At 34.2% G+C, this 72,089-nt stretch overlaps 5 protein-coding genes across 10 annotated transcripts; 3 read left to right on the forward strand and 2 right to left on the reverse strand.

Annotated features, from left to right (window-relative positions):
- The first annotated feature begins 6,225 nt into the window (after positions 1-6,225).
- Positions 6,226-6,833, forward strand: LOC132038470 (uncharacterized mitochondrial protein AtMg00810-like). Its single transcript, XM_059429135.1, has 2 exons — positions 6,226-6,491; positions 6,638-6,833. The coding sequence occupies exons 1-2, from the start codon at positions 6,226-6,228 to the stop codon at positions 6,831-6,833; spliced, it is 462 nt and encodes a 153-aa protein (XP_059285118.1).
- Positions 6,834-13,370: 6,537 nt separating this feature from the next.
- LOC132037187 (lupeol synthase-like) lies at positions 13,371-23,573 on the forward strand. The gene is made up of 19 exons (XM_059427659.1): positions 13,371-13,488; positions 13,795-14,021; positions 14,736-14,921; positions 15,946-16,035; positions 16,239-16,427; positions 16,832-16,916; positions 17,010-17,176; positions 17,850-18,038; positions 19,783-19,896; positions 20,002-20,121; positions 20,231-20,353; positions 20,927-21,025; positions 21,313-21,369; positions 21,734-21,780; positions 21,876-22,019; positions 22,336-22,513; positions 22,684-22,764; positions 22,967-23,050; positions 23,350-23,573. The coding sequence occupies exons 2-19, from the start codon at positions 13,824-13,826 to the stop codon at positions 23,464-23,466; spliced, it is 2,268 nt and encodes a 755-aa protein (XP_059283642.1). The 5' UTR covers positions 13,371-13,488; positions 13,795-13,823; the 3' UTR covers positions 23,467-23,573.
- A 1,157-nt stretch (positions 23,574-24,730) lies between these two features.
- On the reverse strand, positions 24,731-31,365 carry LOC132037068 (prefoldin subunit 1). 2 transcript variants are annotated; one of them, XR_009409761.1, is made up of 6 exons: positions 31,178-31,365; positions 31,025-31,078; positions 30,256-30,361; positions 28,321-28,557; positions 25,131-25,231; positions 24,731-25,027 (listed from the first exon to the last, which is right to left on the reverse strand). XR_009409761.1 is itself a non-coding variant. In XM_059427506.1 (6 exons), exons 1-6 carry the CDS (start codon positions 31,199-31,201, stop codon positions 25,118-25,120), a joined length of 390 nt encoding a protein of 129 aa, XP_059283489.1. In that variant the 5' UTR covers positions 31,202-31,365; the 3' UTR covers positions 24,731-25,117. The 2 variants fall into 2 exon arrangements, 1 of the variants encoding a protein (XP_059283489.1); XM_059427506.1 differs by having other exon boundaries at positions 24,731-25,231; positions 28,321-28,405; positions 28,551-28,557.
- An 18,634-nt stretch (positions 31,366-49,999) lies between these two features.
- On the forward strand, positions 50,000-55,077 carry LOC132037071 (probable serine/threonine-protein kinase PBL17). Its single transcript, XM_059427509.1, has 6 exons — positions 50,000-50,152; positions 51,264-51,604; positions 52,801-52,936; positions 53,366-53,502; positions 53,691-53,814; positions 54,286-55,077. The coding sequence occupies exons 1-6, from the start codon at positions 50,092-50,094 to the stop codon at positions 54,813-54,815; spliced, it is 1,329 nt and encodes a 442-aa protein (XP_059283492.1). The 5' UTR covers positions 50,000-50,091; the 3' UTR covers positions 54,816-55,077.
- A 7,591-nt stretch (positions 55,078-62,668) lies between these two features.
- On the reverse strand, positions 62,669-71,104 carry LOC132037076 (TORTIFOLIA1-like protein 2). Of its 5 annotated transcripts, none has more exons than XR_009409763.1 (10): positions 70,923-71,104; positions 70,165-70,246; positions 68,590-69,323; positions 68,075-68,269; positions 67,867-67,969; positions 66,851-67,509; positions 65,090-65,767; positions 64,207-64,372; positions 63,363-63,456; positions 62,669-63,046 (listed from the first exon to the last, which is right to left on the reverse strand). XR_009409763.1 is itself a non-coding variant. In XM_059427514.1 (8 exons), exons 2-8 carry the CDS (start codon positions 69,265-69,267, stop codon positions 63,030-63,032), a joined length of 2,496 nt encoding a protein of 831 aa, XP_059283497.1. In that variant the 5' UTR covers positions 69,268-69,323; positions 70,165-70,374; the 3' UTR covers positions 62,669-63,029. The 5 variants fall into 5 exon arrangements, 2 of the variants coding, with proteins under 2 accessions (XP_059283497.1, XP_059283496.1); XR_009409764.1 differs by lacking the exon at positions 70,923-71,104 and adding an exon at positions 70,716-70,757; XR_009409765.1 differs by lacking the exon at positions 70,165-70,246.
- Positions 71,105-72,089: the final 985 nt, after the last annotated feature.

Genomic DNA, 72,089 nt, shown 5'->3' on the forward strand with positions numbered 1-72,089 from the left:
AGGGTAAAGAGTTGTTTCTTTCTCTTTCTTTTCTGCTTGCATCTGAAATTGCTTTGATGAGTTTTGTCTCGTTGTGGTCTCGAATCGATTTTTATCAGCTCTTTTTCATCTTTCGGGGACCAAGATTTTAATTGATTTTTGTCTCTTCTTCAGTTTGTTGATTGATGACAGAAGCTTTTTAGCGTTTTGTGTTTGAAAAGGGTTCAATCCCGCCCATTTTATGAAACCATAGCAAACCCTAGATTTCCCCCCTATAAATAATCGCCTCTGGGTTCGTTTTTGGGAGGTCTTTTTTTGAATGGCCTAAAAACCCTTCCCTGAAAATAGAGTCTTTTAGCCGAGAAACCCCCTAAGAAAAGACCTTGAATCGCCAAACTGACTTAATATACGAGTATTCAGTTCTCCTTTAAAGCATCGGCTTTTGATTTTCTCGATATAGTCACAAAATACTACATCCTGTTCTGTTTTGGTTTTGGGGTGTTTGAGTCTGGACATACGCAAGCTTGAATTTGGCGTTATTCGAGGTATATCGGAGGTTCAAGCCCTACTTCGCTGCACCCGAAGAAGGTAAACCTTTTCCTTAGCCATTTTTGTTTTGTTTAAATTGTTGTTTCTACTGTTTATGCTATGTGTTTAATCCTGTGTTTAGAAGTAAGCTTGATTAGGGTAGTTATGTTGTTTTTGTTAAGATTACAGTAATGAGTATGATTAGGATTATGTTAGGTAGTTGTTTAGTTACAATCATAGAAGCCAGCATGACTAAGTGATTAAATACTTGTATGCTTATGTTTGCTTAACTAGAGTTATGGTTTAGATGTTATGTGATGAGCACGATTAGGCTAAATAGAGGCTAATGTGATTATGCTGTTTGATTAAATTATAGGAATGATTATTAATGAGCTTGATTAGAAGTCCTTAGAATGTTGTCTAATCTAATGTTTTTCTCTAAATGTCCGTTTAAATGGCCTGTCTGTTGATTAATCGAACCATGTTTGATTTAAAGCATCTGTTAGTGGTACAATTAGACTGTTGAAACTGCCTGTGGTCTACCTTTAGTACCACCATAATCACTTATACAATTGGAGTGTCGATAAAAAGACCCCTTGAGCTCCCTAAAACTTAAAACAGAGATAGATAACTATCCTGGTGTTAGCATTTATGCAAGTGGGATATGTCCTGCGTTTCATATTTGCTCTGTTCTGTTTGTCCGACTTTCGGCTGCTTTGCTAGTTATCACGAATTCAATTTGCAGAACACCTTGCTATTTTGTTTCTAGTTGCTCTCCTTATGATTCTCTTGAGGTTGATTTCATCTCTTGTTACTGTTGCTAATAACATGTTGGTCTTGTCTTCCCTGTTGAGTCCGTTGAAACTCTTATTTAAATTATGATATTTCTACATATACGTAGCACCTCTGATTAATTCCGTAGGAGTATTGGGGTTTATTATTGACAAAAAAAAGAAATGACAGCTACATGCTAAATGGTCATTCCCTGTTAGATTTAAATTAATTTCACTCACTGTTGTCATATAAAAAGATCATATGAATCAGTTAAGCATACATCTGCGTGCCATACTTGTCTAAACCTGAAGAAAACTATTGACATTGTTGTATTCCTATGAGAACCGTACATGTTTAACCTCTAGTGACCATGCCGTAGTGAAAAAAATGTCAAATATGTATGTCCTGAAAACTGGAATTTGCTCCAGTGATAATGGCAGCCTTTCAAGCATACAAATCGTCATTATCATGCTGTGGAGTTTTGGTGGTTCATTGTTAGTATATTCGTTGGCTGCCGCTGGTAGTTAGGATTGTATAATCTGTATGAATGTTGTGACGTCTTGTGCTTGTTAGAATTCGTGTAGGCTTTGTGAATTGCGAGCATGTTGCGTGTGGATTATATATGCGTGTATATGACAAGTATGTTCATGAAAATACATGAATAGGGAGGTTAGTTGGTCATTACGGATCAAGCTCGAACCCTCCTCGGTGTTAGCCATGCCTGGGATTCATGAAATCCCTTGGAACTTGCGCAACATCGGGAAGGCGGGGGCGAAAGCTTTCCGATATTGACCCTCTATACATCTTTATGAGTGTGTGTACATGAGATACACTTCAAATATACATAGAATATACACAATCTGCTGATTTGTTTGAGTTTATATTTTACTTGTCTAATATTATTCATTGGTCGTATACTAATTCTTTTTTTTTATTATTATTATTTTATGCATGACCACCGCATACGAGTCCGAGAGACTCGCTCTTCTTCCACATTTGGAGTTGGGCTAAAAGCCCAACATGACCTCTTTCACGTCCAGCCCAGTCCGCAGCAAAGAACATAGGAAATAAAATTCTGGGCCAGAGCCCAATAGACCGGAACAGCCAGCAACAGCAACATATAAAATTTACTGGGCCGAAGCCCAATAGCGGGCAGATCCGCAGCAGTCCCTAGAAAATGGACTGAGCCCATTTAATTTATTCTTATGCCTCTATTTTATTTCTTGTGTAGTTAACTTATATTATGTGACTAACCCTTTTGCTTTGTTTGTTTTTTTTCTAGCTTAGTTTGAATTATAGGGAATTAGTATGACTGGTTTTAGATTGATGGGTAGTTAATCTAAGGAAACTAGTAGTTAATTCCGCAAGTCACATTTTCTTCTATTTATGTTAAAATTATTTATAGCACCTATAATATTTTTATTATTTACAATTGATTTTCAAAATAGCATGAATACATATTTGGAGTTAAAGGAATTATATGCTATTCTTATTGCCTTAGAAAATTAAAATGTCGCTAATACGCAAATATAAACTCAAATACACTCTTAAACAATTTCTTCAAGATTTATCAAATTATACATATTTTTTTTAAGCCGAGCATAGTTAATTAAAGGAGAAAGAAAAACTCACTTTCCTTTTTGCATCCCATTTATAAAAAAAAATAAGTCTAAATCTTCTACATAGCCATGTTCATATAACATAATTTTGTTCAAAGTTCAGTCTGCTAAGTCTTCTCTTAAAACTATTACTTATATGCAAATTATTATATTTTTGCAAGCTTTATTTTTACATAGCATTATTTTTCATTTAACGCTTTGGCAACATTTATAAGTTTTATTTTAAATATCATTTTCTTTTATGCAAATCATTATACCTTCTACAAATCTATTTTAAATAGCATTACTGCATTTCCACTTAAAACCTTAACAACATTTATAAATATTATTTTAAATAGCATTATTATATTTTCCTTTAAAACCTTAGCAACATTTACAAGTCATTTTCTTAAAATTTAAATATTACATTTGCATCTGTAGCCTTAATTAATTAACCTAAGTTTGGCCGGATAACCGTAGTTACGGATCCTAGAGGATGCCTAACCCCTTCCCTTTAGGATAATTAGAACCCTTACCGAGAATCATTAATTGAGTAGACCGTTAACGGAGGTTTAGTTAGTTTTACCTTAGTTAATAATTAGGTGCCCTAATTCACCTTAAAATCAATTAGGTGGCGACTCCTTAAAATAACACAATTTAGGAATCTCCAATATGTTGTACTCCGCTTTGACCCGGTCTAAATGGGGTATAACAGAACCCATTGTTGTTGAAGAAGAAGAGACTCCTGAGAAGAATCGGCCTAGTATTGAAAAGCGTATTGTTGTTGAAGATGCTCCGGAAATTAATGATGCTTCAAAAAGCAAGGAAGCGGTAGCTGAGGTACCAAGGGCTTCACCGCCCGTTATGAAGCCTCCTCCTCTATTTCCTCAACGATTGGCAAAGAAAGCCGATGATGGAAAATTCCTCAAGTTCATCGAGCGATTAAATGGGTTCTCAATAAATATTCCATTGGTTGAGGCACTTGAGCAAATGCCCGGTTATGCAAAGTTCATGAAAGATCTTGTGACCAAAAGAAGGAGCCTCGGCCTTGAAACATTGGGAGGCATTCATCATTGTAGTGCAATTGTTACCAAAGCTTCGGTACAAAAAAAAAAAGAGCTCGGAGCATTCAAGAAGTTGATGCAGCAGTGTGGCATCAAAGATTGTGTCATGTGCCCATGAGTGTCTTAAGGAAATTGTCTCTTTTCAGGAGTAATAAGCAATTTACTTTGAATAATTGTGAAGTTTGTCCCCTTGCTAGACAAACTAGACTCCCCTTCCCACATAGTCATAGTAGAACTACTGATATTTTTTACTTAGTGCATGTGGATGTATGGGGGCCATATAAGGTTGAAACATATAATGGCATGAGATACTTTTTGACCATAGTTGATGATCATTCTAGATGGACTTGGATTTTTCTGATGAGACTCAAATCTGATGTGATTATGCTGTTAAAACATTTCTTTATTGAAGTAGAAACACAGTTTGGTAGGAAAATCAAAAGAGTTAGATTAGACAATGGCACTGAATTCTTCAACCAACACTGCAAAGAACTGTTTCTCAGTAAAGGTGTCATACATGAGAGCTCCTTTCCATACAACCCTCAACAGAATAGTGTAGTGGAGAGGAGACATAGACATATCCTTGAGACTGCAAGAGCAATTAAGTTTCAAGGCGGTTGCTGATAGATTAAGGGGATTGTGTATAGAAAATTTAAAGATATGTGATAAATAAGATTCCTTCTACTGTATTAGGTGATAAATCACCCTATGAGGTCATGTATAAGAAGTCTCCTACCTTGACACACTTGAGGATTATTGGTTGTTTATGTTATGCCACTAATCTCACCAAGCAGGATAAGTTCAGTCCTAAAGCTGTCAAGGCAATACTTGTAGGATATGGGACTTCTTAGAAAGGATACAAACTCTTTAATATGGATAATAGAGTATTTTTCATGAGTAGGGATGTAGTGTTCATGGAAACCATTTTTTCTTACAAAGGTTGTGCTCTTGATCAGCACAGTCAAGCCACACCTCATGAACACTTTTCCTTTGATGACTTAGTTACTAGTCCTACTCCAATTCATACTGTTCCAACTATAGCTGATCCCCCTATTTCTCATACCTCAGATATTGATCCTGCCACATCACCTATTCTACCACCTAGTACTCATGATGTGAGAAAGTCTACTAGACCCTCTAAACCACCCATATGGCATAAAGACTATGTCACTAAATTCGGTTCTACAAGTTGTAATTAATCAATTGGTTCAGTCATAGATTATACAGGCTTGTCTCAGAAGTATCAGAGTTTTGTTTCCCAGTTTTCTTTGGAAGTTGAACCTACTAACTATATAGAGGCTTCTAAACATCCCAAATGGATAGAGGCAATGCAGACTAAACTTCAAGCCCTGGAGGATAACAAAACTTGAGAGTTAGTGTCAACTTCCTCCTGGCAAGAAGCCAATTGGCTGCAGATGGGTTTATACAGTGAAATACAAAGCCAATGGAGAAGTTGAAAGACTGAAAGCTAGACTTATTGCTAAGGGTTACAACCAGAAGGAGGGACTGGACTACCAGAAGACATTCTCTCCAGTAGTCAAAATGGCCACAGTAAGATCAGTTATTGCAGTTGCTGCTGCTAAGCACTTGAACATTCAGCAAATGGATGTCTACAATGCCTTCTTGCAAGGTGACTTGTATGAGGAGGTGTACATGACCATTCCTGAAGGATTCTGTGGAAAGAAGGATAAGAATCAAGTCTGCAGACTCTTGAAATCACTCTATGGCCTGAAGCAAGCTTCCAGGCAGTGGAACATTAAACTCACCACTACTTTGACCTCATCTGGTTTCCATCAGAGTACTAGAGACTACTCTTTGTTCACAAAGTGCCATAAAGACAAAATTGTGATTGTCCTGACCTATGTCGATGACTTGTTGATCACTGGTAATGATGATCATTTGATACATGAGACAAAGAGAGCCTTGCAAGCAGCTTTTAAAATTAAAGACCTTGGTGAGCTTAGATACTTTCTTGGCATTGAGTTTGCTAGAAGCAAAGATGGCATTTTGATGCACCAAAGAAAGTATGCATTGGAGCTTATTTCAGATATGGGACTTGCAGGGTCCAAACCTACATCCACCCCTATGGAAGTGAACCAAAAGTTGACTACAACAGAGTTTGATCATCACATACCTTCAGAAAATTCAGATCCACTTTTGTCCAATCCTACAGCTTATCAAAGAATTGTTAAGAGGCTTCTTTACCTCACAACCACTAGGCTGATATAGCATTTACTGTGCAATGCTTGAGCCAATTTATGCACTCTCCAAAAGAGTCTCATATGGAGGCAGCAATCAGGCTTGTCAAGTACATCAAACAAGCACCTGGATTGGGGATTTTGATGAACTCACATAGCCTCAATCACTTGAGTGTGCACTGTGATGCAGGTTGGGGTTCCTGTGTGAACAACAGAAGGTCTATCGCTGGATATTTAGCCAAGCATGGTTCATCTCCCATTTGTTGGAGGTCTAAAAAACAAGCTACTGTTTCTAGGAGTTCAGCTGAAGCTGAGTACAAGGCAATGGCATCCTCGATCGAACTTGTGTGGTTAATGGAAATTTTCATGAGTTAGGAGTGGAGATTATGCTTCCTATTCCTCTGTCAAGTGATAGCAAATCTGCACTACAACTTGCAGCCAACCCAATATTCCACGAGAGGACTAAGCATATTGATATCAACTGTCACTTCATTAGGGAAAGGATCCAGTCTGGATTAGTTTCACCACATTTTCTTCCTTCAGCTCAACAACCTGCTGATCTGTTTACCAAAGCACTTGGGAGAGGGCCTCACAATCATCTTATGTCCAAGCTCGGTATGAAGAACATCTTCATAGCACCTAGCTTGAGGGGAGGTGTGAAGGAACTCAGCAAGTGTGTTGATGTGCCTTGATATGCTGTGGTATACACTACTAATATACCAACAGCAGTGGCATTAGTCATTAGGCTCGATTAGTTAGTTGAGTAGGAAGTTAGTTAGTCTTCTAATTGTAATTATGATGAGGCGGTTAGTTACTTAGTTTGTTAGTCTTAGCTGTGACTTAGCTGTCACTACATTACAAAGCTAGATCAATTGTATATATAGCACACGATCATGTACATTTGAGCGTAATGAAAATATATCAGAAATTTCCCAACTGCTTTCTTCTTCTTCAAGTTCATCCATATTAACTTCAATTAGTTACTGATTCTCAGTAACTTTACATGCACAATTAGTAAATACGTGAAGCTACAATACCTACAACATTATGATTTATATATTTATGTTCATTCTCCTTCTAGATGGCAAGATTATATGGACGAATATTTCATCATGAATGATAATTACGTGAATTCAATAATCATCGAACCTTCCGTGGGAACTTTTGATGTATATTGGCTAATGGTTCTAAATATTTTTGATCGAGCAGCCAAATAATGTGTGACTTCCCTTTTTAAATTCTAGTTATTGAATTGACTCAGTCGAAATACATATTTTTCTCTAAAGTTGAAATTGTGGTAAGACCCACTGATCCCTTTACCGTAGGATCTTTTGATGTCTCCTCACGTATGAGACATTAAGTTATAATTGCTGACACTTTGTCTATGAATGGACTAACCCTTTTTAATTAAGCAGAACCAGTTAATGCATTATGACTTAGAGTGAGTTGCCTTGAAAGAAAGGAAATACTAATACTAATTATTATCACATTATCATGCATTAAATTCTGCTTGTTCACTAATCACGAATATCCATCACATATGAAGATTGACTTTTTACTCTCAAAGCCACTGTTCGATCAAAAGCTTAAAAGCAATTCACTCACAAGTTAAATAATTATAATACCTTATGTTAAAAATCTAAAACATCTTCCAATGGACTCCGCTTTACTAAAAAAATCTCCATTTTCCCACTAAATTTCCAACCAAAAAATGTTCAGTGGGTATTTCCCACTGAATGTCGATGGGAATGGGAAATAATAGTGTTTTCACACGGAAAAATTAGAAAATTTCTTAGTGTTTCAGTGGGTACCTATTTCCCACCATGCATTTTTCCGGTGATCTGGTTCGATGGGAATGAAGTGGAAAAATCATGTTTTATAAAGACAATTTTCCCACCGAATGTCAGTAGAAAAAACCTCAATTTCTAGTAGTGTCCTGTTGTTGTTGGGATGGGGCAGAGGGGAACAAGGGCACTATTAGTTATCAAGGTAGTAACTAAAATATTCAAGTTTGAAAAATAAAGACGAAAGGTACTTTATTATATATCTCCAGTTCAAGTTTATTAAGAGTATTATAAAATTTTCCATACATATTTCTAACTAAACAAAAGAAACGTGTAACGGAATAATTTTGCAATATGTACATAAAAGTATCCCGAAGGTATAACTTCGTTTTAAAGCAGTTACCTAATTGACTATATAAGTAACTTTTAAACCAACAGTGCATATAATTTAAGCTTTTTGCGATTAGGATAGATTGTACAGCAAACAGTTAAACATTTTGCAGTACTTTTTTCCTGTTAACTTACTACTCTCTCTAATTCATTTTACACGGACATATTTGACTGATTACGAAATTTAAGAAAGAAGAAAAAGACTTGGGACTTAATCGTGACCTTAAACATATTATGATATTTGTGTGGCTATGAAATTATGTCATGATTGTTAAAATGAAAAATTTAAATTAAATTATTTTCAGAACTAATAAATAATGTCACATAAACAAAAAAGAGAGGATGTAATATTTACAAGAACCGCTAGTCGAACAATTCCAGAAATGATGTTATGCGTCCAACGACATAAAAGCTGCAAAACCAAACACTAAATTAAGGACAAACAAATAGGTATATTTGTGTTACACTTTAATAGTTTACCTCGAACTTGCCGCTTTCAGAGTATTAAACTTTCTCAGTAATGAGCAACTTTTTTTCTTTTGTCTAACGTCCAATTGAATAGACCTATATCAGAAAATAACCAAACTAATTAAGAAATAAACGACCCCACATGCTTCCTCTTTTGCCCATTTCCTCTCAGTTAATTTCCAGGGACCTTCCCTTTTAGCTCATATGATAGTATAAACACATTACCTTTTTTCTTCCCAATTCGTTGCTTTCAAGACAGATGACCATTATCCATGTGTCAAAAATACAATGGAGCTCACACACCATTTGAAAGTTGTGCCTCTATCATTGTAAAAAAATTATGTAACTTTCCACCTACCATTCTTTTGTATTCTTAAAAAAAATATGTTGAATGGCTTCATTAGCAAATGACCATATCAAACTCATTTAAAACAAATAAAATATCAAAATCTACCCATTATAATACCAAAAAATCAGGACAAAAAGGCACTCTTCTACTTTTGACCGGATATTTGTTTCTTGTCATTTCTCAATACAAAAAAGTTGTTGTATGCACTCGATCCAAAATTATTTGTAATTGAGATATAAAATTGGAGTTAATAAAAAATAAATTTAGAGTCGACGTAATATCATTTCAATTTTAATAACCAAAAGGACAGTGAAGCACAATTGATTTTCTCTAATCAAAATTCTCTTCAATTGGTGTTCACATGATTCAATCACGTTATATTAGATCTCTAGCTAGCGATAATTTACATTAAATACTTATCCATACCAGGTGTTCACATCAATCCAATAAATACATGACACGTGTTCTTACAAACCTAGTTATCACTACATCATCGTTTAATTAATACACATTCTCATCATAATCACTTAATCAAGATAAATTAGTATAATTTGATGTAAACATCCGATGCGGATAAGTTTTTACTGTGCATGATTCACTATATATCTTACTATTTGTAGAGAGATTGGCACTAATATTGTAGATACATTCTTTTGTATGCTAGTAAAGCACAGGGACTGGTAATAGATATATTTATTATGGAAAAGGGTCAAATATACCCCTGTACTATTGAAAAAGGGTTAAATATACCCTTCGTTATACTTTGGGTCCAAATATACCCTTGCCGTTATACTATGTGATCAAATATACCCCTTCTCTATTAAAGTTGTCAGAGGTGAACAATTAATCTTACGTGACATTGACATTTGATGAGGTGGATGCCATGTGGCATGCAACCTCAGCATGGCATAGATTTCTCTTAGCACCCACTCGTCTTGATCTTCCCCTTCATCGCCGGAGCCGCCGTCGCCGGTGACAGTTGAGTCCGATTCCGTCGTAATACTAGCTGCTCTTCTCTGTGCCCTAATTTGCGTGGTAGGTCTCATCGCCGTCGCGAGGTGCTGCACAGCTCCGGCGATAATCGCAGTTCCCTCCGGCGGCGGTCAACTGTCGGCGGCGAATAAACGATTGAAGAGTATAATTTACGCTCTCAGTGCATTTTACCTGTAGTAACAAGCCATTTACTGTGTTATGCGGGCTAGGACTCATCTAGGGAAGTTACATGTAATTAATCTTTATTACTACATCTTTGAAGTGAGACTCCGGTAGTGCCGCAAAGGATTGGCTATTAACATCAAGTCTGTTGAGATTTATGGTCTTACATGTTAATTTTACAGCTTCTTCACCTAACAAACCAGTGGCGGCACTATCTCCGTTAGGATGGTAAAACAAATTGTGGTGAGAGACAGAGGAAAGAGAAGTGAAACAAATTGCTCCGCCACTTTGTTTCACTTCATCTAATCAACCATCGGCACAGAGAAGAGCAGCTAGATTACGACAAAATCGGACTCCATTGTCACCGGTGACGGCGGCTCCGGCAATGAAGGGGAAGATGAAGAGGAGTTGGTGCTAAGAGAAATCTATGCCATGCTAAGGTGGCATCCACCTCATCAAATGTCAATGCCACGTAAGATTAATTGTCCATCTCGGATAACTTTAATGGAGGAGGGGTATATTTGATCCCATAGTATAACAGCAAGGGTATATTTGGACCAAAAGTATAACGAAGGGTATATTTGACTCTTTTCCAATAGTACAGGGGTATATTTGGCCCTTTTCCGTATTTATTATTGTTTCCAAGAAAACAAATGGTTTAATAGGAAGTTTTACATAGTCAATTGTTATATCTGCAGAGAGAATTAATTGTCTCACTTTAGTGTATATTTGCCTGTTGTATTAGTTCCCAGCAATCGGCAGAAACGGTGAACTCATAATCAAGTGTATATAGAAAGACAAATATTGCAGTTTTGGTTGCATGTTTATGTCAGCCGGCACGTTAAAACTGAGATGAAATTAAAAAGAGCTCGAAAACGCACTTTTCATTTGAGGGTGTGCTTGGTAAGAAGAAAAATGTTATCTACGGAATTATTATTATTATTTTTTTGGAAAATAAGTGGGTATTTTACTTATTTTCTGATGTTTAGTACTAAGTAAGCAAAAAATATTATTTTAAAACTATTTTATATAATCTAGGCAAATACTATGGTGGTGCGAGTGGGGGGTGGGGTGGATGCTAGGAGTGTGGGGATGGGGTGGATGCTAGGAGTGTGGGGATGGGAGCTATGGGGTAGGGGTGGGTTGAGGTCGGACGTGTTGGAGGCTGGGGAAGAAACAATTAATGTTTAATATCACTTGTGAAACTTTTTTTTTTCTACTTCCATTAGGGAAGTCATTTTCTTCATTGTTAAGAAACTTGTTTTCATAGAGAAAATATTTTCAAAAACTTTGATTAACCAAACAAGAGAAAATTAAACATATTTTCTGAAAATTGTTTTCCCTCATACCAAACACACCCTTATATGTTTGTTAAAATGATATCTTTTTCATTTAAAAATAAGGGAAAAGGGTCAAAAATATTTCTCTACTTTTTTTAAGGACTAAAAATATTTTTCGTTATAATTTTGGGTCATTTATGCCCCTGCCGTTACGAAAGTTAACAGATATACCCTTCATTAATAGAAATCCCCAAATTAATTCAAATAACTCGAATTCACAAAAAATAACTCACCCCCATATTTTACCTGCCCCGACCCGCCTCCTAAAATAATCCGTCAAACTCCGACACCGACCAACCACTTCTCCCATTCCCTTTCCTACCACCGACGGCTACCGCCACATCTCCACTACCCTTCATTTTCTGTCTTTATTTTTCTGTGCTCCCTTTATTCTTGAGCTTCTTGTGCATAATGGAACTCCTTTTAAAGTTTAGTTTACTGCCCAAATGCATGGGGGTATATAACTGCACGTTCTACTCCCATTCAAGGAGGATCTTCCAGGCATAACGATGTCAAGTTCTACTTCCATTCAAGTGTACAACGGAATTCACTCCATCGGGCGATTATGACGACAAATGACATCATCTTGCATTTAGTTACGTTCTTCCAACCCTGTTCCATTAATTACAGTACATATCATATCTATATACAGAGTACAGCGAATGAAACTCAGAGACCATCAGCTAATTTTGAAGATGTAGCTTCAATCACGGTGGAGGAGATAGATTGGAGGGAAGGACCCTTTGAGGAAACACAGGTTCTGGCAATCATAAGCGCAAGTGCCCCAGATAAAGCTCCAGGCTCAAATAAGCTCAAGAATAAAGGGAGCACAGAAAATGAAGGGTACTGGAGATGTGGTGGCAGCCGACGGTGGTAGGAAAGGGAATGGGAGAAGTGGTTGGTCGGTGTTGGAGTTCGCCGGTGTGAAATCGAGTTATTTGAATCAATTCGGGGATTTCTGTTAAATGAAGGGTATATTTTGTTAACTTTCGTAATGCCAGGGGCATAAATGACCCAAAATTGTAACGAAGGATATTTTTAGCCCTTAAAATAAAATAGAGGGATATTTTTAATTTTAAACTTTTCATTTTAGGCTTAATGAAACGATTTATAATCACACTAATATTATTGATTATTTTAAATCAAAAGTTTTTTTTTTTTTTTCAACTACATGTCTTATCAAAGTGCACCACAATTTATGTGACGGAGGAAGTCATTGAAATTTGATTTAAAAGATTTTTTCTTTCTTTTCAACTACATGTGGCATGTCCAATCAAAGTGCACCAGAATTTATGTGATAGAGGGAGTCTTAGATGCCGTTTAGCCATAAAAATTATTCACTTTTTTTCGTAAATTTTTTTTACTTTTTTTCGGAATCAGCGTTTGGTCATGAAAATTCCGAATACAATTTTCGGAATATCAAAAACTCAAAAAACTTGTTTTTCAAAAAAATTTCACTTTTTTACTTTTTTATAACTACATTTCACCAAAAATTACAATTTCAAAAATTATGGCCAAACACAACTCCAACTCCAACTCCAACTCTAAAAAAAAAAGTGAATATTTTTTTTTTTTTTTGTATGTATGGACAAACGGGGCCTTTTACATTGTGAACATATGGGATCCTACACTTTAAAATTCATCTCATGACCAAAGAAGTAAAAGCAAGAACAACTTTTGGACTATTTTATCTCTAAAAAATTCAGTTCCAATCTTCTCTATATAAAGAAGTGTGAGATGATACTAATCAAACTCAATTATATTCTTATCCATTCTCTGCTTCTATATATCACTTTTTTCATGCACATTCCTTGGAGGGTTTAAGAGGAGAAAGTCTTTGAGTACTCCTTGTTTAAGATTGGTAATATAATAACCCTTGTCTTTATTTTAGCTAGCTTTATTTTATTTTTTCTTACACTGATCAGAAATCATGCTGTAAACTGGAATGCTGGATTAGGACACACTTCCTTCATGATTTTCAAAATCACTTCTGCACTACTATGTTTTTTTCCAAATTTGCTTTAATATGCTTTACTTGAGCCAAGAGTATCGAAAACAACCTCGTACACACCATCCTCCCCAGACTGCACTTGCGGGATTACACTGAGTATGTTGTTGATTAGGACACACAATTTTATTCTTTTTTTGTTTAACTTCCCTATTTAAGATGTTAACAATTTGAAGGAGGTAGAGAGAATGTGGAAGCTAAAGATAGCAGAAGGGGAAGGGACATTGTTGACAACCACCAATAATTATATTGGAAGACAACATTGGGAATATGATGAAGAGGCTGGAACTCCTCAAGAAAGAGCTCTTGTTGACAAAATGCGCAAAAATTTCACCAAAAACAGATTCCTTCAAAAACAAAGTGCCGACTTACTCATGCGTATGCAGGTAGGTACTCCTTAATTAAATTAGTTTGATCAATCATCATACTCTTTAACATAGTATGATGTTGTCCGCTTTGGACCAAGTCCGTACGGTTTTTCCAAAAAGGCCTCACACAGTTAAGAGTATTCAACACCGTATAAGTAACTTACTTTTCTTTTTAACTATCAATGTGGGACTTTATTCATACACACTCAACAATCTCTCCCTTGAACTAAGTTCCACATGAACCATCACCATTCATGGGCTAATTTAGAGATTAATTGTGTCTTTCACTCGCATCAACGGGTATTTATTATGCCCACCAAAGCCCACTAGTTTTTTTGTTGTGCATGCCTCTTTGAAGCTACGGGCAAAGGTAGCAAATCGACAAGTAGACGAGCAAAGGCACTAAGTTAGGCCCTACATCATCACTTTGTCATTTCCATACTCATTTGGCCGAATCATATTGGATTGAAACAACTCAAAAATACTTTTAATATGGTGTCATATTATCGGCTTTGGACCAATTAGTCTGCACTGTTTTCCCATACAAGTTTCACACCATCGAGTGTAGTAACCTACTTTTCTTTTCAGCTAGACATATACAACACACTCCTATAAATAATGGTCTTTACAAATACTATTTCTTTTCATATATAAATGAAAAAGTTTATGAGTACTCAGTGGTTATAAGGTACACATGTTCATAATTTTGATGTTTTTTAATTCTTTTGCCAGCTAAGAAAAGAGAATGGATGTGGACCAATTCCAGCAGGAGTGAAGTTAGATGAATCAGTAAATGCAACTGAAGAAGTAGCAAAGACTACACTTAAAAGGGGTATAAGCTACTACTCAACAATTCAAGCACATGATGGCCATTGGCCGGCTGAATCTGCCGGCCCTTTATTCTTCCTACCCCCTCTGGTAACTACTTTTTCACTTTGTAACTATCAAAGTCATTTTCCCTCAATTGGCCATCTTTTAAAAAGACAATTAGCACCCATATGTGATATAGTTTGACTAGATATAGAGATTAAAAAATAAATAAAAACTTTTAAAATTTGTGGTCTAAAACAAGTCATAAATATTTGTGTGGCTGTAAACCATTTCATTAAGAGTAAAAAGGGAAGTTTTAAGTTAAATTATTATATACAAATGTGTCATTCTTTTTAGGACAAACTAAAAAGAAAAGTGTATCACATAAATTGGGACACAGGGAGTAATAATTTTCTTATACTACAAACGACAATAACATACTCAGTGTGATTCCACAAGTGGGGTCTAGAGAGGATGGGGTTTACACAGATCTTATCCATACCTTTATAGGGTAGCGAGGATTCTGACAGACCCTCGACTCAACAGCAACGTTTTCAAAATAGGTTTGAAAAATATAAGAGTAAAAAGTTATGAAATATTCTTACACTATTAGAGTAAGTTAACATGTTTTAATAAGTTATAACTTACCATATATTTAAGATTACTCCCTCCGTCTCATTTTATGTGAAGGTATACTATTTGGGAGTCAAACACTTTTTTTTTTTTTTTTTTACTAAAATATAATTTTCTCAAACTTCTTTTTTATGTTTTGAATCATTAACTATGACATGTAGTACTTTTCGTGTAAATTTCAAATATATAAATTTATCTTTTAAAATATTAAAGAATCTATGCCTGAGTTCATAGTCAAAGTTCAGTGTTTTAACTCTCGTACTCCGAACACCTTCACATGAAACAGAGGGAGTATTAATTAATGTTATTAGATAAAGTTATTTGCAGTTATATTTTAAGTGACCTAATTGTACATATATAGAACTTACACTCATATGAAAATTTATCATATAATGTAATTTAACTTGTTATAATTATATAGGTTTACTAATTCCATTTATGATAAAACTTTTGCATATATAGTATGTCAAATAGTGTAACGTAACACGTACTTGTGCAGGTCATGGCACTGTATGTCACTGGAGACTTGAATGCGATTTTATCACCAGCCCATCAAATGGAGATTAAACGCTATGCTTACAATCATCAGGTTTTATCCTATTCTGTTTCGATATTATATGTTCCTTTTTAATAATAATTATAATTAATGTCACTAAATTTAATTTATAATACAAATTAAGACCCCCACCTCCTTGATTTTGAAATTTAAGATTTTGTGATTTTCCTTTGAAACTACAATATATGCAATACTTTTTAAATATTTTTTAAAATAAATGCTTTTTATGTGGATAGAACGAAGATGGAGGTTGGGGATTTCATATAGAAGGACACAGCACAATGTTTGGGACAGTATTTAATTACGTAGCACTGAGGTTGCTAGGAGACAGAAAAGAAGATAATGCATTGGCTAAAGGGCGTAAATGGATCCTTGATCATGGTGGTGCTGTTGCTACTCCTTCTTGGGGAAAGTTTTGGCTCGCGGTATGTTATTTACTCTATATTTGTATTGATCGGAGATAGCAAATAGTATCCGTTAATGTTAATAAGGAAAAAAAAAATTCTTCAGAATTATATTTTTAATAATGTAATCGTGAATAGTAATACATTTTTAGATTGAAAAGAATCGTCCAAAAGTGTTGTAGTAATATATGTGAATTGTGTTCTATTAATGATGTTGAAGTTTTATCTTCTTTAGATGTTGACAACGCTTACCAAAAAAATTTGTACGTCATTGTACGAGAACAAGCTCGTTTACACCACCAATTTCAAAGAAATATATACTTTAAATAGGTTAATTTTAGAGTCGAGGGTTCGCCTATTTCAAACTCTCAAATTTGAGGTAGTTCGTTTTGGAAAAGAATTTATTTGTATTTTAATAATTTCAGGTGCTTGGAGTATATAAATGGGATGGTTGCAATCCAATGCCACCAGAATTTTGGATACTGCCGACATTATTTCCTATTCACCCAGGTTTCTATATATCCATAAATTTTAAATAGAAAAGCTAAACATAAATGTCATAAAAATATTCCTCTGAACAAAAACAATGATTTTGTAATGCAGGAAAAATGTTGTGCTACGCTCGTTTGGTGTACATGCCCATGTCGTACTTATATGGAAAGAGATTTGTAGGAACCATAACTAGTTTGGTCCATTCTATAAGAGATGAGATCCACACTCAACCCTACCATGAAATTGATTGGAATAAAGCAAGGAATACATGTGCTAAGGTTTGTGGATTCTGTTTTTATTATTTATTTATTTATTTATTATTACTATTATACTTTTTCTTTTATTTTTGGGTGTGGCTGATCAAAGTAAATAGTAGTACAATATTTTGGTCTCCAGTTCAAACACTAAAAATGAAAAAAAAAAAAAAAAGAATCTTGGTTGGAGCACTTCCCCCTCTTAATGAGCTATACTCAGCGCGAATCCGAATTGGTCAACCCTCTAGCTAGTATCAAACATCGGGTGGAAAACAAAAAAAACAAAAAAAAATTACCTCCATCTACTGAAATTAATTAAAGGTGCTTGCTAAAATATACAAAACAGATAAACTGATTATGTATTAAAATGTATATTGTATGAATTTTATGTATATTTTTGCAAATAATATGTATATCATATGTATATTTATACTTAATAAATATATAAAACATATGCATTTGTCTGTTATTACTTTTTAGGGTTGCCCAAAAAGATAATTGTCCTGAAAGGAAGATTATAATTTCATCATTTGCAGTTCATTTGCTCGTATGAAGGAGAAGTACTTAATCGAGTATAGAAAGTAATATAAACGACCATAGTTGTACAAATTAGCCTAGACCTTACCGTTATCAAAAAAATTAGCGAATGTAATTAATTGTAAAAGCTTTAAACATTTTGTTGTTATTATGATAATAGGAGGATCTTTACTATCCACATCCACTTATTCAAGATACACTTTGGGGGTTCCTTCATCACTTTGCTGAGACTGTGTTAAAGAGATGGCCCTTTACCAAGTTGAGAGAAAAGGCTTTGAATCTTGCCATGGAACATATTCACTATGAGGACGAAAATAGCAGATATATGTGCATTGGATGTGTGGAAAAGGTATGTAACTTACAATTAAATTAGCAAATAGTAATATAATTTATTTATTTTTGAAAAAAAAAAAAATGGTCTATGTTCGAGGTAGGCTCAGAGTAGTCCCTTGAGTATACTCCTGATAGTTTTGGTCCGTTAAGTTCTCTAAAAGTGAGCACTTTTGATCTCTATCAAGTACAATTATTGTACAAATTATGTCTGCTAGATTTAATGGAAACTGTGGAAAAAATATTTAGTGATAAATTATATTTGGAGGTGCAAGTTTTGCAATTTCCGCTATTATTTATTTATTTCTGGAGTCTGGTGCTTTGAAGTGCAACTTCTGCTATTTTTTATTTTCCTTTTTGTGTCTAGTGCAGTTTTTTGTGTTGCGGTTTCAGGATTTGATGGAACCAAATCTTTTTTTTTTCAAGGTTTAAGTCATAAATAGCCCCCTAAACTTTGCCAGATTTTCCTCTGGGCTATCTAAACCGAGGGTTGTACCTATTGGGTACTTAAACCATTCTAAATTGATCCTATTGGGTACCTTTTGCCTATGTGGCGCCTACGTGGCGCAACAATTGATTCCACTTTTTATTGGGCGCGTGGACCAGCCCTTTCATCCTTAATTTTTTTTTTTTGGTTAAAATTTTACCTCTTTTAAATAAAATTTAATAGATAAATTAATAAAAAAAACTAACCCACCTTCCCCCCCCCACTGTCTGTTGCCTCTCTCGCCCCACCCCACCGTACGTTCCTTTTTTTTCTCCTCTTCTTCACCGTAGTTCTCTTCTTCTCCATTCCATTCTTCTTTTTTTTTTTTTTAATCCACTGTACGTTTGTTTCTCTTCCTTTCTTCTTCTTCTTCCTTTTTTTTTTTTTTTTCTCTTCTTCTTCTTCATTATAACACTTCATTTCTTTTAATTATTTATATAAAATTAATTTTTGAATTGAATGTTATTTTTTACCACCATTTTTTTTGTCCTTTTTAGATCCGAAAGTAGCATTGCTATCTTGTTCACAAAAAAAATGGGGATTCAAAAATGACTCGTTCAAAAAAAAATGGGGATTCACCATTACTATGACTCTTTTTTTATCTCACCTTTCATTAAAGGTTGGTGGGTCTTGTAAAGACATTGATAGACCTAAATAAGAGAAGAAAAGGAAATAAATTATTGGTGGGGTGGGGAGACGGCGGTTGGGGGCGGTGGTGCGCGGCGGCCGGTGGTGGGGGGGGACGGCGGCCGGTTTGGGGGGGGGGGGGGGGGGGTCGCGAAGGAGATGAAAATTGGGGGAGGGGGTGTATAATTTATTTTTTAATTATTATGATGGACCCCACCGCCACGTGTCACGTTTTCATTGGACAAAGTTGCCACGTCATGGAGAGTGTAATACACTCTCTTAATTTTGCTGATTATTGTGAAAAAGGTACCCAATAGGATCAATTTAGACTGGTTTAAGTACCCAATAGGTACAACCCTCGGTTTAGGTAGCCCAGAGGAAAATGTGGCAAAATTTAGGGGGCTATCTATGACTTAAGCCTTTTTTCAAAAACAGAGTTTATTCAAATATTTGACAGAAACCAAAAGTTTTCATTTTTGGTAAACTTAAAGGACAAAAATTGTTAAAGGGGCTACTTTCAACCTATTCCAAAATATAAGGGGCTATTTTTGTAATTTTCCTTGAAATAAATAAGACACATTGCGACACTACTAGTAACTTTTTTAAAAGAAAATCACTAAGAGAGAAATGATCATTATTCATTTGGCAGGTTTTATGTCTTATGGCTTGTTGGGTGGAAGATCCAAATTCAGAAGCATATAAACGTCACCTTGCTCGCTTACCAGATTATTATTGGATATCTGAAGATGGTTTAAAATTTCAGGTTTTTCCACATATCCTTTTTTTTTTATCATAACATTTTATTTACAAATTTGATAGAAATTGGCAAGAATTAGTTTGCTAATTAAGACTAAGTACATTGTTCCAGACCTTTGGATGTCAAACGTGGGATGCAGTTTTTTCAATCCAAGCAATCTTATCAAGCGATGTAGCTGAAGAATTTGGGCCAACCCTCAAGAAAGCAAATGATTTTCTAAAAGCATCACAGGTTCTTTCTTCATAACAGACTCAATTACTCAATATTTTTGTCAAATAACTTGGGGTAAATTAAGATGTGTCACAATTATCTGAAAAATTAATTTTGAGACTATTTTTAGGTGAGGGAGAATCCTTCTGGGGACTTCAGGAAAATGTATAGGCACAACTCTAAAGGTAGTTGGACATTTTCCATGCTAGATCATGGTTGGCAAGTCTCTGATTGCACTTCTGAAGGGTTAAAGGTAATTCTTAATTAATTTCCAACAATTTATAGTAGTTCATCTGCAACCAAAGGTATGGCCTAACAGCCAATTAGGATAAAAATCATGGGATATTAAGGTTCTAAATCTTAGTAAATGCAAAAGATATTACTCCTTCTGTTCCAATTTATGTAACATAGTTTGAATTAACAAGACACGAAATTTAAGAAGGAAATGAAGACCTTTGGAATTTATGGTCTTAAACATGTAATCACATTCGTGTGTGGTTATAAAACTTGTGATGTTAAACATGCCATACTGTTTGTGTGGTTATAAAAACTTTAGTAAGAGTAATATGGAAAGTGTAAAGATAATTGTTTGCAAATTTAGAAGTGTGTCATTCTTTTTTAAGCAGAATAAAGAGAAAAGTGTGTCACATAAACTAGAACCTCCTTCTTCAATTTGCCTAAATTTTAGTAGCATAATTACCCATTACATGTGCTGGTACTGTTTGTTAAAAAAAATGTGGTGCATATAGTAATAGAGCTTTAATTTGCTTTCCTTTTTGTTTTATCACCAATGTTAGTTTCTGACCTTGTGCGCTTGTGTTTGCAGTGTGCACTTTTATTTTCACAAATGCCTACAGAACTTGCTGGGGGGAAATTGGAGACTGAGCGCTTATATGATGCAGTAAATGTTATTTTGTCTCTGCAGGTAAAAAGAATTGTTGATTTAGTGATATTATTTAGTAAACATAATTGTTTGAACATAGTTCGCAAGAGATCTAGAGTTCAGGAATAATACAACATTAATGACTGTTACTGACTTGGTAATATATTTATTTAGTTTATGATCAAGTGATTTAATGTGTCTTTGATGAAGGCTTTAGCAAGTCAATTCAACTTTCAGAAACAGCAGTTCTTGGTTTAAATTGCTGAAGGTATTATAACATGACTAATCTTTCTTTTAATCGTAAATGTGTCTTTTAATTGTAAATGTAGAGTGAAAATGGTGGTTTTCCAGCTTGGGAGCCTCAACGTGCCTATCGCTGGTTGGAGGTAATAAACTAAATCCCTTTTTTTTAATATAAAATATACTGATTCTTGGTATTACTTGGATGAATTTAACATATATGCACGTCAGGTTTAAAAATTATTTTTACACAATTGGGTCATTTACAAAATAATTATAAATATATTTCTGTGATAGTATTACTAATCGATAAGTTCTATAAGTATAGTAACTAATCTATAATCACACATTAACTTTTAAGTATCACTATATATAACTTTTAATCCTATTTAAATTCCCAAACTCATACATTTGTTACATGTGCTACTTTTAAATTTCGTATTATTGTAGGTTTTTTTTTTTTTTTTTTTATTTGCTATTGACTTTTATCTTCTAACGTGTCTGTATTAGAAATTTAATCCTACGGAAGTTTTCGAGGATACTCTAATTGAACGAGAGTAAGCTTTACGTCCTACTCTTAAAAATTCTGATTCAATATATATCTTCAATTTTGGAACATTTTTTTAATTATAAGATGTTAATGATTATGAAGGTATGTGGAATGCACTTCATCAGCAATCCAAGCTTTAGCATTGTTTAAAAAGTTACACCCTGGGCATCGAAGAAAGGAGATTGAAGTTGCAATTACTAAAGGTTTACAATACATTGAAAATACACAAAACCCTGATGGCTCTTGGTAATTATCCCAATCCAATTTCTTCTATTTTCCTATACATATATGGTATTTTCTTAAAATTAATATTTGACCTATATAAGAATGTAAAAGAAGTAGTTAAGAATTTATCACTTATCCCCTTTAATTTTTTTAAAATTGATACAGTTCACCTTTAAAATTACTTTACACTATTTACAACCATACAAACCAATAGGGGCTGAGTTAAAGAGTGGTCAACTGAACATCTTTAACCGAAAGATTATACTATAGTATATAGGTTTAAATATTAATTTTTATATATACTTGACAAAATTTCTGACTTCACCGCTGCTTACAGGACGGGTTCTTGGGGAATTTGCTGTACATATGGAACATGGTTTGCAGTGGATGGATTAATAGCTTGTGGAAGAACCTATACTACTTGTCATGCCCTTCAAAAAGCTTGTCAATTTTTGCTGTCAAAGCAATTGCCAGATGGTGGATGGGGTGAGAGTTATCTTTCAAATTCAAATAAGGTAACAAAGATCCTCAAGTACTTTATAATTTTCTATTTAAATTAGGTTAAGAATTATCAGGTGTCTAAACACTGCTTAAATTTTAAAAAAGAAAGTCAAACTTCTATTTATTTGTTTCTTTTTATTAAAAGTTCTTAATAAATTCCTTTGGATTATATTTCTTGCAATAGGTTTACACGAACATTGAAGGCGATCAGTCAAATTTAGTACAAACTTCATGGGCATTGTTAGCTCTCATTAACGCTGGTCAGGTTTGTATTACAAAGTGTCATTTAGAAAAAAAAGATTATTGTGTCTTATTTTCACTCCCAAGTGAACAAAATCATAAAAGCAATGCTGTTTAATTGAGTAATTTTTAATAGTTAATCAATGTTAAATCTCTTAATATGGAAATAGTTAATCATTTCCTGATTAACTATCTCTACCTCTTTGATTTATTTTTTTGTTCCTTAGGGGGACATTGATCCAGCACCAATAGATCGTGGAATAAGATTATTAATAAATTCACAAACAGAAGATGGTGACTATCCACAACAGGTAAGCAGCTGCTTTATAAAAATAATAATTCTTTTATCACTATATGGTTAAAAGGAAGTGACAAATGTTTAATTGAACAGCATTACATGTAAAACTATTTAAATTTGAAATCGTACAATACAGTTCAAATTGTGACTTCTTAAGTCTTTAGACAGTTTCTTAAAGAAACGCAATGAGTTTGTTCAAAGTGTTACTTTATGTCCAATAATGTGACTATAAATATTCGTTTTACATTCCAAGATTTGTATGTAGCAATTTTAAAGACTGAAATGACTAATGCTATTTTCTATGAATTGCAGGGAATAACAGGGGCATTCATGAAGAACTGCACCTTGAACTATGCATCATACAGAAATATCTTCCCAATATGGGCTCTTGGACAATATCGCAAACATTTTCTGATGAAACAGGAGTAGAATCCTTGATATTCATTTTCATTTAGTAATTCAATATGTATACTAAAAGAATATGTATTTTATGTTCCCTTTTTTTCCTCTCTATTTTCATCTTTGCTAAAAAGCGACGATATACTCCTCTTTCTTTTTTTTTTTTTTTTTTTTTAACCGCTTGACCTCGTGGAACATATGTGCACTATTGCAATTTTGATGCTAAAAATAATAATTTTATGTTGAAAAGTCACGAAAACACTGGCGCAATAAGCTCAGCTTTGATACTATCGATTTTCTTTTGTTTTTTACTTTCGCCTTTGAATTCCAAAACAAAACCAATACTTAACTGTGTCTCAATAATATTGTAAATTGTTAGAAAAGATAAATAAATGAGACGAGTTGCTAATTTTAATTGCTCCCACCAATTTGATCAACCCCTTTAACAACTTTGGCCACACTTATATAAAAACCACCATTAAATATTTTTTTAATTATTTTTATTTATTTAATTTTAAATTAAGATAAACTTTAAAAAAAAAAAAGATAATTGATAATTAACAAAACTTAAGTAAGCACAAATTATTAATTAAATTTGAGAGAAAATAATAAATTAACGTCATATTTATAATTTATCCTAAAGAATTTGGGTCATTGTGGCCAAAAGACCTTATTGATAAATGAGACGATATGTCTCTTAATTTTAATGGGATCACAGTGAAATACTGAACTTACTAGTAAGTATCCCTTTTTGGACTACCAAAAAGGAGGAGGACAAGAACAAAAACAAAGATATAAAAAGCAGGGTATCTTGAATTGACATCAATTCAAGGAGAAGAATATAAAAGGAACTTAATGGTTCATAAATTTGGATCAATGATCATCACACATTACGATGAGGACTACTAAACTAAATGATCCTAATTATCACTTGACTTGGGATTTCCTAAGCAGCATATGGTTGCATGGAGTGGAGTGTTCAAGAGTCGTTTTGAGGTAAAATATAATTTCTGGAAACAAAAAAGCCTGAATCATTCATCTACTTTTGAAGACATTACCTCAATAATAATGGAAAACCTTAGTCGGGTAACTATTTGCAGAGATGAAGCTTTTTTCGGGTTCACTTCAAATTCTTCCCCACTAGTTCAACGGACAAAATTTGTCTGCAAAAAGAAAGATTCATTCCACTACTTTTAAAGGCAAAATTTAACCCACTGGACTAACGGATGAGAATCTTGAAAGACCTCAAAAAGGCCATCGAAGCAAATAATCCCAATGCTTTTAAGCAGTAATAGAATTCAAAACTTCTGCCGTAAAATTTTATGCAAATTCAAGCCCTTTTTTCTCCTTACAATCAATATTTAGGCGCTTCTTTCTCAATGCCAATTTACTTCTTTCAGGAGTGCGAAATTGTTAAGGTAGCTAATACACAACATTTCTCATGAATTACAACTTGATCGCAGCAGTCCCTCGACCAACTCCAGGCCCAATAAAAGCAAGCATTACGACCAACGCAGCAGCAATAATTGAAGTGGCAGACATCGGGTGGATAATTTCCTCATACAGCCAGTACACAATGTTTTCTCATTACCTAGAATTGGAAGTCCCACATAATCTTTTGAGAAGCATTTTTTTTTTTTCAAGGAAAGAGTTAACAAAATGAACTTCAGAAGCAGAAAGTCTATGCTACAGACATGGTCATTATCTGACGAGCAAGACCAGGATCTTGTTGTAAGAGCTCTCTAAGGTTATTCTCCACCTCTGCCAAGTGTTTTTCCAAATACTCTTTAGAAGTCTGTCCAACAAGCAAAATATCTATTAACATACTGACCCTTCACGAATGTATTCAGTCAATGTTCTCAGAGAATCAGTCAATGTTCTCAGAGAATCAACAAAAGGAAAACTATTATAATCCATAGCAGTATTACTAGAAATAAAAACGGATAGATGGCAGATAATAGAGAGCTATTTACCCTCTTTAAGTTAAAAGAAAAGAAATATAGAGACCTGCATTTGGTACGAAGGAAAATGCTTTCCACGAAAAACAAAAAATGTTCCGGTTTAGAGAATCATTTTTAGTGTTAGGTTGAATATAAAAGTTGATGACATGTGGTAATCATAAAATACATATGATAAGATACGTGAATAGTGTTCACGCATTCTGTATCACTGATATTTCCCCATAAGATGAACAATGACTTGCTTTTGTTGTTTTTGAACGGTAAATATGGCTATCAGCACAGCCTTTGTGCTGCAGATCTGAACTATTACCTATTTCAACATATAGATGCAAGAATACTGTTTTAAGGATTTTTTTAGTATTAAAGTTCAACAACAATCTAATGTTGATTGAGGTAAATGACAGAATGAAAATTGAGATTTTTTGTAAAGAAAAAATTCTCTGTCAACGATCGACGATAGTCATTTTATCCCTTTTGGTAGCAAACATTTTCTTTGAAGAAAATATTTTTCATAATTCAAAGTAACCAAATACTTAGAAATGTGTCCATGTTATTTTAGAAAAACATTTTCCCATCAAAAAACGTCCACTGTCGCGCAGTTCATTTGCATTACCTCGGATCTGATTTCAGCCCCCTCCTAAACCAATGTTTCCAAAATGCATAATTAGTTCTTTAACTTAATTATCCTTATAAAACCCAGCTTCCAATTGCACCTTGTTACTCAATCAGCTGACAAAAAGCTCACTGTAAGATCCAGTATTGGCTACACATCTCAGCAAAAGGTCCATGGTGAGCTTCACAAAGCATAGTCGGTCCCAAGAACAAATAGAGGAGAGATGCAGTAAATTGACTGCTAGTGTAAGGATAGGGTAAGCATAATCATTCCTCTAAACACACTTGATTGAGTATGGGGAATTCATATAGATAAACCCAACCAACTTTAGATTTGAGGCATACTTTATCGATGGTTAGAGATCCCTAACTTCTCTTCCAAAAGAAATACAGAGATTTAAAGAACACTAGAGATTGGATGACTTTCTTATGTTTAATATTTAGGATTAAGAGATTTTAGTAACACAAAACTATTGAAAGTTGTATAGCCCCTATAGCTTTGGTTCGAAAAGAAAAGTAGTATGGCACAAGATGTGTTGCAGGTGCAGCTCACAATTTCGAAACCTAGTTGTTGAATCAAGTCTAGTATATAAGTGGTAAAAAGTATACAGTGAGCTCATTGTCTTTGAAGCTGAAATAACAAATTCCCCAGTCATAAAAGAGCTATTGAAAGTGGTACAGGAAATCCTAAAAACGCAACCTTCCTGATTTCAATTATTAACAGTATTCCTTATAATTCCAGTCAAACAAATTAAAGATTAAATTTAATGTGATTTACCAGTTGTAAACATCCAGTTGAGAGTTTCATACACTGGTTAGGTATATTACTATAATCCTTTTTATTTTGGATGTGTAAAAGTAGGTATGCTATGAGAATCTAAGCATACTAGCGAATACATGATCTACCGTCTAGCCAAAACATACTCCAAGGTCTATTTGGTTCTCTGTAAGTTACTAGATCTCCAAGTCATATAATACACTAAATACATGAGTTGTACTGATGCATGTATGAGTTTCTAAACCTTCCAAGTCTAGCGCATGATCCCATCACTTGCCTTCCTCACAACCTTCCTCTTACCTCCTATCCCTCCCCCCCCCCCCCAACCCTCCCCCCTCCCTTTCTCTCCTTTGATTTCACATTATTTACTGCAATGTATCTTCACTTTTTCCTTGAACCATCCCAAAAGCCCCTCAAATAACCTACCCAATACTCGCATAGGGTTGTTTAATTACATTACAAGGAAGGGAGTTACTCCTAGTCTACTTTTATCACGGGATCTCAACAATTGTTCAGCAATGAGACGGTTTCACTTCATGGAATTTCCTTACTTGCTGTTGCTGAACAGCTGAAGAGACTAAATTAAGGAAATTTCAAAGTCAAAGGAAACTATTATTCTTTCTTAGTCATGTTGAAACCAGAGTCCCTTGTAGCAAATGAACAGAACTCATTTGACGCAGGACTACTTCTGGGAAGAAGAAGCACTTACAGCAATGAAGCATCGTGAAGGTTGGAGAGGAGTGAAAAGTGCTGGTTATGGTGTTCCGACAAAAACAATCAAGGAAATGCTTGGTTTGGGGGCTTGTAATCCTTTAATTTCTTCTTCCTTTTCTTTTATACACTAAATAGAGTAGAATGATGCTGAGGATCATATAGCAAACTCAAACCAGTTTAGAAATTATGTAGTTGTTGCTGTGGTGTTGATGTACCAACTATAGTTAAGTAAAGGTGGCAACTACAGTTCGTTCAACAGCATGGAAGAATTTCGTTTCTCCCAAGGGACCATATGCTAAACATTGAGACTAGAAATGTGTGATTAGTAGGTAAATGAAATGTAAGGAGAAGGCAAGATACAGAAAAAGCAGGAAGTCTGCAGAACTAAAGGAAGGAAAATGATGTCCAGTAATGAGGTTTAAGATCTAGAGTGGACCTTTTCTATTTCCCTTTTTCCCCACATGATTTAGTTCAGACTTTTTATTGGTGGATGCTTTCTGAGGCGAGTTCTCTTTAATAATGTAAGTGAATGACCGTATTCTAGAAAGGAAGAAAAACAAATAATGTTCTTTCACCATAGGAACATGAGTTTACAAGAAAACGTCAAAATTTATTTAACTAAGAATATCAGAAAAAAATATTAACCTTAGGCCTAAGACCAAAAATTCAAACTTGAAAACTTCACAAACTTGGGACATCTCTATTTATTTACAATATTGATTCAGTAACTTAGAAGTAAACTATAATTATGCAGAAGTCAGGCCTGGTTAGAAAGCGACTACCAAAATGCAGAAGTGAGAAAGGAATGTGAGAATACACCTGCAAATTGGCAATTGCAGTTTCACTATCCTTGAGTTTTTGCTCTTGCTCATTCATTAACACAGTCTTTGGCTCCAAGACAAACCTGAACATAAAAGATTGTTCAGAGTGAGATAGGTACAAAAGCAGAGAAACTTGAGAACTCCAGGACAACAATGTATATGATCCACATCTCCTTTTCCTTTTTTCAGATGACAGCAGGACATGATAGATGTCAGTTCAAAACTTACGTTCTTCCTGCAACAAAAGATAAAAAGAAAAAAAAATGGAACACCACATTATTAGAACTCTGTTCAAATTTAATTTAAGAAGAGATATCTGAAGAATAACAAATTATCAATCATTCAATCAACTAAATCTTAATCCCAAACTGTTAGGGGTCAACTATATAAGATCTTCTCCGCTGTATTTGAGGCTAAATCATTCTTCGCTATTCTTTTTACCTAAAGGCTTTCTGATTGTCACACTTACCCTACACTGATAAAATACCTAACCCAACCAAAAAGGCGCATGCCGAATACTGAACCTAATAAAATTTAACAAAAATAAATCTTAATTCCCGCTAGTTGGTAACATATCTATGGATCTTTTACTTCCATTGTGTTTAGTTCTTAACTAAATCTGCATTGATTTCAAGAAATTGTATGTATTTTGGAACAACTTCCCTCCATTTGATTCTTATGTCACGTCCTTTTAAGCACCTTCAATCATTGTAGTGTCACATCTATGGACCAATGCATTTAGATGTCTACATAAGAATTAGCCAAACGAACCTCTCATCTTACCTCTATGTGCGCTACATGCTTGGATGTGATAATTCTCTAATCTTGTTCAATATTGTATGACCATAGATGCATCTTAATAGATGAATTTCTACCACGTTCCTCGTGCAGATATATTGGGTTTAGAGGACACGTATCCACTTTAATGTAACATTGTTGGTCTTACAACTGTTCTATAGAACTATGTTTGATACAAGCCGAGCTTCATCAATAACATACATGCCAAGCCAAGCTAGGGATCACTACATTGGAGTTTTAGAGGATGCTTGGAATGAAGACTTGAGACTCGAGAGTGTGCTAAAGTGGAAGAAAAAGACTCCACTTGGAAGAAAGGATAAGGTGGCTATGTATGCAAAAGAGGCTATTCTATAAAAACAAGCCATCATCCTTTAAAGGAAGACCAAACAAGGCCCTTACTTCATTAAGAGTAGCTAGCCTAGTCTTCCTTTACTATCCTAGTTAGTATAAATAGTAGACTTGTTATTTCCCTTAGTAGACTATTTTGATGAATGATATTAGAGTTTGAGTGTTTGAGGGCTTATGGAAGCCATTGATTGAACCTTTTGGTTTTTTGAGAGGAATTGGTTGCTTGGGCATTAGTTCCCTTGAGGTCATCCTAAGAGAATAGGTGCTTGGTTGTATGTAATTTGGAGGTCTGAGCTAATCTAGAGCTTTGGTTGCCAAATTGAGTCTTCCATTGTGTCATCTATCTATCCCTTTATTTTCCTTGTTATTTTCTTGTCTTTTCATTTCCTTTATTGTATCAATGTTTTCCCAATTTGTTATATTTTTATCAAATCTCCGTTAACCACAACCATATACAATGTGATTTTTAAGAGAACACCAGTTCTTCTAAGTACTAAATTAAAGCTGATTCTTTTATTTAGATGGCAACTACTAATTTGCTACTGAATTTAATTAATGTTCTTGACGTGTCAAGCAGTAAGAAGCTACGGAAAAAAATGAAATACACCAATGATTGTGAACCCCTTCATTTGCTTCAGTTATTTGCTTGATGCACAAAGTGAGAATAGAACAGAAAGAACAAAATCTTCAGACAATCAGATAAAATCATCAAAACCAGCTTATGACTAGATAACCAATTTAAACCAGCTTATATTTTCTTTTCTTTTTTTTTTTTTTTCGAGCTTACCTATGGCTTTGTATGTATTAGTATCTTCAGACAGCTGCTTCAATTCCTCCAATGTCAAATAAGCACGCTTCTTTTCCGTTTCTTTGTTTCGAATCTGTGTTTGAACCTACAACCCAAAAAAACTCTTCACCTTAGATCACAACAATACATTAATATCTCAATCAAGCAGTTCCAATTATGCCCAATCTTAGTTTCTTTCAGATTTTATTCAACTCTTAAGCATTTCTTTTCCCATTTCATTTTCTTTAGGATACAAATCTCCTTTTTTCAATTTCCTTATACTTAGTTCTTCTAAATAACAATTTATCAATTATTAATCTCGAGCATGTGTGATTTGTGGCATGCTCACTCGAGACCAAAAAAGGGAAATTTTCAAAAATATATAGCCCAACATAAAATATATCGCCACTTAGCCATATTTTCGGTTTATATAACATTATACCTGGGGGGAAAGCAATATATATAATGTATCAACCTTGTATAATAGTGTATAAAAGGTGTTTATACACAAATATGGGCTAAAGAATGTAAATATTTTCTCCAAGTAAACATAGAGAGTAACTTTCCCAAAAAAAAAAAAAAAAAATGATACAAATCTGAAGGAGCAGAAAATCAGGAAATTAATTAATTAATTTCTCGTTTAGGAACAATAAAAAAGGTTTTTTTTTAACATGAAATCGATCTCATAGATAAAAGTTTATATTTTTCACACATCTAGGGACATGAAACTGAGCAAAAGACATAGGTAAAAATACAAAGAAGAACTAACCTGCTTTAATTTACCGGTAGTCTCAATCATTCGACCTTGTATTTCGATAAAAGCCTGTTTAAGGAAACAAAAGCCAAATAATAAGTAAAAATCCAAAAAAAAAAAAAAAAAAAACAGACACAAATTGTGAAATGAAAAAGAGATGATATTTACAGTTCTATTTGCTTCGTCCGCCATTTTTCAAGTCAAGATACAAAAAATGAAGCCCTAGAATATGATTTTACTTTTACTTTTTGAAGCTGAGTGAGATTTGGCCAACAAGACAAGTAGAGAAAGAGATTAAACAGTAAAAGGTATGTTGATTGCCGTTGCTTTGGGTTGATAACTTCCAGCCCAATGATTCTTCTGGGCCTCAATCTGTGAAAATCCTCTTTTGAATACAGCCGGCCAATTCATTTTTTTGCGCGGATTGCCCTTCTTTTGGGGTGATCTTAAAATTTTACCCCTCATATTTGTGGCCTTTAAATTTTGCCTCCATATTACCGGTCTTTAATTTTTACACTTCGCATTGTAACCCTGAGCTTCACGCATAAACCAATGAGGTTCTGGGTTCAAACTCCAGCTCAAGCATAAATTAAAAAAAAAATCGCAAGGCAAGGTTTGGGTTGCGTGTATGCCGGACCCGGCATACACTTGTTAAAGAATAACCAAAGTTATCTTGGACCTGACATACTCGTGTCCTATGGGCAGACTTGGCATAAGTATGCGGGACCGACATAACTTTGATTATTCTTTATGAAGTATACTTGAGTTCTTGTAAATGATTTCTTTAGTTAAGCGCTTAAAGTCTTTTCCTAGTTATGCCTTATGGGGCGGACTTTTAGTTAAAGAGCGTAACTAAAAGTATGCCTATAAGATATAACTTTCCTTAAGACATAGACTTTGCCTTATAAGGCAAACTTTTAGTTATGCCTTAAGGAAAAGTTTAGCCTTATGGGGCATACTTTTAGTTATGCCTTATGGGGGAGACCTTTAGTTAAGGCATAACTAAAAGTGTGCCTCTAAGGCAGAAATTTTCCTTAAGGCATAAACTTTTCCTTATAAGGCGAAGCTTATAGTTATGTCGGGTCCGGCATAACTTTAGTTATTCTTTAGAAAAGTTAGCGCATGGGGCATCTTTTAGTTATGTCTTGTGGGGGCCTTTAATTGAGCATAACTAAAAGTTTATCTTGAAAGGTAAATATATATATATATATATGCCTCAAGGCATAGTCTGCTCCTTTCGGCAGACTTTTGGTTAAACATAACTAAAATTCTGTCGGTGGAGGCATAGCGAAATTTAAACTTATCTTGCGATTTTTTTAAAAAATTTTGACTGAGTGGGGGTTCGAACCCGGAACCCATGGATTTTAGCCGAAGGGCAAAATTTAAAGATTACAAATATGAGGGGCAAAATTTAAATACCACCCCAGAAGAAGGGCCCGGGCAATTTGCAGGATAGCCTTCGCTGGGTTGGTCTTTAATTTTTGTCCCTCAAATTGGTGGTCTTTAATTTTTGTCCTTCACTAAAAATCTCTTGGTTTCGGATTCGAACCGCTCGCTTTCACCAAAAAAAATTTTTAAAAAATCGCAAGGTACGATTTAATTAAGCAAGGCGTAGTTTTGAAACGACAGAATTTTGCAAAATTCTACCTTAAGACAGAGTTTTACCATGCGAATCCAAATATCTACCTTGCAAAAATTCCTTCTTTTTTTTTTTTAACTAAGCTGGGGATTCGAACTCAAAAACTTAAGATATTAGGCGAAGGAAAAAAATTAAAGACCATCAATTTGAAGGACAAAAATTAAAGACCACTCGAAATGAAGGCCAATCCATGCAAAAAAACAAAAGAATACAGCCAAACATTTTTTTTTTGGGTGTGGATTTCCCTTCAAAGGCACTGGTCTTTAATTTTTACCCCTTAAATTGGTGGTTTTTAATTTTTGTCCTTCACCCTAATCACCTCGGGATACGGGTTCGAACCCCATTCTCCGATAAAAAAATTTAAATAGGCGAGTTCATGCAAAACTCGCGAGATAAGTTTGCATTCAAAACTCTCTTATGAGGCCTAACTTTGCTTCTGGCCTTGCGATTTTTAATTTTTTTTTACTGAGCCGGGGTTCAAACCCAACCTCATGGTATTACGCGAAGGGCAAAAATTAAAGACCACCAATTTGAGGGACAAAAATTAAAGACCGGTGCCTTTGAAGGGTAATCATGCAAATGACCGGCCAAACATCTCTATAATTCCTGCAGAAAAGGATAAAAAATACTCTTAAACTATGTGAAATTAAACAAAAATACCTTTCATTTATAGTTTGGTCTAAAAATGCCCTTAAACTATGCGAATTTAAACAATTATACCCCTATTGTTACTTGATTGGGTCAAAAATGCTCTTTTTCTAGTAAATATATTGTTCTTTTCTTTTTAACCACATTTTTTAATAAAAACATTATTTGTAAAGAAACATTTTCTTATTTTAAAAAAAATAAAAATTCCTTTAACTAATAAGCAACGTTTCATTTTTCGTTCCTGCCCTAGCTGAAGGAGGGTAAATTAAATAAGTGGACAGTAATTTTTTTCCTTCTTAATCTCGTTTTATCAATCAAAATAAAATTACCCCATGTGCTTTTTAATTGATGATATAGGTCATATATATAAGATACCCCGTCATTCATTTTTCATTAAGATAATAATAAAATTCTTTTTCCTATAAAATAGGAAATATTTTGATTTCTTAATCTTTTTTTTTTTTTTTTTGGATTGAAGTAGGATAAGTATTTGCTGATATACAACAATCATGATACCATAAAACAAGAAAGTTTATTAAATTGCTTCAGGTCACAAAATATCTTTAAGATATCGTTGATGGAGTTATTGTTGATCATATTTTCATTTTTATTTTAAAACCAAGGATTATATCGGCAAATGTTTATCCTACTTCAATATGGAAAAAGATTAAAATAAAAATATTTCCTATTTTATTAGGAAAAAGAATTTTTATCGTTATCTAAATGAAAATTAATGATGGGGTTACTTCGACTTATATATATGACCTATATTATCGAGTAAAAAAGTACATAGGGTAATTTCATTTTTAATTGAAAACAAGAGATTAACAACAACAACAACAACAACATACCTGGTAAATCCCCATAATGTGGGGTGCAAGTAAAGTGTCTGTATCGACACTTAGTTAAAAGGAATTTTAAAATAAAAGAAACAAGAAAGATTTCTTTCAAAATAAATTTTTTTTACTAAAAATGTGTTTAAAAAGAAAAAAATAATATGTTTATTAGGAAAAGGACATTTTTGACTCAACTAAGCAGCAATAGGGGCCTTTTTGTTCAATTTAGCATAGTTTAAAGGCATTCTCGGACCAAACTATGAATGAAGGTCATTTTTTACCCTTTTTCGTAATTCCAATACATTATAAAAGCGTTTCATTATAACAACAGAGGTATTCATTATAACGGTATACTCTTTGTAAAATTACCTCTCTATAACAATCATACTCAAATATTGTGTAATAAAATTTTGTAAGAAATATATTATGTATAAAATTAAATTTTAAAATATTTATGGTAATCATCATTAATGTCATGCACATAGTAAATTTCAAGTACGAATACCTATATGGAAAAAATATTATATTTCTCATAGTAATCTGATTTAGTCTTACAAAATTTCAAAATCATCTATTTTCTATATACCGATTTTGTATAAATTTGATACTTATTTCTCTAATTTTGGTAGTTGTAATTAGTCTATTTTATTTTGCAAGACTGAGTCAGATTACTATGAGAAATATTTTTTTTTCCTTTTAATATATGCAAACAACATAATCTTACGGTTTAAAATTTCAATTAATTTAAAATGCATATGTTCCTTAGATTTTAATTCTTTATTTGTATGGTACGACGAACTAGTTATGAGTTTATTGGTAATTTATTAGTCTTTTAATTTTAATTAATCAAATATGAAAATCAATTTAGATTTTAAAATTTAACAAGATAACATAAAAAGTACAGAAAAATATTTTTTTGCGTACTTTTGTTTATAACAGTTAAATGTGATCTAAACATCAAATGCTAGTATACATACATAATAACATCTCACTATAGCAGCCATGAAATTTTCAGACTAATAGTGTCATTGAGATTAGAGAGGTTTCACTGTAGTTATTTAGTAAAGGAAAAATCACACCACATAACTAAGGAAGCCACTATATTACTAAACATATATGCGTTTTTCCTTATTTACCGGACATAATAAGATTTTATATTTTTTAGCAGATTTGGGAAAAAAAAAAGTGTGGCTGCATAACAACAACAACAACAACATATCCAGCGAAATCCCACAATGTGGGGTCTAGGGAAGGTAAAATATACGCAGACCTTACCCTTACCTTGGAAGGTAGGGAGGTTGTTTTCAAAAGACCCTCAGCTCAAGAGAAAACATAGCAAAAAGATCAGATAAGGACAAGCAATTCAAAGCAGTATGAAAATGAAAATAACAAAAGTGAAAAAAAAAAAAAAGGCACGATAAAGCTGTCTGAAAAAAGTGTGACTGTGCACAGCCCTATATTTCGGGATTAAAATTAGAAATAGAATTTGCCTCATTCATGAATTTGGGCTAAATCTAAGGGAAAAGGATATCGTTTCAATCAAATTCAAATTTCAAGTAGCAATTGTTCTTTGAACCATGTTGTAATTTTTCGATCGAAATCTTCCCAAATCTGTTCTAACCAAGTTGAAATTTCAGAATGAACTTCGTACACTTGTTTTCAATAAGATTCTCAACACCTAGTATATTTCAAAGTCAATATTTCAATGGATTCCATATCTGAAAATCCAGTTTGTGTTCTTCAAGCTCAGATTTTGTGGGATTTCACTGGATATGTTGTTGTTGTCGTTGTTCTTCAAGCTCGGTAATTTTGATTCAAAATTTTCAATTCAATCTCGCCCAGTCCCCCACCATATTGTCTGCAATTTTGTATGTAAATTATATGTAAGTTATATGATATTGGATAAAGCATGACAGACAAACTGTAATTGACCACATGTCTGAAGAACACAATTTTTATACATATTTTATGCATACTTTATCGGAATTTATTTATACTTTATCAGATTTTCTACAATTTACAAGTACTTTATCAGAATCACAATATACATACAATTTATATACCTATTTTATACATAAAAATTACATTTTTTTTCCAGAAACCTAAAATGCATACAAAATTTATACAGAATCTATACATTCTTTTTTACGGAAATCTTACATGAGCTTTATAAAGAATCTATGCAGATAGCGTACATGAACTTTATACATAATTGATACAATATATACATATTGCATGTAAAATTTATACAAATTTATTTTTTGGTGTAAGAACTTTATATATCTTAGTCCCCCTAAACTTCAAGCGATCTGACTTTTGAGAGAGCACCTTCATTGAGTTTTCTTGAGGGATTTTGGGAATTCATTTCACTGGTATATGCATAGCGACAGTGAAGCATTAACGGGGGGTTAGATTCAAAAATAGAGCACCTTAGCACCATCTGAAATACCCAAAAACAGGGCTGAAAGACCATCACTTTAACAACACTTCTTTTTCATCATCTTCTTCACCATTGAAATCATCCCTCGATCCAATACGCCATCACCACAAATTCAAAGAACAAAGCTCCACCCGGCCTTTTTTACTCCACTACGCCATCAAGCACTCTTTTCACGACTTTCAGCGAGGTATAGTCGAGCTTTTTCTGGCGAGGTCCTGTTTAGCCCAACAATTTCGCAATTCGACTTTCTTTTTTAGATTAGGATATTGGTATAAATTGGAGAAAATTAAGAAAAAAGATCGCCTTTTTTTTTATAGCAGATCACACGACATCTATTATAGACATGATTCTCGCGTATATATGTCACGACCCAACCAGAGGGCCATGACGGGCACCCGGTGCTAACCCACCCGGGCACCTCTCATCGTACATTCACATTCACATCTAGGTGAGCCACATGGCCTACGCATGATTTCTATACATCATTAATACTAATCTCATTGGGCAACGACACATTCATATCATCATCAACAACTATGCCCATATCCATATACACAAGCCGACGAGGCTAACAAAATGATATACAAAATATAAGCTGACAAGGCTAAAAGACATCTAAATGTACACAACTGTCTACACGAGCTCTAAAGAGAGTATGTAACATCATATGGACGGACGACCCCCCGCCATGCCCATATGTATGTACACACCCAACGACCTTAAAGGAGCCCTGCAGTGAACAAATAGTCTATGGATCACCCACCCTCTCCACCTCAGTGTACGACGCGAAGATCCACAAAAAAAGGACGTTCGGATAATATACTAAAACTCGCATTTCAAAAATTTTAAAACAAAGATAGGAGAGTCATGAGATAATAAAATCATTTGTACCTTTAGTCAATCACGTAATTTTTTTCTCAACCAACAACATACGATATAATACACACCCTGAAGGTTAACATACCTGGCCATAGCGATTTAGCTCCTACGACACTCTACCAAGGCTCAGTGTTACGTACCCAACTACAAAGTCTCTCTAGGTATACAAATATCATAAGCTCGGTGTTACATAAATAGTCCGACTCGTATACATAAGAGTCCGATAGTATCATCAACATCATTACCATCATTTTCGTTAAACAGATCAACTATCATACGAGGGAGGTAAGTCTTCGAGGATCATCCGCCTTTAGTAATTTTAGAGATAGGCATGAAAGACATTATGGAACTCATGAGAGGGTATATAGAGGAATCATGCCGGTAATGAAAGATATGGTTAGGCCTACATACCTGGTAACTATTACAAATAACAACCAATCTACATTTAGAAGAAAAGAAATCACACCTAAGATCTTTACCAAACTAGAATAATTCATGATCTAATAAAATGTATACGTAACTTCCACCGTATTAAAAACAATCCTTAACATCCATAATACAAATGAACACACATTCCATTAAGTCTTCAAGGATGCCAACCTAACCTTGTTCTTGCCACATTTTCATCAATGCTTCCTACAATGAAATAACAAGATTATACCCATATCATACTAAGAACCATGGCAGCTTACTACTCAAAAACATCATAAAAGCTACATAATGATTTTCTACCCTACCGGTTGTTCATTGCCAAGCATAATGATAATGATGATGAAATAATAATAATAATAATAATAATAATAATAATAATAATAATAATAATAATAATAGTGTCTAATAATAATAATCCTAACGGGGTGTTTGATTCCGCCTCTTGATTCTATCCTGGCCCCGGAATATGCTTGGAGAAGGGCGGCTCTCAAGACTTTTGGAAATGTAAAATGAAATAAAGAGAAAGGGTCATCTATTTATACAAAAATTAAAAAGTTGTTCGATGGACTTATACGGACTCACTTACACGGTTCGTATAATATTATACGTGTCCGTCTATATTATACGGTCCCGTGGACATGCCATGGAAACATCCCGTAAAGATCATCTAGCCCCTTATACGGGCCGCATAAAGCTCGTGACATACGGCTATAACTCACAAGCCCCCTCGGACACGCCCTCGTGACATCACATAACACTCATTAACCATACAATAAGCCCTATAGCAGCAAGACATTACCAAATAATAATAATTATAGCGAAAACCTTTCCGAACACGACTTATTTTGAAAAGTTTAAATAATAAAATCTCACACCCCTTTGAAATCGAGTGGTTTTGTACGCACCCCCGCCATAATCACCTGAGTGGTTTTAGAAAAGCCTTAGAAAATAATATATCACACCCTTCTTTGAGTGGTTGTAGGAAAGCTTTAAAAATAATATATCACACCGGTAAACTTATTGGAGTGGTTTTAAGAAAGCTTTAGAATAATAATATATCACACCCTCTTCTCTTATGGTTTTAGAAAATCGGACTTTATACTTTCTTTAGCTCTTTAGTGGTAAAACAAGTTTCAAGGTGATTCGGTTACACTTATGCAAGTTATAGATGTTTGAACATTTTTCTCATCAAATTGTAGGTAAGGAATCTAATTCAATTACATTGAATGAATAGCAATTTTCAATTTCAAACTCGGATTTCCATGAGTGATTTGACAATAACCCCGAGGCTCAAATCCAAAGAGAGTACCCCAGACATGCCAAAAAAAGAAAAGGAATATTTTTGGGACAGCTTTATACATACCTTTTCCGCTTCTTAAGCTTAAAATTCGAATCCCGTTTTTATCCAAAATCTACAAATGGTCATGTTTACCAATTGTGAGTTATAGCTTCCAAGAGTTCAACTTAAATTCATGTTTGTCTACCGAAATTTCGGAAATTGTGATTTCCCCCTATACATATAGCATCCCGATTTTAATTTTTTTTGCTTTTAACTTTCAAGAATTGTAATCAACAACATTCCCTAAATAAGGAATGCAACCCGATTCCAAACCAACAATCATAACAACAATATCAATACTCAATTGACAACATGTTCAAGACATTCCAGTTAACCCAAATCTTCCAATTGCCATAAGAACTCCAACAATACATTTATTTCTTTCAAACTCATAAATTATGTCAACAATCCGCATGCTAACGATCATCATTCTAATTATGCACACAAGAATTTATTTTAAAATCATATTGCTCTCCAAAAACAGCCCGCAACATTTCCGACTTTGGCATTTGAGTCGTCAAACCTTCATTTTCACCACATAATCTACAACAATCAGCAACCAAAATACTATATAAAATGAGTTCATTATATTTTTCTAAAATCGGCCCCTACACGGCCCAAGTTCCAAGCTACATAATTCCATGAATTCCGTTCATTTTTAAGATGCCAAACATATGCAACCATATATAACAACATCAACCAACACTAAATGAATTTAGTTCTACACGTTTATACTACACTACATATATTCGGCTACAACATAATACACCAAAATCTCATGAATTCCATTCATCTCCACACTCTACAACACACAAACCATGCACCCCATAGTATACGAAAGATGAGATCTCTCTAATCCTTACCTTTTTCCTCAACTTCTTTACTTGTCCCAAAATGCGAAAACGATGAAACCAACGGTTTATAATAATAATCCGAGATAATTATACCACGTCGAAGAGCGTCTTGAACTTAATAAGAATACAAGAGAATTACAATTTTTGGACCAAGATCAAGGCTAGGAATTTTTTCTTTCCTTTTTTCTTCTTTCTCGTCGTTTTCATATTCTTTTTTTTTTTTTTTGAATTTTCTCCAAAGTTTTGGATGGTGATGATTTTCTTTAAAAAAATAAGGTTAACGTCCTTTTAAAAACTGCCAACGTCGGATTTTTTGTAGCTACGATGCGTGGTTATGGTGGTGGTGGTGGTGGTGGCGGTGGTGCAGAGACCGTGGTGAGCGGGGATTAAGAGAAAAGACATGTTTTAACCCGTCGATAGTTCAGTTTGTAACGTCTATAATTCTATTTACTCCGATGTCCCCTTATCAATGAACGGTTTGTTGCATTACAAACTAGACTCGACGAACTTCATTTTAGGCTTTTAAAACACCTTAAAACTCCACATATACTATGAGATATGCGCCTCCATAGTTGACTTAAAAATCATTTTTTGTTTTTCTTTCCCAATTTTTTTTCGAACTTATTTTCTTCAATTTACTCGATCTCAAATATTCCAACGCACAAAATGCGGGATATAACAAAAAAAAAATATCATCATCAACCATGCCCATATGTATGTACACAAAAGAATAACAAAAAATACCATCTTTAACCATACACATCCACGACCACTAATTTGGAGCCCATGCCCATATTCCACACACCATGTAGTCCCCGAACAAATAGTCTATGGATCGAAAATCAAAAGCAGCCTCCGAACAAATCTATGTCATTTCTAGCACACCCCATGACGCATTATTCACAAACAAAAGGATGTCATTACGGATAATGTACTTTGAAAGAATAATCAAAGCATAATCGACAACATAATGGAAATATATGAAATAACATAAGATAGAAGAGTCATGAGATAATAAAGCCATTTGTACCTCTTAATTAGCAATGATCATATTTCTTACTTCTGAAATTCAGGAATTTCCATTTATAATGCTTACTCGTTATGTATATATACATATATCTATTAGAATAACCATGAAGGTTTGGTGTTTCACTAAAGTACCCGACCATGTCAAGGCTTGGTGTCATACATACTGAGAACAAAGGCTCGGTGTTATCCGTACCCAAGAAAACTACGGTGGTGTGCGCGCGATAAGTATCATGCCCGCCATATAAGCTCGGTGTTGCATAATAGTCATACATAATTTGACTAATATATACATATATATATATATATATATATATATATATATCATTACCATCATCGTTTTCGTTACACCTATCTTTAGAGATCAACTATCATATGAAGGAGGTAATAAGCATCGTGAAAGTATCGAGGATCAAAGTGAGCTTTAGTAATTTTAGAGATGTGTCTTTTGGAAGACATTATGGAACTGTAAGGGGGTATATAGCAAAGGAATCATGCCTTAACGAAAGAAGGGTTAGCCTTACATACCTCTTGGTCTTCTTAACTACTTAACGTTCACCGTTGATAGCTCGAACAATCTACATTTAGGAGGATTCATACCATGGTTAAGCCTTAATGATACTCTTAAATTCAAACTAGAATAATTCATGATCTAATGAAAATTGGGCAGCATTTCCCCTATTTCGTCAACTTCCACCGTATTACAAAACAACTCCCAAACAACATCCATAATATCATAATCAAGTAATCGCATTCCATTAAGTCTTCAAAAACTCATTCTCGTGCTCAACTTATACTAACAACTTCACACCCATTCTTGCACATTTTCATACAATGCTTCCTCATCACTATTACTACCTTCCATAACAAGATTATACCCATATCATACTAAGAACCATGACTCAAGTTAGCTTACTACTCAAAAACATCATAAAAGCTACATTTAGACCTATTTTTTACTTTCTTCTTCTACCCAAGTTGTTCAACAACCAAGCATTCATGATAACATGAAATAAGCATGAAAACTAACCTTTTATCTCATAAGAACGGGCCTTGAGCAAGATATCAACTTATTTGAAAACCCTAGCTTCATATACGAGTTATTCTCGCTTATACTAACCCTAGCAAGACTTCTAACACATGGGTACCTTGATTCTCGCCTCTTGATCTTTGTTTTCTCTTGGTTGGGAGTGGAATATGCTTGAAAAGGGTTTGAGCTCTCAAGACTTGTGGAAATGTGAGAATGAAATAAAAGAACAAGGGTCATCTATTTATACAAAAATTAAAAAAGCTGCGATGGTTTATACGGACCACTTATACGGACGTATAATATTATACGGTCCGTATAAGTGGATCGTATAACACCACCATGGAAACATCCCTTTCTGTAAAGATCATGTTATACGGACCCCCCTTATACGAACGGTATAAAGTTATACGGACCGTATAAAGTTATACGGACCGTATAAGTGGTCGTATAACTCACAGTTATCCGAAACTTTCTCTCGTTGATTCGTTTGACTTCCAATCCTCGTGGAACCTTTTGCACTTACATAACACTTCATTAACCATACAATAAGCCCTATAGCAAGTTCTCAAGACATTACCAAATTAATATTAGCTCAATTATAGCGAAAACCTTTCCGAACACGACTTACATTTCACTTCCTTCAACAAACTAAATTTCACATATTCATTCAACTTTAAAATCTTATAGTGACTTTAAGCTATCTAATACTTCCCTTAATCTCATAAGGATTTCATAATCACCTTAGCTCACGTTAGCCTATTCACAAGGCAACAAATCCGGAATTTCCGAGGTGTAACAATATATTAGTTGTATAACATGAGCCGTAACTTTTTTTACTAGGTTTGTATACGTTTTTTACTAGGTTTGTATGCGTTTTGTAAAAGTAATGTTGCTATTCTTGGTAAAATAGAAAATATTGTTATGATTTGATAAATATGAATCTAATTTCATATATATAGGAAATTTCGATGATTCTCTTCTTATTTATTTGAAAATTTGACACCTTATAATAACGTTGGCTCATAATAGGCACTAACAACCCTAGTATTTTTGTTTGGTACCCGACAACCAAACACCTTTAAAATAGGTTAATTTGCTCTCTCCATTTGGGAAGATTGTATCCCAATGTCTATTCCACAAATTTCGCTTACAAGATCCTCAAATTGTAGGTTCTACTTGATATGGCTGTTCGAGTTATCTCTCAATCAAGGGATATCTGAAGTAGGAATTTTTAATTTTGGATGTACCATACAATTCATATGAGTACCTTTTTCTTAAAGTGAGATGAGTGATTTGACAATGGTAAAACGTCACGTAGTTAAGTGGCCGAATATATCCTCTGAGTGAAGAGAGTAACTTTGTGTGAAATGGCACAAACAAAGTAACTTTTTTATTACAAAATAAAGAAAAGTAATATTTTTGTACAATTTTTATTAGTTCGGTGTATCTTTTGAGTAATCAACTTGAGCTTCCTCTTAGGATTAAATATTGATAGTGCATATATTTTATTCTTTTTATAATATTCTTTTATGTAGAATTATGATTTGGTTTGTGCTATTTATCATAATTCAGCTAATAATTCTATAATTTATTTATCCAATAATATCTAAAGAGAAAAAAAAAGAAACTACACCCCAGAAATGGAATAAATTGTGATTTCCTGAAAAATGATCATTATTTTTAATAAATTTTTATTACGATTTTATAATTTTTTTTGCTTTTAATAGTTTCTAGAATTTGTCGAATATACTTTTTGAACAAACATTTTCTCCTAAATAAGGTGTAAATTTTTTAAAAAGATTCCTAAACCGCTAAAACATTTTTAAAGCACAAATAACTTGCGGCAAGAGAAAGTTTGTCACCTCACTATTGAAATCTGAAAATGAGATTTTTTTTATTAAAGAAAGGGACTTAACCGCGTGCTGCTGATTCGGAACGCGTGGACTATTGAGCCCTTTAGTCAAATGTGAAGATCACATACATTTCATTGACATAATAACAGAAAAGACATCATTTTACTCTTGAACTTCGAATTTTATTTAAAATTGAACTTTAAGATAGTAAACTTAACTTTTAATTATATATCACCCTTGACAACTTTCATTTTAATTAAATATAACCCCAAATCACTACAAGAAAGTATAAAAATCGCAACAAAATTTTTTATATTTGCCAACAATTTAGTTTTATTGTTGGCAAATGATTTTCTTGTTGCCAAAGAATTTAATTTTGTTGCCATAGTATTGATTATTATTGCAAAAAATATATATTTTGGTAACAAAAAAAAAAGTTGTTGCGTTTTTTCACAATAACGAAAAGGAAAAGTTCATGTAACAATTTTTTTTTTATTGCCCCCAAAAGATTTCTTTTTATAACCCCCTGATAATACCACCTTTCTTATGGTGTTCTTCAAAAAAATTTTTGTTGCGATATATTTTATCTTGTAGTGAATGCTGAGGTGGCAAAAAAAAAAAAAAAAAAATTTTTTTTTTAAGAGAGTGAAGAACACAAATAGGTGGATCCGTATATATATATATATATATATATATATATATATATATATATATATATATATATATATATTATAAATTAAAAAATAAAATAAAAACAATATACAATTAAAAAATAAAATAAAAATAAAAACCATCTTCTTCACAACCCACCCACCCACCCCATACCCCTCCCATCATTTTCTTCTTCACAAGAAATCGCCTCCCAACCCACAAGCCCCGCCCCCAACTTCTTTTCTTCTTTTTGTTTTCCACAACCCCGCCCCCACCTGGTGGCAAAGCTTGCTAATAATTACAACCCCCCTTAACAACTTGCCCCATATTTTTTGACCCCAAACCAATGAAATCCTCCTTCTTCTTCTTCACAAATCCCTATCTCTCTATATTCTCATCATTCTTTTTTTACATTTTCAACCATTTTTTGGTTTCTTGATTTTGATTTTTAATTCTTTCAAAAATAAAGTTATGGAATAATTTTTTGTTATAGAAGAAATGGGGTTCTTAATAATAATAATAATAAAGGAAATGGTCACCATCATCTTTAACCCACATCCAACAATAACAACTAAAACAACCAATTTGGATGAATTTGAGTATAAGTGGGACTAATTTGAGAAGGAATGGGATGAAATTTGGTGGGGAGATGATGGTGGTGGTTTCCATAGAAAAAAATCAACCACCATCTATTAGCATCCAATTCAAGTGCAGTCACCACCTATTAATTAAAGATTCTTTATTTTTGAAATCCATTTCCAACTTGCTTTTTTCTTCCACCACCCGTTATTAGCAAAAAAGATAGTATTTACATCAAAAACGAAAAAAAATAAAAATTTGAAGGGCAGATTTGATCAATTTTTTAACTAAGATGATGGTGATGATTTAGGAATTTTAATAATTGATTAGGAATTAATTAACGTGGAAATATGATTAATAAAAGAAAATCTTTGATAAAGATAGGATTTTTAAAGTTGGGTTGATTTAAGGAAGGCGGTGGTTATGGTGGTGGTGGTGGTGGTGGCGAAGGGAAGAAAAACGGTGGTGGTCATAGCTTGTCTTTTGAAGTGGGATTTCAGCGTGTGGTGAGGATGGGGAGAAAGAAGAAGAAAATTTAGAATATATATATATATATATATATATATATATATATATATAGGGAGAAAGAAGAAGAAAGAGAAAAAATAATAAAAGAAAATAAAAATGAAGGGTTTGTAATTTTCTTTTCCAAAAAAATTTTTAGTAAAATAAAAATAAAAAATGACGTGGCAACGATGTGTGATGAATGTGACAACGATGAAGCGAGTGTAATACACCTCACATTGTGAGAGTGGTATTATTGTTTTAGGGTGGAAAATAATTGGAACAAAAGTTATTAAGGGGGTATATAATTAGAAGTTAAGTTTAGTTGCTAAAGTGAGTTTTCGTGCGAAGTTCAGGGGTGACATGATATCTAACATGATTCAATGGACCCTTTGTTTGTTTGTTTTTTTTTTTTTTGGGGAAAAGGTCAAATTTTTATGTAAGGACTATATAAAGTTGAGCAATTTATTTTGCGTTATTGACCTAATATCACACCCATATTAGAAAAAAAGTATATATCATATCTGAATTAGTAATATACATCATAAAGTGTACATCATTTTTATACCATCAGGTCGTCTTTGCTTGTTGTTCCCGGTAGGCAGGTAACATATCTTATTTTCAAAATCTCACATTATAAGTGGGTTTCTTTATTTGGATGAAAATTTATTTACATTGATCGGAGTATAAAACTTAGAGTCATCATACTCAGCGTTGCCCCATATGAAAGTTTCAAGTTGAGGTAGTTTTAATCATAATAAAAAGTTGATGGGTAAATTTTTTTCTTTTTTTCTTTTTGAAGAATTTGAACATGTTAAATTCTCTCATTTCATATTGGAGCTTTGTTGATAACAACCGTAAATACCAAACAATTTATTAATAGTAAAGGTGTGAATGTACGTTCCAAACATATAAATCAGACAAACTGGAACAATTTTTTTTGTATAATACAAGACCAAAGGACAAATTTGATACTTTTCCTCTTTTTAAATGGACTATATTCATATTCCCGAAATATCCCTTGGGATGTTTTTCCAAAATTCATAACTTTTTTTTGTCCATGGTTTCAGTATATTGCAAAGTGTTTGGGCATAACTTAAATGCAAATACTTTTTGTAAATTAATGCTTATTTTATACTTTTGTTTATTATACTTTCAACTTGAAATAGATAATTTTAAATTAAAATTGCTATATGAGGAACATCGCATAGTTTTACTCGCAAACTTATCAAATTTTTTTCAAAGTAAAATTCATGAACAAGCTCACTTGTATCAAGTATTATTTTTAACTTCAACTTTAAATATTATTTGCAAATAATATATTTTTTATTTGGTCTTTGTATTAACTTTCACTTAAAATAGAGAATTTGATGTTGAAAAACTGATTTGAAGATTATCCAAATAGTGATTTCACGCATAAAACTTTAACTTTTTTCTAATTACACAGCATGTCCTAACACAACTGTTTTTAAGTACATACTCTTTTGCAACTTTACTTTCAAATGCTCTTTCTTTTTTCAACTTCAACCAATGTTATTCACGCAAAAGTAATTATTTGTAAGTTAAAATATCATTGTTGGAACTTGAGAAGGGTAAATAATTTTCTCTATATGCTAGTTCTAAATGGAGGTGTGCTTCATAAAAGGTATATTTGTTGGAGGGAATCTTGACGTGGTTATAGCTAGAACCTCTTTAGATGCATAGTTTTGAGATTCAACTATCTTTTCAACTGTATTCTTTTTCTGTGCTTTTATTATAGCAAAAAAAGGAGAGAATTATTTATAGTGAATTGAGTTAATAATTTTCTCTTGTTGTTCTTGAATAAATCCAAAAAACATTACATGGGAAATTTTATGCTAACAACAAAAGAAGAAGAAGTATTTTTTAAAGAAAACATGTAAAAATGACTTTTATGTTTTGTTTCTCATTTACATTACCCGTTTTTATTAATATCTGATATGAATCTGAAATAACAAATGAGCCAGAATTCAAGGGAACATAGTGCATTACTTTCTCGATCAGGGAACTACCTGACAACTGATCTTTGCCATCTAATAAACTCGCAAATTGTCTTCTCTAATATAATCGTTGATTTAACAAGATTTTATGCCCATGTGTTCACCAGGTCTTAAGTTATTTCTTAGCTAGAATCACAAGCATGATCATTATAAAAATAAATTAACAAAGATACAAACGATATTTGTAATGCCCTTAACAAAGCGAAGCTTATTTCGATGATCATTCGGGGCGTAATCTTTATTTCATGTTCGTGTCTTGTTAGGCAGTAGAAGTATGTCGACAAATCTTAACATAAAAACGGTTCGTTCGTGACTCATGTTCGAGAAGCTTCAAAGTAGAAAATTACGGTCGTGTAAATTCGGTGTTTAGTAGGCTTTTATGTTAGCCATGTTGGTTACGTTTCTATACTTCAGACTTATTCCGCACTTATGATTATTCAATTAGACATTTCAGTAACTCAACATGTTATATGTTATATTCCACATTTAGTATATGTCCATGTTAATTCAGCCAACCATGTGGTTTGCTCGGTCACAGGCAGTTAGACATCGAATGCCGTGTTACGCCCAAGTCATGGTTCAAGGCGTGACACTTTCTCACGGCTCTCTCCCCAACTTGACATTTTGTTTTCTTTATCCGATCAATTAGTAATTTAGGCGGGTCAATTAAGGACTGTAGGCCATTGAATCCAATTATTTTTTCCTTTAACTGTGGATCAAAGTTCATTTTGTCCTTAATCTGTAAGAAAGAAATCAATACTTAAGTAGATTAAAGCCTTGTCATATTAGATACTGCGTTATAGCAATACAATTCTCAAGGCACTATGGACTCAAAACTTTCAACTGTTCTCTCAAATAAATCAAAATTCATTTATGTTAGAATCTTACTTATCTTGGCTACACACAGATCATGGCCATATAAAGCCATAACGTTAATCCAAATTACATAGGATGTCAATATGTCATTATTGTGTTTGTATCTTATTACTTCTTCTTCTTCTTCCGGTAGAGAAATGTTTTTCACATTGTTATGGAGGAAAAAATAATGATTATGGTGATTTTTGGCGGTGGATATGATAGTTTTTCTAGTGGGGTCCGGTAGCGGAATAGTTTATGTTATTTGTACGTCCAATTTATCACTGAACATACAGTGACACACCAACGATATACAAAATACATTGTGTACGACATACAAAAACATAAAACAACATAATTGTATATTTTTACCGGATATGTACAAACAACATAATGTATATTTTATGTATGTTTTTACCAAATTTATATATATTTTGTTAAAAAACTATTACAAAATTTTAAAAATTTAACTTTTTGTTAAAGCAAATAATTAAGACCCTAGTTTTGCTATCTCTAGGTAAAAGTCCCCCCCATAGGGACAAATAGAATAAGAGGCATGTGAAGAAATGAAAAGGGCAATTCAGGAACATAATAGGAATGTAGGACCAAAAGTGTTCAAAGTCCAACCAAAGTAAAGTGGGGACTTCAGGCTCCAGCTGTTCCCTTTGGAATTATCTTCCTTCACTGACTAGTCATTCATTCATCAAAACGCCTCCTAAATGCTCTCCAAAACCGAAATTTTAAAATGAATTTAGGGTGTGTTTGGTATGGAAGAAATTCTTTTTGGAAAATATTTTTCAATTTTTTCATATTTAATTGGTCAATATTTCTCTACGAAAACAAGTTCCTTAAAAATATAGAATATAACTTCCTCAATGGACTTGTGCAAATCGGAGAAATAAATTCCGTAAGTGACCTTTCAAATTAATTGTCTCTTCATCACCCACGCTCCCAACCCCCACTCGTTAATCATCCCACCCCCCGCACCCTCACTTTTCACCTCAAAGTATTTTGCTAGATTACATATAAATATTCTTGAAATAATATTTTCCTAGTTACTTATCCAACACTAGTAATAAATAAGTAAGAAACCACTTATTTTACCAGAAAACAATTTGTGTCGATATCAAACACACCCTTAGTCGTTGCAGTAGTTTAGAAAACACAACCGCAAGTAAAAAAATAAAATAAAAACACCCTTCACTTTCATTTGTTGGCCTCTACATACAATTTTTTCAGCGTTACTCTCTACACATCACTGCATTTTCTAGAAGGTTTTGCTGTATACCCTTTATATTTCTTGGTATATCCCACCAACCCAGATCAGATTCTTGAAAAATTAATTAAGTTTAGATTTGGTGGCATGACGGTTTAGTAGAGTGTTCAAGGAAAAAGAAGTGATTTTTATGATCTTTACCGCATAAAAATCTGATCTTTAAGTGAGTTTTGAGTAAATGATTGGTAGATGAAATGCAAATCTGTTGTTAAAGACAGATTTCATGGGTTCTTGTTTTAGTATTGAAGAAGATGAATCAGAATTCCGACCACATAACAAGCCAGGTTTTTTGTTTCTCTCTTTTTTTTTTTGTGTGGTTGTTTTGGTAGTTTTCTTGTTTGTCCTGACACTCTGTAACAGAATGCAAGTTATAATTGTTTAGTGACCAAGCAGATATGTTTGATGGATCCATTGATTAACATCTATTCATGTGTGAATGGAAAACTGTGCATTGATCTGTTTTTGTTGTGATGGAACTTGTAAAGTATATTGAAGTTACTATAATTGGTATTACCAATGCTGCTAATCTGGAGATGGTTAAGGCCTCTGATTGACAAATATGAAAGTTGTTAGTCTGATTGGAATTTGGATGTGAGTAACCATTTGAGAATTATCCATTAAGTAGAGCTGTTTGGACTCTAAGTTTACTTGACATGTCCACTGTACTTGAATCACAATTGACCTAATTCATTGATTTAGGGGAATTGCTTTGACCTTTTACTTACCCGAAGACCTTGAGATATTAAACTTTGTGCTGATTTAAAGTGTAAAGTTGAGCGTTTACCAAGCTGCCGGTCCATCTTAGATAATACTCCCTCCTTTCCTGATAAGTGGCGCTTTAGCGGGAAAAAAAATTGTCCCAAAATAATTGTTGCTTTAGGAATTCAAGACAAAAAATAGTAATTGTTTCCAACTATGCCCTTATATTAAAGAACTACTACTTTTTAATAGTGTTCAGTCCTCAAGAAACATCTGATAAATAGAGGTAACTTACTATTATTTTTCTTAATGGACGTGAAATGAGATAAAGCGACACTTATTTTAGGACGGAGGGAGCTTCAAATCACTGTAAATATGTCATACATATGCTACTATTTGATGTAAAAAAGAGGATTTTACAGCTTTTGGAACATGGGGTCTCCTAAATACAAAGTATACGAGTAAAAATTAGGGCTTTTTTCTTTTTTGGCCACTCAGACATTATTAATTACGTACGCTAGTCAAAACATATTATATATATTTGTTTATACGATATGTATATTGCATGTATATTTTTTACTTAACATATATTACATATACATTTTGCCGGCTATTATTTTTTAGAGCGGGTCCACAAAAGGTAATTATATCTATGATGATTGAGGGCTGTTTTTCTTCCTTTTCTTTTACTTCCAGTTGGGCATGGAGTTGGCGGATATCCTACCAGGTCAAATCCTGTAATTCCCCAGAACACAGATCTATATGCTCATGAAACTGATAAGGCAAGCAGCATCGTGGTAATTCCCAAAAATGTGAAGGACCTTCGGCAGAATCCTGGCGACCTTGATATCTTCACATATGAAGAGATGAAGTTGTCTACGAAGCACTTTCGACCAGATAAGGTACTTGGAGAGGGTGGATTTGGCATTGTCTACAAAGGAGTCATTGATGAAAATGTCAGGCCAGGATACAAGACCACCTATGTTGCCATTAAGGAGCTTGATCCAGAAGGTCTTCAGGGCGACAGGGAGTGGCTGGTACGATCTCAGCTTATTGACTGAAACACATTAATACTTATTTGCTCTGTGGAATTGAGATTACTGAATTGGAAAATATTGCTGTTGTTTTCCATTATTTACATTCTGTTTATATCTCTTGGTCTAGTTTGATGCATAATTATAACAGTCACTGACCTCTCTTTTTCTGCACTAATCTTACTCCTCTAACAGACCCTGCCTAAAAAGCAAATAAGGGAACATGTCATAAGGTGAAAAGAGAAGTAATTACATAGTTCTACAGCACAGATGATTGCCTGTTATAACTCCAGGAACTAGATGGAATCACCAAGTTTAGGATAGGTTCCTCACATTTTTATTTTGAAGCATACTAATGACTTGATCGTGGGCATGTGGCCTGCTATTGTGCTGTGAGTTGTAATTTCATGCTGCTGTTCAGCTTTTTAGGTACAATTCTGTTGTCTAATCCAAAGCAATTATGTAATCAGATCGCCTTAACGACATGATCTTTCCATGTAATCTTACTAAGAATGAATATCCATAACTTGTATGAAATTGTGTAAACTGTATGTTGTAAGAATTTTTTAAAGCGTTGAAATAAAAGAAATTTATCATATTTTTGGACTAAGCAACTTTACTGTGTTCAGAATTGCCCTCCTATCTTTCTCTTTTCCCTAATATCCCATATGAAGAGGTCAGTTCTCCAGTTTTCTGATTTTAAATTGTAAGCAGTTGTATCATTCTGCTTCATTTGTTTTGTTTTCTCTCATGGGTTTTGGGTGCTCCATGTCTTTCTATAAATTCTTTTATCCAAATTTTCTGTTTTCACTTGTCACTTATTCCTGTGCTGATCGCCTTTGTCTATTTGTCTAGGTACTCAAATAAGTAGTGGTTTTTCAAAATGCTTCAGTGGATTTGACTTGTGGTCAATTTTTTCTTTTTTTCCTTTGTGATTTAATGACCAAATATATTGTTGCCAATGGACTCTTAGATGTCAATTAGTACATCTTACATCTCAACTGCACATAAATTTATAGTGACTTACATTTGAGAATATGCAAGACATGTAAAGGTCTTTGATAAGTGTACATTCTAGTCTGTTGTTCGATAAAAAATTTGTCTAAGTAGCTACAATAATTTTCATGAATGTGCAGCAAGTTCGACGACTCTGTTGTTCAATGGCATATCAGTTGCTTATTTAACTCATTTACGTGCAGGCAGAGGTGAACTACTTGGGGCAGCTTAAACATCCAAATCTGGTGAAGCTGATTGGATACTGCTGTGAGGATTACCATAGACTGTTGGTTTATGAATATATGGAATCTGGCAGCCTGGAAAAGCACCTTTTTCCAAGTGAGTCCTCGATATCCGTTTCAGTCCATGTTGAGGAAGGGTAATATGACTAATATTCTAGCACACAAACAAGCAACCTGTGCTTGTGAATTTTGGTTTTACTTCCTACACTTCCAGAGGGACTTGTAATTTTAAATTAGTTTTCTGTTGATTACTTAAGTTGACATTGGCATCAATATTGGGTTAGGTACAAAGAACAACTGTTTTGTGGATGTAAAGCTGAACATTTATTCACTATGCTACATAATCATGATGAAGAAGATCAGATGCACCCATCTGTGCAGTGTTACTGAAATTATAGAAAATCAAAACATAAATACGTGAATTATTTTCCTTGTTTCCCAATATATTTAACTGATCAGTGTTTCAAGTTGTTTTTTCTCTATGGAAATTTTATATTCCTCTCTTCGACTATGGCTTGTGCTGTAGGAGTGTGTGCGACTCTAACTTGGTCAAGAAGAATGAGAATTGCTTTGGATGCTGCTAAAGGGCTTGCTTTTCTGCATGGAGCTGAAAGGCCTATAATATACAGGGACTTCAAGACGTCAAACATTTTGTTGGATGCGGTGAGTTGTCTTTTTCATGATGTACTTTTCTTTCAAGACCTCTTCTGGTTGGTTTTGTGTTTATGGTCAGTTTCAGTTTCATTCGTAAATAGAGACCTAGAAAACTGGTATTTGTTACTTGCTGAGAAGAAATAGGGATGAAATTAAAAGTGCTATGCAATCTTTGCCTTTGTTTAAATTTGATGCAGGAATTTACTGCAAAGCTTTCTGACTTTGGACTTGCAAAAGATGGACCCATGGGAGATCAAACACATGTTTCAACTCGTGTAATGGGCACTTATGGCTATGCTGCTCCAGAGTATGTCATGACCGGTAAGTATTGTGGTTGTTTGTTGCACAAATCAGGCAACCACAGAATAAAAAAGCTTATTTGGTTCAGTAGTAAAGCACACTCTGAGCCTAGCAAAGAACGATAGAGTTGGACCCATTATATGTTCAATTCCTCTTCAACCTTTAAAAATGAGTGGTTTGATGTTTTGGCTATCTTTGTAAATACTTATAGCACATCCATATCTAATTCATTTGCCTTCCGTACTGTTTATAGAAACTGCGTTTCCCAAGTATTGAAAATTTTCAACATAAATCATATCATTTTCATTCTTCCCTATCTTCTTTATGCAGCCAAAGACCAATATGTTATACTCCTTACGGGTTATGCCATCTGTAGTCGTCTACATTTTTGTGTATGGCTTGTGACTATTATGTTTATTGTTATTTACTTTTGAATAGGCATCACTGTTATCACCTGTGCTGTGAACTAACATGTGTAATTGCAATATTCAGGACATTTAACAGCCAGAAGTGATGTTTATGGTTTTGGCGTTGTTTTGCTTGAAATGCTCATCGGAAGGAGAGCAATGGACAAAAGTAAACCTAGCCGGGAACATAACCTTGTAGAGTTTGCTCGACCTCTCTTGAATCATAGCAAGAAGCTTTTCCGGATAATGGACCCAAGACTGGAAGGTCAATACTCCTCGAAAATTGCTTTAAAAGTTGCCAATCTAGCCTATCAATGCCTAAGCCAAAACCCAAAGGGAAGGCCTGTCATGAGTCAAGTTGTTGAAATACTTGAAGCACTTCAACCACAAGATAAAGGCGAAGAAGCGATTCTTATGACTGGAAGTGGGAGTGTCACATTGTATGAAGCTAAAGCAAATCCACTCAAATGTGAAAGCGAAAGGGAAGCTGTTGCTGCACAAAAGAGTACACAAACAAATGGAAGAAGCAAGAGTGAGGTACCAAAGGAATGTGACCTTTATAGTCCTTCTCCTGATCTGGTACTCGACGTGGGATCAGTTTCTTCAAGAAGTTGAAAAGCTACCAAGCAAAGCTAAGATGAAGCTAGTGTTGTTGTACCAAATGCATCTTTGTTAATCCGCATTACGTGTCTTTTCTCTTCGCATTCCTTCATTGGAGGAACTATCAATATTTGGAAGACATCATGTGTCGTTCCGTGTCTATTTTGTTTTGTTGTATTGAGGAACTGCCTTAGCAATGAGACATTTGGTAATATTAGGGGAAATAATAAGGTCCCTCCGAAGGAGGGATCTAGCGTCAAGCATTATTTAGACCAAATATATTGGTATGACCCTAAGTTTTTGGAAGTCATTGTTTCTTGAATGGCCAAATGGAAACCAACAAAGTCGTTTAAGGGATTTTTTCCAACATGGTGATGATATGCATGACTAGACATGACATGGTCGTAATGATGAAATGAGACTCACAGGGTAGTAAAGTTTTTTTTTTTTTTTTTTTTTTTTTTCCTCTTCTAATTATACATGGGGGAAGGGGAATGTGATAGGGGATTAAAGTTGGGGAATCAAATCTCTCGAAAGTTCAGATAATCAACCAGTTGAGCTATCAATATTTTCCACCCGTAAAATGGTTGGTTTTTGTTTCTCCATATAAGTAGAAAAGAATTAGTAAAAGTATCAACAACAACGTAATAGTGTAATCACATGATAGTGTGTATGCAAAGTAAAAGTATAAATAGTTTAATAGTGCCAGATCTCTTGGCTAAACGTGTTAAAATATATGCGCGCCGGTTTTGTTCGTTTACTATTAAATCAAACTTAAATATTACCGTCTCTAAAAGTTAAATATCGGATCAGATCAAAAAATAAATTTAACATTAAATCAAACTGAAGAATAAATTAGTACATCAAGTCAGTTTAATTCAATATTTGATTTTGTTGCAATTTTTCGTTTGAAGAAGCTTGGATCCTCAATGTACCAGGTTGAGCAATCAAATCAAGTGGCTCACTGGGTTGTTCTCTTAATCAGTTCCAGTCTAGCAATAAGCCTCTTCTTGTCCCTTGTTGATTTCACTAAACCAGAAGACAGTTTTCTTACAAATGCTGCTAAAATGAGATTGGAGAAGTAAAAACAAGATGTTCAATTTCAACTGTACAATGTAATGGTTGACATCGATGGCTGTTATGTCTTGACTTGTCAATGCTTAAACAGCATTATCAAGGAAACTGAGAAATGAACAAAACCAAAACACGGATTCATGAAAGTTGAAACTGTCTTGACACTAGAAACTAGAACCTTCCATTCTGCATATTCAGGTAAAGTTTTGAGAAGTCTAGTTGAAAAAAGAAAAGAGTAGCTCTTTCTAAACATCAAAATTCATTTCCCCTCAGTTAAAGTAATTCTAAACATCAAGATTCAAAGCCATTCGTCAGTTATTCTGTTTGAAATTATCATCACTCCTAAATTCAAAATTAAATTCACACAAAATTGCAAAAGAAAAAAAAATCAACTTACCTCGATTAATCATGCCAAGAAAAGTTTGGTGTAGTTAATCTGCATGCAACTTAGTAAACCACACCACAAACACAAACACTTGGACAATAAAAATATTAAATTATATAATATATGATGAATTACCATGAATATTTAAATAGTGGAGCTTAATTCTGGACTATCTATGAAATTGTAAATGGTTACTGTTACTCCTTTCTAGAAAAAGGAAATAGTATAATCCAAAAGGGATGATATGACAATTACAATGAAGTGCATCTCTCATGTAAACACTATTCACTATTCACTGGAAATATGCTCATTAAAATATTCAATGCATCAAAATCATAACTTCTCAAGTTTCGTTAATTATTTAGTTAGTGGTCATAGACAGCTTCCTATTTAAGAACTAATATACATAACATTATTAATTTGACATGCAATTTTTTATCTCTCCTGTGATGGCTTTAACATAACTGTCGATAAGCAAATCCATCGTGAAAATTGTATGGATAAAAAATTGCACAACTTGATTTTGTCATATATCTTTCTGGTAAGTAAGAGGCACGTGTTGATCAAGTGTTATGAAATAATAGAAAAAAAAAAGTAAAATTAATGAAATTTAGAGAGAGATACTGCTAAAACTTTTCTTAATGATCTTAATTAATGGTAAGAGATTCTTAAAATAGGAAAAGAAATACTTGGTCACCAAGTAATTAGTTAGATTCTAAATAGAATATTATCATAGTAATTAAATATAGATTCTTTCCTAGTTACATTCGTCTCCAATCAAAACTTGCTCTCTAATTATAAATTACTAATACATACTCCCTCCTGTTCAAGAAGGAATTAACTTTATTTTTTTGAAATTTATCCTACTTATTCAAGACAATAAATAAGTAAGAGTCTTGAATAAGGATAGTTTAGTCAGAATATCTAGTTTTATTTTCTACATGGACATTCACTTTTAATATTTACAACAAATACCGACTATATTAAAATAGGGAAAGATGGAAAGAGCCGTGCTATTTCCTCAAAACACACGGAACAAACAACATAAAAAACGCAAGGTATAGATACAATATATAACCCAAGCAGCATGCATTATAAATCATACTTGTATTCGTGCTTATTAATTAGCAGCAGTGGTGGACAAGGACAATATACACACATGCGTAGATAAATTTGCAGGTTACAGGTATGGCACATGCAGATAGAGATTGTCTGGGTAAACATAGCTTTTATAACATGTTGATAGTTGAAAGTTCATTATTCCTTTTTGTGTGTTATTTGCAATTTTTTTTTTTTCGTGTTGTCAGGACGACTGATTCCTTCATTGATTACATTGGGAGGAATTGCTCTTTGGCTAAATTATTACGGTAGTGAAGCTTCATTATGATCACTACACCAAAAGAGGCTTTTAGTGGCAATATATTTTCCTTTTAGCAGCAATAGTTATTGCCACAAAAACATTTACCAGCAATTGGTTAATGCGATTAGATCCAAGGTCGCTAAAGCCTTTAGAGGCATTTATTGTTAGCGCTAAAGTTTGGTGTTGCCGGTAATAATTGATTTTAGAATATAATTAGCGGCAATTAAGTTATTGCTGCAAATTAATTGCCGCTAAAAGCATATTTTGTTGTAGTGAGAGCAGGTCGATTAATCAAAAAGTATTTGGTACCTGTAGGTGTGTGCAAAATCTGGTGTCTTTTTTTTTTATTTTTTTAATAACCGTGGTCTACAGGCCAGCTTGAGTGCACCTCGACTAATTACACGCCATAACTTGACACCTCTCACCCAGTGGCGGAACTAGAATTTTCACCAAGGGGTTCAAAAATATAAAGTAGTAAACAAACAAGAAGCCAAGGGGTTCAACGTATAGTATATATACATGAAAATTAATTTTAACCTTTATACAGGGTAATTTTTTGCCGAAGGGGTTCGGGTGAAACCGCTGGCCATTACCTGGCTCCTCCCCTGCTCCCACCAGAGTACTAGGTAACTCTGTCCACCAAGGCTAGAATAGGTGAAAAGAAATTACCTAGTGTTTTATCTCTGCTGAAATTTTAAACCTGAAACGTTATAATTCTCAACCAACTTCATTGACCACTAGGCCACACCCTTGGGTGCTGCAAAATCTGGTGTCTTATGAAAACAATTTGGCAAAATGTCAAAAAAGTAATCTTTGAATCTCCAGAAATAAAAAAACTAATCTTTGAGTATTAGTTACCCATGGCCTTTTTTAAAGTGAATTGGCGGTTGTCTTGGTTTTCTTTGTGTATGATTTAGATTATCCTCTTCTTATTTGAAGCTAATCCTGAGACAAAAACAAAGACTAAACCCAAACTTGGCAGAATATTAAAGGAGCAGACTTTGTTATTATTATTATTTTTTTTTTTTTTTTTTGTGGAGAGCTAGGAATAAAGGTTGTAAACTTGTAATTGAGGAGCCAAAAGCATGTGATTTATGCACGATTACACCTTTTGCTACATAAGTTGGGTCCAACAATCAAATTTCAAATATACTAGTAGTAATTTTTATCCTCATAAGCGTGGAAAGGGCATCCTATTTCTATAGTATAGTTTATATGTTTTTTTGGCATAAGATATGACTTCTATATAGTTTCTCTTTAAAGATTCTTGCTGGCACTTGTAATGCAATTAGGTTGATGATGCAAAGGAGGATTACTTCAGTCAGCTACCAGATGATGTTTTGTCTTCCATTCTCGCACGTTTGACACTAACAGATGCTGTTAGGACGAGCATTTCATCTAGAAAATGGAAATATCTCTTTCCCTTTATGCCGACATTAAAATTCAGATGCCTTGACATGTTTGGGGTTCACCCTTGCAATCACAGTTGTTTTCCTTACTATCAGCACACATTCTTGAAAGGAGTAAATCAGATATTACAACTATATTCGGGTCGTAAAGTAGCTCATGTTGAGATGATATTTTGCTTTGGGAGAGAGTTTTCTAGTGAATTTGATCAATGGATGCATTGTATTTCAAGATTAGATGTTGAAAGAGTATGGCTTTATTTTGATTGTGGCCCTAATTACGACATCCCGCACCCAGTGGCAGAGCCAGGATATATATTTAGGGGGTGTCAAAAAATATAAATATGTTGCTGCCCAAGTTCGAACACACAACCTTAGGGAAGTTTTGCAACCCCTTAATCACTACGCTAAACTATCAGCTTGTGTCAAGGGGTGTCAACACTAGTATACATACCTATAAAACCAAAATTTCACCAATCCATACAATGTAATTTTCGAGCGAAGGGGTGTCAAGTGGCATGGGTAGCTCCCCTGACCACTGACTCCTTCTGCGACCCCAACAAGTTTTTAAATTTTTCTCTTGAACCTCTCTCTTAGGCATCCTCATTGAAACACTTGTTTTTGTACCATTGCATTATCCAACCAAGTTTCGGAGTCCGTCTTAACTCCCTCAGGACCCTTACTTTGTAGGATGTTCTGTTAGCATGCGGGCAGCTTGAGGGTATTTTTTCCTCTTGTTTGAATCTTAACCACTTAGAGCTAGAATACTGCAAACTTCCTTATAAGCTATCCGTTGTTTTCTCTTCTTGTGGCGGATTGGAAGAGATTGATCTTCGGGCTACAAATCTTCGTTCGTTAGAGTGTTGGTTTTTTAGCAAAGTAAGATTCTTCTTTTCTGTTGTTCCCATGTTGGAAAAAGTAATGATTCATCTTAAAGGAGCCACTGTGATGCCATACATATTTGGTGATTTTGCAAGAGATTTACCTGATCAGGTTGAATCTTTAACAGTCAATGTTGTTGATTCTCAGGTATTTTGACGATGACTTGTCTTCTCAAATTCTTTTGATTTTTTTCATTTTAAAGACCCTGATCACTTGAAGCGTTCTTTATTTCAGATAAAATACTTCCCAACAGAGACACAGATGTTCAGAAACCTTAGGGAGCTAACCTTGGTACTTGTGTACACGGACGACTTTGACATAGTCAAAATTTCCCGTGTCTTAGGCGCCTGTCCTCTTCTCCGATATTTGAATGTAGTGGTGAGTTAACCATATTCATATTTTCTTTTTCCTATTTTAGATTTTCTGGATATCTTTGCTTGATCTTATATGATGATGACTTCAGCATATATTGAATATAAAAGTGCACACTCCCCCTCCCCAACATGCATGATGTACTGGTAATTCTCCTTGTGTTGATGTACCACCATGCATTTTCTGTCAAAAACATTTATACTGGGGAAAGTAGTATTCTTGCCTATAACCCTCCTCTATTGTTTGTTGCATGAGACAAAACACCCTTCACGACCTAGTTAGTCTAGGAACTAATAAAGACATTTAACCCATATAATAATTTGGTCTACTATCAGAGAATTTTTTTCCTGCAAGGGGGATTATGAGCCCGTTTGGGTTAGCTGAATACAAATAGCTTTCAAGAACCAGGAGCTGAAAAATGCTTTTTAAGTGCTAGAGCTGGTTTTATAATTAAGCAATTATATGTTTGAATAGAAGTGCAAAAGCTGAAAAAAATAAACCGTTGATGTGCTTGATAAAAAGAAATGCTTATTCTGTTAAAAGGACTGAAATATCCTTAAATTTGTTAACACTATAAATGAGTTAATTACGGAAAGATTTTTAATCCTGAAGTGATTCAAATAGAAATTAAAATTAATGTTGGATGGGCACAAATTGATTATGATGTTATTGTGCACCTACAGTTTAACAGCATATCTTTAAGATTTTCCCGTGTCATTAAAAAATATCATATTAAAGAAGAAACTGCAACTTATTACTTATGTTTCCCTTGACCAGAACAACAGAAAACAATGTTGACACTTATTGTATTGAGAATTTGCATCTTAGAATTGTTGATATCAGTATCATTAAAAAATAGCATAGTAAAGAAGAAACTGCAACTTACGCTTCCCTTGACCAGAACAACGGAAAAAATGCTGAGACACTTATTATATGGAGAATTGCATCTTAGAATTGTTCATATCGGACTACTCTGTAAGATCTCAGCTATATCATTGCCTCGACAAGTTAAAGTTTCTGTGAAGAATGAAAAAAGTGATTTATCAACAAAGCATCGTGTTTGAAAGGCAGAGATGTAGGACTAGGATAGCGCGAGGAAAGAAGAAAGACAAAGAAATGAGTACAATTACGGCTTTTGCTGTGAAGGATATTTTTGGATAAAGTGTTACAAGGGATGAAAAAGTAAAATACTTGTCAAAACCATAGTACTCGGCTTTTAAAGCTAAAGAATCATAAATTGGGGTTGCCTAGCGTATGGCTTTTGGCTTGGTTTGTCTTAATATCATTTGGTTTAAGAGCACTTTTTAAGGTTACCAAACAATTAAAGAAGTAACATGACCAGCTTTTAAGCGCACCCAAACACGGGACTGAATGAGCATTTCACTTCTCAGATCTGTTATCATGAATTGCTGATAAATGACTAGTAAAGGATTCAACAACTCGATTATGTATGTTTTTTCCTAGAATTATAAAAAAAATGTTTGTTTACTCCAAGAGAAATGTATTAATAGTAAAAACGAATGAAGATATTGATATCTAATGTAGTGATATTTTCTGGTCCACCTTATTATATGTCCGCATAAAAATGAACTTGAGTTTTAAACTTAGATTCTATTCATTTAGGGTGTGTTCGGTATGGAGGAAAATGTGTTCTTGAAAAATAAGTGAATTTCTACTTATTTTCTCATGTTCGTTTGGGTAGCGGAAAATAAGTGAATTTCTTACTTATTTTCTCATGTCTGTTTGGTTGGTAGAAAATATTTTCAGGAAAATACCCATCCAAGGCCCCCAACCCCACCGCCCCATACCACACCAACCCCCACACCCGGAAAATACGCATAGTGGGTCTAGCGGAAACGGCCTCTCTATCTCACAAAGGTAGGGGTAACGTGTGCGTACATCTTACCCTCCCAAACCACACTTGTTGTATCAAATATGCATAGCAGTTTTTTTTTTATGACGATATCAGATACGCAAAACAATTATCACTATTGCCTTTTTTCTTTGGTTGGAGACTGCGAAAGAAAGAATACTTACATGATATGAAGATACAATATGTAAGTGCCAGCTAAACAGCTGGTGGATAAACATTTAATTTGCAACTCAAAATTCAATTGGAGTAAGAATGACAAAAAGTTGACTATTACAAAACAGAACCAACAAAAAAGAAGAAAAAAACTTGGTGTATGCATGTCAGGATGTATTTAATTTTGGTGCAATTTTTCGTTTGAAGGAACTCGGATATATCCTCAATGTGCCAGGTTAAACAATCAAATCAAGTGACCTGTCCTCTTAATCTAGTTCCAGTTTAGCAATAAGCCTCTTCTTGTCCCTTTTTCATTTCACTAAACTAGAAGGCAGTTTTCCTATAAATGCTGCTAAAATGAGATTGGAGAAATAAAGACATGAAATTACTGTCCAATTTCAACTGTACAACGGCATCTAATGAAAGGTTGACATGATGGCTGATATGTCTTGACATCTCTGTGTTTAAACAGCATTTCCAAGGAAACTGAGAAATGGACAAAAACAAATCACAGATTCATGAAAGTTGAAACTGTCTTGACATTCTAGAAGCTACAACCTTCAGTTCTGCGTATTCAGGTAACGTTTCGAGAAGTTGATAAAAGAAAAGAGTAGCTCTTTCTAAGCATCAAGATTCATCCCCCCTCGAATCCATTCTCTTCTACTTTGTCTGTAAGCTCAGTTCCAAATTCCACCAGAGAGAATACCAGCAACTCCGTGGCATGCTATGGTGCATTTTTTCCTGCAAGGAGAAACAAATGATGTTAAGAGGGAAGGCACCTATAAGAAAGATTAAAAGACGCCAAAGCAACGAGGGTTCTTTCTCATGTCAACTGTACAATTGCAAACAGACTAATTCAAGTAAACGAATAAACACAAGCTTTTGTATTTCTTCTAATGGTATCACTTTGTTGGTATTGCAGAGTCGTACGTTGGACCCAATCAAGAGTATAATCACATTGTCCTTCCATTCTCTAAAAAACTTAAAACAACCTCTCTAGAAGTTTGAAATAGGTTCACCATCACAGAAAATACTTGCTGAATTGTATTCTACAAACCTGGTTTCACCACTCCTGGTTTTTGAGAAACAAAAATCAGAAAAGTGAGACTTTTCATCAATTTAAACTTCCTTCTCCAGATGACCACTCTTTCCTATCCAAAAAATCACAAGCTCTGTTATCAACTCTCAAATTCTACTTTCACAACATGCATCACATGGTAGATAATGCATGTTGACTATTCATGCAAGGATCTATAAGAATAAAGGAGTTTTCCGACAAACAAAATTCATACCCACATGCGCGCGCGCGCACAACACACACATATGCATATGTGTGTGTGTCTATATATATATATATATATATATATGTATATGTATATATATATATATATATATATATATGTATATATATATATATATATATATATATGTATGTATGTATATTATGTATGTATATGTATCCGAGGGTCTATCGGAAACAACCTCTCTACCCCATAAAGGTAGAGGTAAGGTCGTACATCCTACCCTCCCCGTGCCCCACGTGTGGGTATGTTGTTGTTGTTGTTGTATGTATGTATGTGTGTATATATATATATATATATATATATATATGTATATGTATGTATGTATATTATGTATGTATATGTATCCGAGGGTCTATCGGAAACCGCCTCTCTACCCCATAAAGGTAGAGGTAAGGTCGTACATCCTACCCTCCCCAGGCCCCACGTGTGGGTATGTTGTTGTTGTTGTATGTATGTATGTGTATATATATATATATATATATATATATATATATAAATGTTGTTCTATCCTGCCCATGTTAAACAAGAGTTGCAGCAGATAAAAATAATTGATCAGTCAATAATGCGAGCTTCTGACTTGAATAAAAGACTTCTTACCCCAAAGCTGGTTTAAGGTCATTGCCAACTGCATCAAAGATTTTCTCTCTGCTGGGGTAGAGTATCCACCCTTTATCGCTTCCTGAAATGCAGAAAGAAATTCTCGCTTTGCATTTGTAGGGAGGACAGTATAATCTGGCCCACGGACAGAACTCAATTCCACCACCTAAGTTTAAGAAAAAAAATATATACCATGAGGGTTGAGTCCAGAAATTTTTCAAAAAGGATTTTATTCATGAGTCAGATACATCATTATGTATCGAAGTGATCAGACTAACATAACAGGTTTTACTATATGGCACATTCAGAACTGTTACAAGTAGAAGAAACAAAAAGGCAGAGGACATGGCACCCAAGGGTTCGGCTTACTGTTCATTGAAGTGGATGCAAATCTTGGATATCAGGGTTCAAATCCCAATAAAGAAACAAAAAAAGCACGGGGTGATTTCTTCTCATCTGCTTAAGTCTTGGTGGGGCGAGTTACAAAAGTCAAGGTATGCACAAGCTGGCCTCGACAGCACCGTTACTTAAAACAAAAAGAAAACCAAAAAACAAAAATAGGCAGTGGACATGCCATCAAAGTCGTGGAAGATTGTAAACTAAGACAAGAAGAAACCTTAGGAATAAAACACAAGGAAGCTATCACATATTTGGCAGAAAACATAACCAAAGGATTTACTAAAGTAGAAAAAGGCACTGTAATTTCATACAGCATTCAAACCCCTACTTATGACATAAAAAGCTTATCTACCTTTAGAGCTAGGGACACTTAGTTGAACTCTTTTCCTAATCAAACATACTTTGTGCATGTAAGTTTTCAAGAAAAGTAAAGAAAAAGCATATAGTTAGTTTAAAGATTTCGATAACCACAAGATGCACTTGCCTGTTGCAGCCAGGGAATTATGATATTCACATATGTTTGTTCGAAGAAGTATGATGATAAAGTGGCCAAAAGATCACTGGCGGTCTTTTGGGATAAATTCTCCAGAACTGGCCCTGTTGTATCAATAAGTTCAAACAAAACAAGCTCATCACCAGAATAAAGGGCTTCCACATAAGCAGAGTCTACATCCCCACCCAAAAGATGTCCTTTAACAATTCTCCAGAGGTTATTCTTGGCATCTAAGTGATTTTGTTTGTCATTAGTTGTAGAAATTCTGCCAAAGACATCTTTATTTCTCCTCAATTGTCCTCCATGTGTTCCCTTTCCAACAGAATATCCACCTTGTTTTGCTGCAGGATCTATCCACATGTCTAGATTTTGATTTCTAAAACTGCCCGATCTGCTCTTTACAAGTGTCCTATCCCCCCGAACCTCCACATCTTTGGTGGGCAGTAACGGAGACTTCCTATGAGGCATATCAACAGATGGCCTTGGGGTGTATGTGGAGAGCCTTGGGGAAGCAACAGCAGGACCTCTTTTCATAAATTTTGTTGTCGCTGGATCAGGAAATCTCCCTCCATGAGAAAGTTCCTTGGCCAATCTATCAACTACACCTTCAAGACTGGACACATTTATTTGTATCATTGACAGGTTATCCACAATGTTGGATGTGAACTCCTGAAAGCATTAGTTACAACAGGGGTGGTCAAATAATTAGCAAGTAATTCAAGTGCTAACTCAAAAGAGTATGGCAGGAAGAATATGGCAGGTCTAAATTCACAGAACTGAATTTCAGAGGAAATGGAAAGAAAGAAGACAGGAAAAATCAAACGGGGGCATCCAAATGATGAAATGAACCCTTGCTATTATCTGATATCATCTTTGGGCTCAAGACTTTTCTTTGCATAGCAATAATGGGTCGAGGGAAGAAAAAAATAGAACTAAACTGAAATCACTTCTGTGTTGCCTCAAATTTACAGGAACAAAAAATGGTATTTTTTTTCAGGCTGATGAATTTGTTCTGAAAGCATCTAGTGAATCAATGGTAACGGAGATCACATTGCGGTGATGAAACTCAACACCTCTATCTGTTTAATAAGAGAGAAATCCAACTAAGTTCTGACCACTGGGATGACCAAGAAGGCATGCTTAACCTTCTCAGAACACAGCTCTTTTATGTAATATCATTTCCTCCATTTATAAATTTCAATGGAAGTTAAGAGGATTATTAGTTCAGTTATACTCTATTCACACCATTCTTCAATAAAAGTTTTGTTCAGTATATTATGGAAGCAGTACACAATAAATCCATAAACTTAGTCATGATTAAGCTCTGGTGAAAAGATAGATCAGCGACAATAACCGTTAAGGGCATATGTATTGCTCCAAAATCTATTATAAACATCATACCTTAAAAACAGATTTGGGTAGACCTCTCTTACCATTTCTACCATCAACCATGTTTTTTTTTTTAAAATAAGGCACCAACTGAACATGTTATACATCATATAAAGAAAGTAAGAAACTTAACCAGACACAAACATAATGCATATACTGAAACTTCCTCTCTACTTTTATATAGTGTATATTTGATATGACAGTTTCCAGCAAGTTTAGTCTGGGCTTACTTTACATTACAGATTAATACTACAAGAGCATGTGATGTGCCTTCCACAAAATGACATGACACAGAAAGGTCGGTTGCTTTTGATATGCATTGGCTGATCCAGACTAACACAAAAGAAATGATAATTTAATTACCTTTAATAAATCCAGTAAATTGGATTGCTTATTTTCAATATCTAAGAGTTGCTTTCGGACAGATAACATTTCCTTAGCTACATCAGAACAACAGCCATGCAATTTTTGGGAACTCAATTCAGTTACTGTTGAATCTAAGCTTCTTCGTTCCTGCATTCCAGAAAAATATCGCTGTTCCTCAATACTGATTTCTTCAACTGCAGAACGCCGACTTGTTCCCAATGGTGTAACCAAATTGGCCTTGTCAATTACCTCGTGAGAACCCAGGACTTCTTTGCGTTGAAAGTTATCAGGAAACAGATTTGAGCCAGAAGAGCATTCCTGTTTGTCATCTATGTGCACATATTCATATTCAACATCATGAGAACTTCTAGTCTCAGCACTTTTTTCAAATGCCTTCGTAATAGAACTACCCTCTGATTCTTCATCCCGAACTTCTGGCATAAAGATCTTACGGGTTTTTGGAACTGCTATTTCTACACGCCACTCATTAGCTCCGGAGTGCTGAGGCTTTTCAACATGGTTAGGGCCTGCTTTTCTGAAAGAAAGGGGAAGCTTGCTTTTAACCGAGTCACAACCAAATTTCTTAGGTGTGACATCCTTCAGTGTTGACTCACTGGCACTTGTTATATCGCCATAGTCATCTTTATAAAGATTTTCTGCAAGATAAAACTATTATTACGCAAGGCACAAAAACAAATATAAAGAAAGTTCATCTTCAAAATTCTGTAGTAAATGACATGTAACTGGGATACATGCCAGCCCAACAAGGCCAGAAGCAAGACTGAGCTGAAACTAGATCAACACTTGGGATTAAAAGCCATGGAACCATCTCAATCTAACAAATAACCATAGCTCAAGAACTGGACCACTCAAATCGCAAACTTTAACTACTTAATTGTGGGACGAATCAACTAGGTTCTCAGATCTTTACAAAAAGGTTATAAGAAGATGAGTTATGAGAGATATCTGCAGCATTTGAAAAATATCACATCGGAGAGCACAGACCAGCATACCTCTTATGGAAGAGCCTGCTTCAGAAGGTTCAGATGTACCAGTGCCAGGAAGCCTTTTCCACAGGTGTAAAGCTTGCAATGCTGAGTCCCTGACTGGTTTCACCTGAACAAACACATGAAGTTTGATACTTTCAACTTTCATATCAGGCAACCACAATAAAGAAGTATACCACATGGTTCAATTATGCATTCTGACTGCATCACTTACCTTATCAAATCGACAGGATTCAAGGGTCCGGATACTGGAGGTTTTGAAAGTGCTGAAGAATGCTCCACCGATTGAAGCAATGTCGCCTAATGCTGCACATGCAGCTTTTCTTGTCGCCCAATCACTGTTCTTGAGTGCTTCTTGAATGCTAGCCATTGCAGTTGATAAAGCACTATGTGTATTGGCACCACCAGCCTGATTATAAGAAGAAAGGAAATCAGAAAATTTGTCATCTTTGTCATATGTATAAATCAGCCTTAGCTTGCAAAACATAACTTAGAAATTTTAATTAGGTTTTACTGCTGAAATTAATGACCAAAGGATATTCTCCTTGTTCTTTTAAGGTGCCAGCTATGTGCAAAAATATGCTGCACAAGTGCAGAACTCAATAGGATCTAACAGTAAGGTGTAAACCGAAACGTTCTTATCCTTCAAGTCACACACTAATATTACTAGTATATATGTGTGACAGAAAATTTCAAAGATTAAAAGAAGTTTACACAAGATAGATCAACCTGAATTATGCTTCTATTCAATTCAATAACAGCTGGTTTTGCCATGAAGTGTGGATTCTTAAGCAACTTGACAGTTTTAGCCAGCATCTTCTGCAAAATGACAGCTGGAGGGTTCTGAATACTGTCTATGACCCGAGCCAAGCACAGCGCTGAACCAGTTTGCACCTGCTTATTTTGCTCTCCCATTGCTTCAAAAATAGGCCTCACTAGCATCACAAAAACTCCATCATTTTCATTGTCACCTGTAACACTACTCATTTTAGAAGCCAAAACACCAACAGTATCCACGCACGCATCTCTTACAACTGTATCCGAGTCCTTGAGACGCTTAACAATGCTAGTTACCATCTTCCCAAGATGTGGAACAACAATACTATCATGGAAATTGGCTAGCATGCCCATCAACCGAATAGATTCCTTACGAACAGCACTTTTCTGCTCTGAGTCAGTATCTAATATACAAGATAGAAATGGAGCGACTCCATCTGGGGTTAAGCACTCAATTATTTTCTCTAGCTCTTCAACTCCAATTTGGTAAGTATCCCTATCTGCAAGCTTGTTCAGCGCAAGAACCGCACGTTGTTTAAGTTCAAAAGCAACCTGTTGGCCATTCACCCTGCTGGGACCTCTTCCTCTCACCATATTCACATGTTTCTTCATCACTTTTTGCCTGCTCATTCACCTCTCCCAGAGTACAATTCCAGCAATTCAAAGTTGTAACCCATCATTTTCCCCTTCAATATTCAAATAATAGCCTGTTAATAAGATATCAACCTTTTCTCTCTTGCTAAACGGTAAACAGCTACACCAATTTTCTTGTGTCAAAGTCATTTTCATTTTCAAAAAAATTCTTGGGTTAAAGTAATTTTCATTTTCAGAAATTTTATTGGGTCAAAGTTTAGTACTACAAATCAATAATGTTGCAAGGCAACCCCCAACGTTTCACTCCTGCACCCCCACAACCACCTCCAACCAGTAGACCAAAAATAGGGGGAAATGAGCAACTGTATCTTATATAACCTAGATGTATAGCTTCCACTTCTTTAAGCAAGACGAAAAAAAAAAAAAAAAACAAGTAGAAAGAAAACGTTTAAGATCACACAAATCACTAAACTTGAGCACATATTTTGCAGAGTATATAATGCAAACACCTTAAGAATATCCAGTAGTGTGCACTAGTGGTCAATGAAAGTAGGATAAAAACAAGACCAAGTTTAACAACAACATACCCTGTGCAATCCCACAAATGGGGTCTGGGAAGGTGGTGTGTACACACACCTTGATAAGGCAGAGAGGTTGTTTCCGAAAGACTCTCGGCTCAAGTAAAACAAGTTCAAGATGCAAAAACAGACCAAGTTCGAGATGTAAAAATGCTAGGTGGTTTCTTTCCATATGAACAACCTTTGGTGGACAGAGCTATCTGAGTTCAAACTGGTTGGACACCCCATTATTTTGAAAAAGAATAATAAAAAGAGTTAACATTCTCACAGCAACAAAGCATAAACTACAACAAGCAAAAAAACATGAAAGTATAGAAAAAATGTTCATATAGAGCTAATAGATTGAAGAACTTACAAAAGAAGAGCATTTTCAATCTTCACCAAGGACCAAATTTGTAAAAGCAGAGGGAAAAATCTAACTCATAAAGCTAGGGTACCTGGAAAAAGAAAAAACTACTCTCTCAGTTGGCAACATTTTACTATACAGATTTAAAATGTTACTTAGTATTAATGAAAATGGAGTAACATCTTGAAGTTCAGAACTTAAATAATAATTTAATAGTACTAGTGAAATGTCAAAACGTTACTCCATAAAAAGAAGGATATTAAAAGAAAAAGATAATCGTAAAAAAACACGTGAAGTATCACTTTTTCTTTTGTGAGTTTTTTATAAGAACTATTAGGTGTTTGCATTCTTATTTGAATTATTACTAACTATTTATCGAAATGCACCTCGAAATTAATGAGTGAAGTGTCATGTGGACAAAATTTAATGGGAAAATTAAATCGTATTCAAATACTTGGTGTAGTCCGCTTCAAGATATGTTTTAATAAATAGTTGGTGATATTTGACGTGCGTTCTTTACTAGAAGAAAACTTGGGGGTGTGAGTAATTGTAATGAGTACCTTGTAATTAGGGCAGCTTAAAGTAGGAAAGTGGGAATTAAATCCTGTATTCAAACAACATGCTAAAAACGAATAAGCCAAAAAAAAAAAAAATTAAGTTGAGGTAGGCCAACTTATGTTTTAATAAATAGTTCTTGATATTGATGTGCGTTTTTTTTTGGGCTTATTTTAAGAAAACTTGGGGGTGTGAGTTATTGTAATCAGTACCTTGTAATTAGGGCGGCTTAAAGTAGGAAGCTGGGAATTAAAGGTGTAAAAAATGTTCGCTGCATGTGCAAAGTTTGAAACATTTAGAATAATAAAATTAATTCAGTAGTATTAGTACTCCGTATAATTTAATATTTGAGAAATGTAGATACAAATGTGGGTGATAGAGAAAGAAGTGAAAACCTAAGGAGTGAGAATGAGGAGAAACTCTGAAAGTTAATGTCAGAGAAAGAGATAGACGGAAGGTGGAGAACACGCGCGGTGGAGAGCGTCACGGTGCAGGGTTTTTAGGGGGGTTTTGAATTTTCGCGCTTTGGGTTCGATTTTCGAATATAGGGTTGGGGAGGAGCGTTTCGGAAATGGGACCCACGTCCCTGTCTTCTTCGCTGCTTTTCCCGAGGAGCTTTCTTTCCTTTTTTTTTTTTTTTTTGTCTGATTCCACGTTTGACACCTTATTTAATACTCGTCACTTTTACTAGTTCACTATATTAAAAATAAATTTTATTTTTACTTCTCCACTTTAATATATCAAGGAAAGATCAATTTTTTTTGTTTTTGTTTTACTCTTAACATTAATTAGTTATTTTTAAATTATTCTTCAATTTGAATGAGACTATACGCCAATTAATATGGGTATTATAGTAAAATACACATTTCGCTTATTAATACTTAAGGGGCGTGCAAAGTCAAAAGTGGATAAGTAAAAGTGAACGGAGGGAGTATGATGGAGTAAGATATTAAGTAATTATTTTTAAGTGTCTATTGTACTAAAAATAAAATTTTATTTTTATGTGTTTAATTTTAAAAGTAAGAGATTAATTATTATTTTACATCTACTTTATTCTTGTTATATTAAGTAGTACTCTCTGTCTCAATTTATATCACTATATGACCCTTCTTCTTTTTAAGTCAACTTCGAAAAGAATGATACATTTCTATATGCAGTAACAATTCAGCTTAAAATTTATCTTTTTATTCTTAATGAAATAAATTCTAGCCACATAAATTTTTATTTTGTTTTAGCGCACAAGTTTCAAAAGTCTTTCTTTATTTTTTAAATTTTGTGCTCAGTTAAACTCTCTCACATAAAATGGACGATGGGAATACTATTTATTTCTAATTCATTTCTCAATGCGTGAGAGGACTTATAATAATTAGGGTGTGCCA

This window comes from Lycium ferocissimum, chromosome 11, assembly GCF_029784015.1.
Source record: "Lycium ferocissimum isolate CSIRO_LF1 chromosome 11, AGI_CSIRO_Lferr_CH_V1, whole genome shotgun sequence".
NCBI classification, from domain to species: Eukaryota; Viridiplantae; Streptophyta; class Magnoliopsida; order Solanales; family Solanaceae; genus Lycium; species Lycium ferocissimum.

Bases quoted from the DNA above. Each gene is read 5' to 3' on its own strand.
- LOC132038470 (XM_059429135.1), top strand. From the start codon at position 6,226: ATGGAGGCAGCAATCAGGCTTGTCAAGTACATCAAACAAGCACCTGGA. The intron at 6,492-6,637 runs GTTAATGGAAAT...TCACTTCATTAG, and splicing joins TCCTCGATCGAACTTGTGTG to GGAAAGGATCCAGTCTGGAT.
- LOC132037187 (XM_059427659.1), top strand. From the start codon at position 13,824: ATGTGGAAGCTAAAGATAGCAGAAGGGGAAGGGACATTGTTGACAACC. The intron at 17,177-17,849 runs GTTTGTGGATTC...TTATGATAATAG, and splicing joins CAAGGAATACATGTGCTAAG to GAGGATCTTTACTATCCACA. The intron at 20,122-20,230 runs GTTCTTTCTTCA...GACTATTTTTAG, and splicing joins ATTTTCTAAAAGCATCACAG to GTGAGGGAGAATCCTTCTGG.
- LOC132037068 (XM_059427506.1), bottom strand. From the start codon at position 31,201: ATGGCGGACGAAGCAAATAGAACT. The intron at 30,362-31,024 runs GTTAGTTCTTCT...TTTGGGTTGTAG, and splicing joins CTACCGGTAAATTAAAGCAG to GTTCAAACACAGATTCGAAA. The intron at 25,232-28,320 runs GTGTATTCTCAC...CTTGTTGGACAG, and splicing joins CTGCAATTGCCAATTTGCAG to ACTTCTAAAGAGTATTTGGA.
- LOC132037071 (XM_059427509.1), top strand. From the start codon at position 50,092: ATGGGTTCTTGTTTTAGTATTGAAGAAGATGAATCAGAATTCCGACCA. The intron at 50,153-51,263 runs GTTTTTTGTTTC...TTTTACTTCCAG, and splicing joins CCGACCACATAACAAGCCAG to TTGGGCATGGAGTTGGCGGA. The intron at 53,503-53,690 runs GTGAGTTGTCTT...AATTTGATGCAG, and splicing joins CAAACATTTTGTTGGATGCG to GAATTTACTGCAAAGCTTTC.
- LOC132037076 (XM_059427513.1), bottom strand. From the start codon at position 69,267: ATGAGCAGGCAAAAAGTGATGAAGAAACATGTGAATATGGTGAGAGGA. The intron at 68,270-68,589 runs GTTGATCTATCT...TCTTATAATCAG, and splicing joins TGAATAGAAGCATAATTCAG to GCTGGTGGTGCCAATACACA. The intron at 65,768-66,850 runs GTAATTAAATTA...TAATGCTTTCAG, and splicing joins ATTTACTGGATTTATTAAAG to GAGTTCACATCCAACATTGT.